The 72,089-nt window shown below is 39.3% G+C and overlaps 1 protein-coding gene across 1 annotated transcript; it reads right to left on the bottom strand.

Moving 5' to 3' along the window:
* On the bottom strand, positions 23,210-66,578 carry DNAJC12 (DnaJ heat shock protein family (Hsp40) member C12). The gene is made up of 6 exons (XM_005699094.3): positions 66,422-66,578; positions 57,881-57,985; positions 49,454-49,532; positions 40,272-40,411; positions 31,076-31,280; positions 23,210-23,756 (listed from the first exon to the last, which is right to left on the bottom strand). Exons 2-6 carry the CDS (start codon positions 57,956-57,958, stop codon positions 23,662-23,664), a joined length of 597 nt encoding a protein of 198 aa, XP_005699151.1. The 5' UTR covers positions 57,959-57,985; positions 66,422-66,578; the 3' UTR covers positions 23,210-23,661.

Raw genomic sequence — 72,089 nt, 5'->3', positions numbered from 1 at the left:
AATTTTTTACATATTTCACCTGACACCATATTTCATTCTAAGAGATAAGTATATACAGTGTCCATATAAAAGGTATTTATCTTCCAGATGTTAAGACACAGGCATCAGTGGAGAAAGACTGTTAATGTTCTGACATCATACATATTGGGACGTTGGAGCACAGAAATACCATACTTCCTTTTGGTACACATTTGTAGTACAGAGATCAGCAAAGTTTTACTGTAAAAGATCAGCTAGTAGATATTTTCAGCTTTACAGGTCATGCGGTTTCTGTTGCAACTACTCAGCTCTTTGTAACCTGTAAGAAGACATAAACAAATGAGTTCCAACAAAACTTTATTTACATGACCAGGCAGCAGTGAGAGGGTAACAGGTAGCAAGGCCAGAGGTCCCCAAGCAGCAAGAAGAAATAAACTGCAAGTGGCAGATGTTTTCCCTTCCCAACACAAAATTAAACAGTGCTCAACTCTTTGGGACCCCATGGACTGTAGCCCACCAGGCTCTTCTGTCCATGGGACTTTCCAGGCAAGGATACTGGAGTTGTTTGCCATTTCCTTCTCCAGGGGATCTTCCCAACCCAGGGATCAAACCTGGGTCTCTTGAATTGCAGGTAGATTCTTTACCAACTGAGCTACCAGGGAAGCCCTCATGGCTTTCTAACAGACATAAAACACCTTGCTAAAAACTGGCAAGGGGGCACTCTTTCTGTCCCCTTCTGATGTCTATGTCACAAGCTTTCCCTATCTTTATTATACTTCAATAAAACTTTGCTGCACAAAAAGTTCCAAGTAGTCAAGCCTCGTCTCTGACCCCGGATCGAAATCCTCTCCTCTGGAGGTCACCAATCCCGGCGTAACACATGGCTTGCAGCAGCAACCTTTCAGCAGGCTGGATTGGCCCACAGGCTGGAGTTCACAATCCCTGCTCTAGAGGACTCTCCCCGGTATAATTTTAAAAAAAGAAAAAGTCTTTCCAAGTCATAATTGTTAAAATACAATTAATTGGGACATTGTTAAGAGGCTGTTAACATTTCACTTATGGTTTCACATTTATATTAATACCTAGCTATGAAATCTTACAATTGCCATTAATATAAATATATCTGGCTCAGTGGTAAAGAATCCACCTGCCAGTGCAGGATTCCCAGGTTCGATCCCTGGGTTCAGAAGTTCCCCAGGGGAAGGAAATGGCAAACCACTCCAGTATTCTTGCCTGGGAAATCCCATGGACAGAGGAGCCTGGCAGGCTATAGTCCCTGGGGTCACAAGAGTCAGACATGACTTAGCGACTAAACAACAAGAAGAAAAGATATCAAGAAAAGACATCAGTAATACATACATGAAACAAAATTGGGAGTAAATGTTTTCTCAGATCATTCCATCTCAATACATCAATGTGAATACATCTCAGTACATTCGGAGTTCTTTCCTGTACATCATGCTTGTCAGCTCCACTCAGCAGACTGATGGGGTGCAGACCGCGGAAATACCTGCTTATTTTCTTCTCTTTCTGTATTTTGCCATGTAGGCCTCTGCTCTGAAATAAGAAGGTATTGGATCTGCTGTTGTAAACAAAGCCATTCAGCCTTTGAGCATCTTAAGGTGAGGTTTGAATTCATGTTTGCAAGTTTATTTGCAAAGTGCCCTGAGCAAGCAGGAAGAAGAGAGACTTTGAAGTCAGAGCAACCAGGCTTCAAATCCAGGCTCCTTTCCTTTCTTGCTGTGTAACTTTGGGCTTGTTAACTTAACCTTTCTCAGCCTTAGTTTCCTTATCTACTAAGAGGCAATAATTATTACTTCTACACTGTGGCATGATCAGAGCCATTTTCTGAACTGGAACCATAGGTCTGGCACTGTGATAAGTGCTTTATATACATTGTTTCATTTAACTCTGGAAATAGGTCACAGCTAGTTTACCAGTGAGGAACTGAGGGTGGGATCACATGCTGTTATGTCCTTCCGCTTTTCCCAGAGCTGGTCCCTCACAACAGTGTCTAGGACCAACTCGAAGGAGCCACTGGATAGGGATGAAAGAGGTCTTTCGATTTATGTTGCTGGGGTGCAGTTTTCTTTGTTCTGTTGTCTGTCTCAGCTGGATAAATTAGGGAACAAGTTCCCAGGGAGTTGATAGGTAAAGCTGCCCAGGCTCTGGTAAGGATGTGTTTGAGACTAGCTGAGGCCTTCTCTAACAAACTAGCAGCTCCTCTGAGATTCTCTTATGTGGGCTTTTTTCCCCTGATGCCTTTAACCGTTCATTATTGGTTTCAAAAATATAACTTCCCAGCCTGTGTTACATTCCTCCTTCCAACTCCAGTCCACTCCAGTTGTATTTTTGGTTTTTAACTTATTTGACTGCAGCGGGTCTTAGTTGCAGCGCGCAAACTCTTGGCTGCAGCATGTGAGATCTAGTTCCCTGGCTGGGGTTGAACCCAGGCCCCTTGCATTGGGAATGCAGAGTCTTAGCCACCAAACCACCAGAGAAGTCCCTGCCCCAGCTTTCTAAATGTATGTATCAACTGCATGATATGTGTCTTGACCCCGGATGTGAGATGACCTATCTCTGGGAAGGAAAAATCTGATTTGGAGGACCCTCTTTCCTGCATCTTCTGGACTTGCTAAGTCTGTCTGGCCACCATCATTGCCTCTTCTTAGACAATGATCTGAACCACCAATCTCCCCAATGGATCCCCTTGGCGGGCAGAATAAAGGCAAACTCCCTAGCTTAGGAGTCCTAGCAAAGGCCCCTCAAAATTTGGCCCTGACATCTTTATTACCTTCTTTCAAAGTACTCCCCAACATGATGCTGGAAGTGTTAATCTGACTTAACAACATCTCCCACAGAACAAACTTAGCAGTTTCTCAGACGCTGGCACTCTTGGCTCTCCTTAATGGCTGATTTGGAATATACACACCCAGCAACATGCACATACACATACATACACACACACTACCCCACACACACAGATTTGAGGATGAAGGAAAATTCAATTCATGTTCTTCCTTTTCTGTCCCATGTTCAAGAAATACTCCAGAAAAGCCAACAAGAATATCCAGTATTATATATCAGGGAAGCCAAGAATGGAAACACCAGGAATCCTATTATATAGCAAGACAAAGTGAAGATTTTGTTTTAGTTAAATTATGTTGACTTGCTTATCAAATAGGCAATATATTCTTATAGATCAAAATCATAGTGGTTCCTGCCCTTCCCTGGCATCCTGCCACCAACATCACCTTCCTGGACCACCAGCTATCAGTTTCTCATTTTTTCTTTTGGCACCTTCTTTATGCACACACAAGAATATACATATTTTTAAAACAATGTTAGCATCCTATACAAACTGTTCTGAACCTTCTTTTCCTATTGAAAAGAACATTGTGAACATCTTTCCATAAAAAGCTTTCTCATTAAAAATGGCCTCTGCTAACTCAAATACCATCTGCAGGTAGAGCTCAGTGCCTCAGAATGAATGGACCCAAATTTATTTAACCAAATCGTTGTTGACGATCATTCAAGTTTTCCAATCTTTTCAGTTTACCAAAAAAAAAAAAAAAGTGCTTAAAAGAAAATCTTGTGTGTGTGTATACAAATATATATGACATTTTCTAAAGCAAGAAGCTTAATCTCTGTTACCCATTTTCATGTACAATTGGGAGAAAGGGGTCAGCCCTTTGAGCACCTAACAAGAATTCGCTACAAGAAATCAAACAGTTCTAAAAGCATAGCCAAACCTCAATAAAGCTGAAAAATAAATAAAATAAAAAGGTATAGTCTACACAAATAACCTAGAAAGAAAAGGGAAGCCTCCACTCTGGTAATCTATTTCATTTCCAGGGGAAAGGGAGGATCAGAAGTAAAAGTACTCATTTACGTTTTGACATCTCAAGTGAGTTAATTTCCGTTTCCCTTCTCTTCTTCCTGTTTCCCCTCCCTGCTGCTTAGCTCCACATTCTACCCAGTAGCTACTGGGCTTCCTGGGATTTTTATTAACAATTGAAGATGCTCCAGGAATCATTTCTGTGACCTCAGCCAATGGCCTCTGGGCATAGTGCTCACTGCCTCTGGCTCATAAAAAAGACAGCAAAGGCTGATGTTACAAATAATGCAGGTCTGGAACTTTCCCTGAAGAATGACAATGATTATTCATAAGGCAAGGGAGTGATGGAAGGTCCACAAGACCCACTCTCAGTTCCTGCTTCTATTTTCAGGGGTGAGATGTACGACTTGATGAATTTTTTCAGTACCTATATTAATATCATGCCACAGTCCCAACTCCTTTGCAAGACTGACTTGAGGGTGCATCCATTGCAGAAACAAATTTATTTCTTTTTTTTAATATAAATTTATTTATTTTAATTGGAGGTTAATTACTTTACAAAAATTTATTTCTTAAATGCAGGCAAAGAGGCACAGAGACACTCTTATCTATTGCTTTTCCTGTTCCTGTTTTTGCCATGAAAATTAGCTAATATATGGTTCAAATCTACTTGTAACAATTTGATTTTGCCTTACATTCATCCAGGCTTGAAAAATGACCAGAGCTCAGGCAGATTGATGCTTCCTGGCCACTCGTTTCTAACATGTATTAATACACCAGCACCACCAGCACCAACTTTGACTAAATTGTTCTTTGTTTTTACCCCCAACGCTTTTTAAACTTCATTAAAACAGAAACCCCTAAACATTTTTCCTGCTTGTCTCTATGAAACACCAAGACTGCTGACAACTAGGCTGTATCTTCATATTTTCAATTTTTTAATTTTTTGGCCACACCACACATCACGTGGGATCCTAGTTCCCCAACCAGGGAGCCAACCTGTGCCCCCTTCTTTGGAAGCACAGGGTCTTAATCACTGGACCATCAGGGAAGTCCCCGTATTTCAATACCTTAGCTGCTCTTTTTTATTATCTATTACTATTACAACAGCATTCCCATTGAGGGGAATGTTGGGCTATTGAGGGAATAGGAGAGATTTTCATTGGTCAAAAACCAAAATTCAATTGAGTAAACTTGAAGATCTAATTGGCTTTCTTCAATAATTCTTGAATCAGGCAGCGACCCAATCAGTAAATAGAGAAGCTCTGAGGCAGAATGAGGGTGAGGCAAGAAAGTATTAGCAAAAGAAAGGATTCTTTTAGGCCAGGCTGACGTCTTTGGGCGAAAGGGAACGGTAGGGGTCTTTGTCACAAAGGATTCCTCAATAGGGCTGATGAGGAAATTTCAGATTGACTGTTTAAACGGTCACTTTTCTAGTAGGTGTTGAAACTGCAACTAAATCTTGCTATTTGGGGGGACAAATGATTTCATTTGGGGTCTCTTTTTTTAAACACATTTTTTTAAGGTAATAGTCTCTCTCCCTTTTTAAAAATATGAATTTGTTTATTTATTTGGTTTCACAAGGTTTTATTTGCAGCACATGGGTTCTTCGATCTTTGCAGCATGCAGGATCTTTAGTTGAGACACATGGAATCTACTTCCCTGAGGAGGGAGTGAACCTGGACCCCTAGCATTGGCGGGGCAGAGTCTCAGCCGCTGGGCCACCAGGGAAGTCCCTTGACACATCTTTCTGCTAAAGCCCACCACACAGCTACATCATTTCCAATTATGACTCTTCTGCAATGTCACAAGTTCTAGTGGGCATTATATTTGAAAAAAAAAAAAAAGTATCAAAATGTTTATATCTGTTCTAAAAAGTAGGTTTTATTATTCAGGTATGGTAAGGACAACAGAGATTATCATTGAAAAGATAATTTGTTATTGACAATATTGACTGAAAAAAAAAAATGCACTGGGTGAGAGTTGTGAGTTAAGTTTTTACTGGGGGCAATAGCCCAGCAGAGAGTTCTCAGGAATTGCTCCAAAGTGGTTGGGGGAAGGTCAGTACTTTATTTGATTTTAGTGAAGGGAGATAAGTACAGACAAACACACATATAAACAGAAGGTTGCTGCTAGTCATGAGGAGGGGATGTCTCTGTTAATTATTTTAGCGCTTTTCTAAATATGAGAAGATTCAAAAAATTGGACTCATAAAATCTCCTGAAAATATTTAACTATCCAAAACCTGTTCTGCCAGTTTATCCAGAGCACAGAGTGCCTCATGCCTGATCTCTACCCTGAACTTCTTTCAGGTCAGTGACTGAAATAGCCCAACCTAATCCTTATAGCGGCAGATGTTGTTGTTAAGTCACTAAGTCGTGTCCAACTCTTTGTGACTCCATGGATGGTAGCCCACCATGCTCCTCTGTCCATGGAATTCTCGAGGTAAGAATGCTGGAGTGGGTTGCCGTTTCCTTCACCAGGGGATTTTCCCAACCCAGGGATCAAACCCACATGTCCTGCGTTTCATACATTGGCAGGCGGCTTCTTTACCACTGAGCTACCAGGGAAGCCCACAGAGGCAGATGGCAAGTGACAATTTTTAGCTGGCAACAGTTACCAAAGGGAGGGGTCATGCCAAGCCATGGGTCTGTCCAGAAGTAGAGGAAGCAAAGGGGAAAGGTGGGCAAGAGGCTCCATTTTAGTTTCTGTGAGGAGCTGGGAAGACAGGGCAAATAGATTTAGGATTGGCTAGTTTGAATGATTTCAGCAGGCTGTTGGGTACTTAAGGTTTATTCCTAGTTGTCTGGTATCTGGCCCTGGAGTGATCAAGACAGAGTAATAGTGGCCCACAGGAGGTGGAGGTACGGACTCAGGATTGGTTCACTTGCATATAAAGGTATGCTTGCAGCTGAGATGTTCAGTGTCTCCAGGAACTGGTTGCCCTGGGAGGGACAGTCTCTCCAGGGTTAGCTAAGGCCCCAGATGTCAAAGCACCAAAAATGTAGAAAATGAAAGGGCATGATTAATAGAGTAGCAGCAAGTATCTCAGCAAGAAACTGAAAGTACACTCAACTTAGGGCAATCCTAAATGGGCTTAGTAAGAAAAGACTATTTTCGAAGGTTATGGAGAGAGTACAGAAAACTCACAAGGGACAGGAAAGTGGTGAAAACAAGGAATGTCCCTTGCCATCTAGTTCTGCAAGGATTACTGTCACTGACCAACAGTACACCCTAAAAGGAATTCAGGACTAAGAAAAAGTTGAGGCATTCTATGCTTCAGGGAAACAGGCCCTGAGATAGTAATATGAACCCAGATTCTTGCATCTTCCCACACTTAGAAAAGCACAAAAATAATTAACTGAGATACCTGCTCCCTGTGACCAGCAGCAAATGTCTACTGAGATGTGTGCTGGGCCGCACCTACTCCTTAGTCAATATCACATTATATACTCACCTCTCCCCTTACATCCTCAGAGCAGTTCCTCAGAGCTCTCTGAAAGGCTCTCTCCCAGATTGTAGTTCTTACTGAGTCCCCAGATAAAACTGAAACTTAAGTTTTCTCATTGTGCCTTTTATGAGGAGAGGGAGTGGATACCAGAACTCAGAAGGGAGTTCTGAGGAAAGGACTGTCCCTGAGGAGTCCACAGCAATCCTGAAGGCAGAGAGCTGAACCTGCTCACTCTTCTGCCTCCCTCCACACCCTGAGTGGGCCTCCCCATGGTCCAAATGCCTCTAGTCAGTCTCTGTAGCTAGAAACGGGGCAGAGAGTGAGTCCAAAGGGGCAAAAGGAGATAGCAGGACTCTGATTTACATAAAACTTGGAAAACAGAGAAAATAAAAATACTTATACCTAATCAAGCACCTGACACACCAACTTTATCACAATGGTCTATTTCCTTCCTGTTCTATTTGTATATAGTTTAGTATATAACTGTATTTAAAATTAAATCATTGCACTTCCCTAATGGTCCAGTGGCAAGAATCTACTTGCTAGTGCTGGAGGACACAGGTTCAATGTGCCACAACGACTAAAGCCTGAACACCCTAGAACCTGTGCTCCACAACATGAGAAGCCACCGCGATGAGAAGTCCGCACACTGCAGCCAGAGGGTAGCCTCTACTCTCGGCAACTAGCTCGTGTGCAGCAACAAAGACCCACATGATGTACTCTGCATATAACTTAAATAGGGTGACAATACACATCCTTGAGGTATTCCTTCCCCAATTTGGAACGAATCCATTGTTCCATGTCCGGTTCTAACTGTTGCTTCTTGACCTGCATACAGATTTCTCAGGAGGCAGGTCAGGAGGCAGGTCAGGTGGTCTTGTATTCGGGTCTCTCTTAAGAATTTTCCACAGCTCATAGTGATCTACACAGTTAAAGGCTTTGGCGTAGTCAGTAAAGCAGAAGTAGATGTTTTTCTGGAACTCTTTAGCTTTTTCAATGATCCAACGGATGCTGGCAATTTGATCTTTTGTTCCTCTGCCTTTTCAAAATCCAGCTTGAACATCTGGAAGTTCTTGGTTCACATACTGTTGAAGCCTGGCTTGAAGAATTTTGAGCATTACTTTGCTAGCATGTGAGATGAGTGCAATTGTGCAGTGATTTAAACATTCTTTGGTATTGCCTTTTTTTGGGATTGGAATGAAAACTGACCTTTTCCAGTCCTGTAGCCACTGCTGAGTTTCCCAAATTTGCTGACACTTGAATGGAGCACTTTCACAGTATCATCTTTTAGGATTTGAAGTAGCTTAACTTGGATTCCATCACCCCCACTAGCTTTGTAGAGATGCTTCCTAAGGCCCACTCAACTTTGCATTCTAGGATGTCTGGCTCTAGGTGAGTGATCACACCATCATGGTTTTCTGGGTCATGAAAATCTTTTTTGTATAGTTCATCTGTGTATTCTTGCCACCTCTTAATCTCTTCTGTTTCTGTTAGGTCTATACCGTTTCTGTCCTTTATTGTGCCCATCTTTGCATGAAGTGTTCCCTTGGTATCTCTAATTTTCTTGAAGAGATCTCTAGTCTTTCCCATTCCATTGTTTTCCTCTATTTATTTAAATTGATCACTTAGGAAGGCTTTCTTATCTTTCCTTGCTATTCTTGGAACTCTGCATTTGGATGCGTATAGCTTTCCTTTGCTCCTTTGGCTTTAGTTCCTCTTTTTTTCTCGACTATTTGTAAGATCTCCTCAGACAACCATTTTGCCTTTTTGCATTTCTTTTCTTGGGGATGGTCTTGATCCCTGCCTCCTGTACATGGTCACAAACCTCCCTCCATAGTTCTTCAGGCACTCTATCAGATCTAATCCTTTGAATCTATTTGTCACTTCCACTGTATAATTGTAAGGGATTTGATTTAGGTCATACCTGAATGGTCTAGTGGTTTTCCCTACTTTCTTCAATTTAAGTCTGAAGTTGGCAAAAAGGAGTTCATGATTTGAGCCACAATCAGCTCCCAGTCTTGTTTCTGCTGACTGTATAGAGCGTCTCCATCTTTGACAGCAAAGAATATACTCAGTCTGATTTCAGTATTGACCATATGGTGATGTCCACATGTAGAGTTGTCTTTTGTGTTGTTGGAAGACGGTGTTTGCTATGACCAGTGCGTTCTCTTGACAAAACTGTTAGCCTTTGCCCTCCTTCATTTTGTACTCCAAGGTCAAACTTGCCTGTTCCTCCAGGTATCTCTTGACTTCCTACTTTTGCATTCCAGTCCCCTATGATTAAAAGGACATCTTTTTTGGTTGTTAGTTCTAGAAGGTCTTGTAGGTCTTCATAGAACCATTCAACTTCAGCTTCTTTGGCATTAGTGGGTTGGGGCATAGACTTGGATTACTGTGATATTGAATGGTTTGCCTTGGAGACGAACAGAGATCATTCTATCGTTTTTGAGATTGCATCCAAGTACTGCAATTCAGACTCCTTTGTTGACTATGAGGGGCTACTCCATTTCTTCTAAGGGATTCTTGCCCACAGTAGTAGATATAAAAGTCATCTGAATTAAATTCACCCATTCCAGTCCATTTTAATTCACTGATTCCTAAAATGTCGATATTCACTCCTGCCGTCTCCTGTTTGACCACTCCTAATTTACCTTGATTCATGGATCTAACATTCCAAGTTCCTATGCAATATTGCTCTTTACAACAAAGGACTTTACTTCCATCACCAGTCACATCCACAACTGAGTGTTGTTTTCGCTTTGGCTCCATCTCTTCATTCTTTCTGGAGTTATTTCTCCGCTCTTCTCTAGTAACATATTGGGCACCTACCAACCTGGGGAGTTCATCTTCCAGTGTCATACCTTTTTGCCTTTTTATAGTGTTTATGGGATTCTCAAGGCAAGAATACTGAAGTGGTTTGCCATTCCCTTCTCCAGTGGACCAGGTTTCGTCAGATGGCCTCACTGGTGCTGACCAGAAAATTCCAAACTGAGCAGTTAAAACTACATTCCTGGAAGAGACTGAAACTGCAACTAGGGTAAGTTCTAAGTTTTAGTTCGGTGATGAGGGCTTAGCACTCAGGACTTCATTAGAGGCCTGTTGCTTCTTTTGTAACAATATATTTTATATTTTTCATTAAAATTATTTCATAAGGTTTTTGCTCTCCTTTGTCTTCATAATCATGATTTTTAATGCCTCTGTAATAAACTAAACAGTAGCTGCATCAAATTTAATGAAGCAATGATACACTGTGGCTGCTTCCTTTTTTAATTTTTGCTAAACAGCAATGTTAAATAATGTAATGTACATCCCTGAGATAGAAGTTTTTCCCATATTTTATTTTATTTCTTTAGGATCTACATCTCCAGGAATGAGAATATTGAAGCTAAGGATATGAACATTTTTGTGGCTCCAAATACATATTCCTAAATTACATTCCTAAAGAGGTGTACCAATGCCTAGTGCTACCAGTAATGCATAAGAAAGCTGTGATCATAAAATACTTATCTACATTGAATATTATCACTTGCAACTTTTTTTTTGCTAATTTAACAGGTGACATGCTCATTTTTATTAATTTGCTTTTCTTTGATTACTATTACTGTTTCTGTATTTTACTGTATCTTTGTTTACTAGTTGTACTTACTGCTTAGTTTTTGACTTTATACTGAATCAGCGACCAGTCCCTAAAACTGCTGCTGAAATTGACTCTTGGAGGAATCCTCACTGAAAACAATCGAGCATCATGGTGATAAGACAGTAATTTCAAAGGAAAGAGGCTAATGAATTTCAAGTTAAGGGTTTATGGTCTTAACATCTACTTTTCTGGGAAGTTTATTATTTAACTCTATTGGATTACAAGATATATCCACCTCTTCCCTAGTACCCTTCTTGCCCCTTGTTTCACCACTTAAAAGAACTTTTGCAAAACTAAATTCAGTCTGAATGACTGCAGTAGCGAATCATGTTACTTTCTGTTCTTTATTGGCAATATGATGACCCAGCATCCATCCCAGGAAATACTGGCCTTGACTGACTGATTCTGAGATATATATGGGTCTATTATGGCATAGACCATATTATTATCATCATCATCAATCATCCTCTTCTCTCTTTCATCATTTCACAGGTTATTTGAAGAAGTATCTTCCTTGACCCACCAGAATCCAGGGCAGTGCAGGGGTTCTTATTATATCAGAGATTCTCAAAAATTAGAAGAATCACCTATGACAGATTACTAAAATCACGACCCTTGCACCTCATTGTTGGAGATTCAGATTCAATAGATATGAGGTGACCCCAGGAATCTACACTTTTTTTAATGATTGAGAAGGAGAGGAGTCTAATGACCAAAAAAACACTGGTATAAATCCTTAAGATAGGAAGTAAATTTGTATTAAAAATATTCAACATAGAGGCAGAAAAGAGGCTAGCAGTGGGGAGATTGGGGAGTATAGTCCATTAAGAGCTCCCTCTGAGCCCATTCTCCAAAGTGTCAGTGTGGAGGAAACTACAAATAATGCCAGAATTGGGTGGAGAAGGTGGTCAAAGTACACCCAGAGCAACTTTCAAAATTGCAGGATTGTTTAAGATTTCTTCTAGATTATATTCATGAAATGTCAGTGGTGGACAAGGATACCAGCTAACCACACTGTAGAGGTGCAGAAGCAAAGAAACAACCAAATCTGGTGTCTTTTCCAACAGCACAGCAACTAGCAAATACATCTGGGGCGGGGGGCGCGGGGACCTGTCTCCTACTCCTGGCCCAAGGCTGCCATCTTGTGGCCATCTAAGGAATGGCGATGCACGCTTACAGATTTTAAGAACTTTTGTTTTAGGGGAGGATATGAATATATTGGTCCCCTGGAAGAAGTCTTTACATTTTCTTCTCACATCCTGTATAAAATTTTAGCTTGGATAAAACCTACTTTGGCTAATTCTGAAAGTAGAAAAAAATCTACTCAGATAAGCATAGAAATTTACAACAGAAAAGATTTTAGAAATCACCTTATGAAGAAATAGCCTTGCTTTTTGTAAAACTAGTTCACCAAAATGCCAACACCTTGATGTGTCTATCACTCTGCAAAAATCACTAAAGACCACATTATACATTTTTCACACAGTAACTGTGCATCGTGAAATTCCTCTTTATCCTGAAATGAAATCACTCCTAAGGAAAGACTTCATTTGATACTCATTGCAGAAACCAACCTCCTCTGTTTGAAGTGCTCTCCCTGGCTCGTTTTCCTTTAGGGCTTCAACTATACATGCATATCTACAGTTCTGATGTCTTCCCTTGAGCAAAGGAAAAATCCTTGTTTCCAAACCCTTGGTAAACACCTCCAGTACTGTGTCATTTTCTTGTTTCCTCTCTGAAACAACTTGTAAGGCTCTACTCTCATCATTGAAAAGCACAAAACATCAAGTACATGCACACATATATACAGAAATCTACCCTGGGCATGCACTTTAGTTGTCCTCAGCACAGCATTGGGCACTGTACCAAATGCACAAATAGTGTCAGAGCTCAGTGAGGTGGAAGCCACCGCGGGGAGGGGGACTCGCAGAGACTGATTGCCAAATAGAAAATAGAAGAGCAGTCCCTGGCAGCACTCACAGGAAAGAGTTAAACAGTTACATGCACACAGATTTTTTTTTCCTCTAGCTCTCTGAAAGAAAATTTTTTACCATAGATTTGTACAGGATTATCATAAATACAGTGTTATTGTAACAGACTACTTTTTGTTGATCTGTTGTGTGTGAGGTCAGGGGTTCAACAAGATCTGGTGGTGAACAATATAGTCCCTGCTTCAAGGAGCTCACAGTCTTGTGGCAGCGATAGGCAATAACCAAGAACAAGCAAGTGATATATGCTACAGCAGGTGCAGACTGGTTCAGATGCTGTTCAGTGCAGGGCAAGCAAGGGAGGCTTCCTGGTGTAACCCAGCTCCCTCACTTTACTGAGGAGAAAAATATTGCGTTGGCCAAAAAGTTCACTCAGATTTTTCCATAACATTTTATGAAAACCCAAGCAAATTCTTTGGCCAACTCACTAAATCATCTGTATATAATGGTTTGCCCAGTGTTTCTGAGTTAGTAAATAGCAGCTCCAAGACCAAAAGCCACGTCCGTGATTCCCAAGAAGGAACTAACGGCCCAGAGGAGCATGGCTTGTTCAGGAAATTCAACACTGTCTCATGGGGCTACGTTGATTGCTAAGGCAGTGTATGCATTTGTCTAGATTTCTACTCCCACCCTCCTTACCTCCACCTCAACCTCTCCCTCTTTTTAGATTTTCAGTTCTCTGTCATTCTCCTTATTCAAAGTAACAGAAGATCGTTCCCAAGATGAACATATACTGAAGATGTTTAGACTATGTTGTGGTAGAAAAAAGAAGCAAAGACAAAAGAGAAGAAGAGTTTAAGTTAAAGATTTACTCTTTTGACTTTTTAGTATGGAATGCATTCGCTTCCTAGAGATGCCAAAACAAAGAACCAGACAGTAGGTAACTTGAGCCAACAAAAACATGTATTGTCCCGTGGTCCCGGAGGCGAGAAATCAAGGTGTTATTAGGATCATGCTCCCTCTGATGAGTCATCAGATGAGACTCCTTCCTTGCCTCTGTCTAGTCTGGGGATAGCCATCAATGCTTGGTGTTTCTTGGTTTGCACCTGTACCACTCTAGTCTCTGCCTCTGCCAGTCACATGGCATTTCCCCTAAGTGTCTCCATCCAAATTCCCCTTTTCCTTTTCTTTCCCAGCTTTACTGAATATAACTGACGTATAACACTGTGAAAGTTTAAGGTGTACAAAGAGTTGACTGGATACATTTATACACTGCAAAATGATTACCATCACTTTGCATTAGCTTATACCTCCACCAGCTCACACAACTGCCAATTCTACTCTCCAATTCTACATTGGAGAGTAGATCCAATGTAAGATCTACTCTCATATACTTTCAAGTATATAATACAGTATTATTATAAACTATAATCACCATACTGTACTTGGATCCTCAGAATTGAATTCATTCATTTTTTTAATATTAATTTTTATTTATTTATTTGGCTGCACCAGGTCTTAGTCGAGGTACACGCAGGAACTTTGATCTTTGTTGTGGCATGTGGGACCTTTTAGCTGCAGCATATGGGATCTAGTTCTCTGACCAGGGATTGAACCCAGGCCCTCAGCATTGGCAGTGCAGAGTCTTAGCCACAGGACCACCACAGAAGCCACTAGACCACCAGGGAAGCACAACATTTTTTTAAATTTTGACTTAAAGTTAATTAAAATGAAATAATATTAGAAATGCAGTTCCTCAGTCACACTAGCTATATTTCAAGTGCATAAGAGCCCTGTGCGGCTAGTAATCAAAATTTATGAATCACATAAAATCCAGATGTCTAGCTTTTTAAACAAAAATGAAACAATTATCCTAGCCTAGGCTTAGCCTCCTCCATGGCAACATTGGCTGAATCTGAATATGCTTTTCTCAAGTTACCACAGTCGCCAGCACTCCCAACTGGAGTCCTGCCATGGGCCTGCAGTATCACTGGCCACTTACCGTTGCCCTTGTGCTCTTGATTCTCTTATAACTGGCCTGCTTCATTCATTTACAACACTTGCTTGACTTTTAGAGTCTGTCACCCTTGTCCCAGGTAATCTGCTTCACCTAGATGCTCTGTGGCTCCAAAAAATAATAATAATTACATAACAATAATTATTCTAGAGCATCACTGTCCAACAGAACATTCTGAGATGATGGAAATGTTCTATAATCTGCAGTGTCCAACACTGTAACCACTAGCCCCATGTGGCTCTTGTGCACTTGAAATATGGCTAGTGTGACTGAAGAATTGAATTTCTAATGTTATTTCATTTTAATTAATTTAATTTTAATGGCCAGTGACTACTGAATTAGAGATGCAGTTCTTAGGCAGAGCTTCTTGTGATTTAACTTGCATAGAAATACCCTGGGGAGGGAGGGGCATTGGGAGCAAGAAACCTCTGGTGGTCGCGTGGTTAGGACTCTGAGCTCCCACTGCTGAGGGCATGGGTTCAATTTCTGGTCAGGGAATGAAGATCCCACAAGTTATTTGGTGTGGCCAAAAAAAAAAAAAACCTGGTGATCTTGTTAAAACACAGATTATAATTTAGCAGCTCCAGAGTGAAGCCCAAGATTCTGACTGTCTATCTAATAAGTTCACAGATGACGCCAATGATTCTGGGGTTTGGTCCACACTTTGGGAAGGAAGATTTTAGAACGGTGCTCCTTCAACTTTAGCATGTACCTGGAGATTCCAGAAAAATTCCAAAACATATTCCTAGGCCCTGCCCCTCATAGTTTCTGACTGAGTAGATTTGGGGTGAGGTCCAATAGTTTGCATTTGTAACAAGCAACTGGATGATGCTGGACTACCAAAGGAATGGGATGGTGTTGGCAAAATATCTTTTTAGTCACTTTCTGATTTTCTTCCCAGTCATTACTATTAATAGTTAATATTTGTGTTTGATATTTATTATCCCATTTTACTGATGAGGAAACTGAGGCACAGGGAGGGTAATGAACTTACCTAAGCTTACCGTGAAGGTAACTGCTTTCTCTAGAGCAACCTTCTTAACCACACATTTCTCACCATGGATGATGTCACCGTGGATGTGGCCCAGTGTACTGTCCCTGCCTTGATGTAAAGACTTCATAATTCTTTGAATTTAAACTGGAAGATAAGAATCAAAAGCAGAACAGTCTACTTTGGATTCCCAATTTTCCTGCTTTCCTTTCACATCTCATTTTAAGTGAGGAAATGGGTTCAGAGAAGTAAAGGACTTGCCTGAGGCCACACAGCTAATCATTTCTCTTTAAGTATGATCTGGTAAATAACCTTCATGCAGGCTTTTTTTCTTTCCTTTCCTTCTGTTTTTTCTGCAAAAAGCTTTCCATATGGTCCAAGGCTTGGGAAAGAGCTCCAGAGTGCTTAAAAAGCTACTCAGTGGCTGCAGAGAGGGGCTTCAGGCAGAAGCGCTGTCACCAGAGGGGCTCTTCAAAGGCTGCTGGACTTCGGAGGCTACTAGTCATGCTGGAGGTGTGCCTTTGGAAGAGATACTCGCCCTGCCCCGCCTGGGAACCAGCCAGCCTGTGAAGGTTGGTCAGGTAGCTGCCCATTTTCTTGATGAGTTTCACCTTCTTGTCTAGGAAGCCAGTCGCCAAGGAGTCACAGAAGTGGGAGTCTGCGCGGACAGACCATCAAAATGGCGCCTTCCACAAAGTCCTGGGTTTTACCCCACTCCTGCAAATGGCTACTGCCGCTGGTTTTGCATTTTCAAGAGAGGCTCAACCTCATGCTTCTCCTCAGCCAATTTCAGGAAAGTAGTGTCCCAGGTTCTCCAGAGCCATATCCTTCGTGGTGGAAATACAAGCCCAGAGAGAGAGAAGTGTAGGAGGCCTACAGACCCCTGTTGACCAGGCGGCTGAAGACAACCTCCACCTCAGTGGGATAATTCTGAGGTATCTGGGAGCTCACGGTTGATTGGTAATAAGGAGTTAAGCTCAAAAAAATGGTGTTACCATGTCCTGGCAGCTGAGGATAGCCGAGTAACTGATTCCAAAGCTTGCGACTGGAAAATAGGTTGGAGGGGGTCGAGGCTTGAAGGGGTGTGCCTCGGTCTGTTCTGTCCAAACACTGTTGAAGCAAGAGCCGTAGACCTCTGAACCCGCGGCTCCCCGTGCCAGTCCCTCACCCACTCTTCACCAGCTGGCAGAGGAAAGGCACTGGGGGTGAGGCCAAGGTGAAAGGGGAGAAGGACGATCTGGGAGAGCCAGTTCTGTGCTCCCAGTCAGGCGAGGGCGACTCGCAGCCGCTGAGGAATTGTTTAAAACGAGCCTAGCGAGAACAAGCCTCCGGAACAGGCCCCCAGGCGGCCCTTCTTCCCGCCAGCAGTACTCAACGCGCGGCAGCGGCAGCAGGGGGCGCTCCAAGCGGCCTCCTCGGCTGGAGGTGAAAACCAGAGAGAACCGTGGCGAAGGCAACTGCCTCCAAGGTGACTGCCTCTCACAGACCTGTTGGGAGCCCAAATGAAGCGCTTCTGGGGCCAGGGGAACCCAAAAAAATTACCAGTGCCCCGGAAGGGAGAATTCTAATCTCCTGTATGCAGGTAGAGCCAACAAGATGTCAACCATTTCATCTGTAACCTATTTAAGCTACGTGGTCCTCAACACATGGCACTTTAGTATTACCTGGAGCTGTGAAAACCCAGCGCCCTTGGGATAGACATAGAGGCCAATTAAATCAGAACCTCTGGGTTTGAGACCCAGACATCGAGGGCACATTCCCAAGGCAGATTACAAGACTGAGAAAAATGATTTCACACACAAAAAAAAATTAATTAAATTTAAAAATCTGTTTTCCATTCTATTGTAGTTTTTAGGATATAAAAAAAGTTACAAATTCCTCCAGAAAATGGAGTTAGTTGTGAGATTTAAACACGATACATGAGAAAATGCCTTGGAAACTGGTAAAGATAAGAGTTATTATTGTTGTTGTTATTATTTTACCTGTTTTAGAACTTCCCCTGATAGTCTAGTGGGCTGGAAAGTATTTAAATACTTTAATATACTCTGAATACAAGTCACCATTGTCTTCAGAGATGGGATGCTATCAAGAATGGCACTGAACTCGAATGAATGTAAAAAAATAATTGAGGTGTTCAAGGCTGTGCCTATAGACAGATATATTAATACATATTTAATTGTAATCTCTCCTTTTCTATCTCTGCCCTACTTAAATGAATAGTAAGAAAGGAAGTGTTATTAGAAAAAATGAAGGAGACAGAAAATTCTTCCTCTGCCTTTCCTGTCCTCGCTAATCTTTGACTTCTTCTTCTGGACTACACACTCCATATGTTTCCACACTCTCCTGGCCCCCACCAGAGCCCTGAACAGGTCAGCTCTGAACCTGGTCCTGAGCCAAGAGTCTGTGTTCTATAAAGGGGAGATTCTTAATTCCAGCCTCAGGGAGAAAAAACTGGATCAGAGAATTCAAGTCATTTGCCCTAAATCTCACGATAGGTTAGAACCAAAGAAAGATCTAATTCTCCTTCAACCTAACCTAGATTCCACTGTGAAAACATTTACTCTTGCCTGCTAATTAATACAAAAGTCATCAAAGCAAAAACATTGGAAGATATGAGAGCCGAGGTGGGAGGAGAAATGGTGAGAATGACCTGCCTAATACAAAATGTTCTCCACCATGAGGGTAAGACGACACAGGGAGCTGAGAATAATACTAAACACACAGCCACGCTGATGCGTATCACAAAACCTGAAATTGAAGGGAATTGAAGCCTTTCTTGTGAGACATTTCATCATTTTCTCAGTAATTGCATCAGTTTTATAATTTCTTCCATCACTGAGTCCCCAGTAGCCCTGGCATCTCCTCGTCTGTGATATTGAGGTGGTAGGTAATGGTGTCGGCCTTCAGGAAATTAAAGACCCCTCTCAATAACTGCATTAGTCATCCACACTTGCTGCTATGATTGATCTTGTAACCACAATCAGATCTGGGCACGGAAAGGATATGAAAATTCATAAGCGGGAAAGCAACCTTATCTTCCCCTGATCCAGCTCTCTCTTTACGAGAAATATCTGCAAAGTTTTTTTTTCACGTTTCTAATTTGCTCATCAAAGGGCATGTTTTTGACAGGCTGGCATATGTCCATGGGCGACTAGGAACTATTGGGGATCATAGGAAATTGTGAATTCTGCCCAAGTTTTCGAGATTTGCTCTGTTGAGTTGCCCTTTACTTAAAAAAGCAAAAATGTTTTAGAACTGTATTTCAACATTTCGGGACACCCAGATGCCATAACACTGAAAAGAATATCCTGAGCTCATCCTGTCTCTGTGGAAGATACTAGAAGAAAAGTATACTCTGATTTTATTTTTGCTTTATATCTTGGGCAATCCCTGGTTCGACAGGGGGTCAGAGACAGCTGGTAAATTCTTCCATAAGCTTCAAACTGAGGTACTCAACAAAGTCTATCCTAGAGTGGAAAAGACTAAATACAAGAATCCCAATGAACATGAACTATTTTCTGGGTTTTATAATTCAGTGGCTCTAAGATCTGCAACTTCCCAAATTGCATCTGTTGTTTGCTGAACTATATGGTAATCTAATTATGTGTGTGTGAAAATCACTAAGTCATGTCTTTGCAACCCCATGGACTGTAGCCTACCAGGCTCCTCTGTCCATGGAATTCTCCAGGCCAGAATACTGGAGTGGGTAGCTGTTCCGTTCTCCAGGGGACCTTCCCAGCCCAGGGTTTCCCACATTGCAGGTGGATTCTTTACCATCTGAGCCACCAGGGAAACCCAATCTAATTCTACATATACATATACACGCTTTGATCCATTCCAATAAGAAGTATTTATCTTACAGTATATTTCACATACAAGAAACTGTATGTAAAGCTATTCACTACATTGCTCTTGGTGTTTCAGGGGAAAATTGAAATAACCTGGAAAGGCTCAAGTAGAGCATATTAAATAACTTATGGCTCACATAATGAAAACCATGTAGCAGATTAAGAAAAAAAAAGGGTAGAATTTACATACTAAACATGGAAAAATCTCCAAGACATAGAAACTGAATAAATGAAAGGTATGCCACAGGATGGAGAAGGCAATGGCAACCCACTCCAGTACTCTTGCCAGGCAAATCCCCAAAACAAAACCCATGAGGAGCCTGGTAGGCTGTAGTCCATGGGGTCACTAGGAGTCAGACACGACTGAGTGACTTCACTTTCATTTTTCACTTTCTTGCATTGGAGAAGGAAATGGCAACCCAGTCCAGTGTTCTTGCCTGCAGAATCCCAGGGTCGGGGAGCCTGGTGGGCTGCCGTCTATGGGGTCACACAGAGTCAGACACGACTGAAGCGACTTAGCAGCAGCAGCAGCAGCATGCCACAGGATAGTGTTCCCATTTGAGTAGAGAAAAGAACAGAAACACATGTATGTATGTAATGCACAGGATATCTGGAAGGATATACAAGAAACAGCGCTTCTGAGATGGAGAATTGGAGGAAAGGTAATAAGGAGGGAAAGAGGCCACAGTTCTGTTAACTGATTATCACAAGGTTTAATATGTAAGAATAGTAATAGTACACTAAGTGCTTACTATGTGCCAGGCATGTACTAATCACATGACATACCTAAACTAATACAGCATGCCCCTTTTAAACTACGAGATATTCTGATATCTGTCTTACTTCACTAAATTATCAACTGTGTTAAGTGTGCTAAGTAGTTTCAGTCAGGTCTGACTCTGCAAACTCATGGACGGTAGCCTTCCAGGTTCCTCTGTCCATGGGATTCTCTAGGCAAGAATACTGGAGTGGCTTGCCATTTCCTTTTCCAGGGAATTTTCCCGACCCAAGGATCAAACCCATGTCTCTTACATCTCCTGTTGGCAGGCGGGTTCTTTATCACTAGTAACCCTTAAGCATTTTTATATCCTACACAAAGTGAAAGTTGCTCAGTCGTATCTGACTCTTTGTGACTCCTTCCAGGCCAGAATACTGGAATGGGTAGCCTATCCCTTCTCCGGCAGATCTTCCCAACCCAGGAATCGAACCGAGGTCTCCTGCATTGCAGGTGGATTCTTTACCAACTGAGCTATCAGGGAAGCCCCAATTGCTAGTACATATCACATAATAATTTTCTCAAGAAATATGTGCCTCATTCATTCACTCATTCAATATCAAATATAAGAGAAACTAATTATCTTTTCCATTTAGAGATGACTTAAGAGCTTAATCATTTTCATGTAAAATTATCTTTTCATAATCATTTTGCTATGCCATGAATTCAAGCCATAATTCAGTAATAAGTGGCTTTGAAAATGTGCTGTTACACATACATACGATTGTGATTCTGCTGGACACACTGGGGAATTCAAACAAATTACTGAGGAAAGTTGTCCTGTTTTCTTCTTACTTTTTATTCAAAGAGAAACACTCTTTCTTTTGATTGTATTATCAAAGTATAGTCACCTCCCTTTTTAAGTCTTGAGTTCAGGAGAGTTCTTAACTGTTTTAATGTGAAAGATCTCCTACTAAGTTAGATGGAATCAAGTAAATAAAGTGCTTAGCACAAGGCTGACCTATCCGAAATCCCTATTCAAGTGGCGCTATTTCTTTAGAGGCTATTTCTTATTTAGAGGCTTCAAATGAGAGAGGAAAGTAAACAAGAGCTAATGCTCAGTCTTATCAACAGTTGGGAAATATGTCTGTGACAAAAGCAGAGCAGACTGGGGGAATGAGAATGTTTTTCCCCTCCAAAAGTCACTAAAAGTCACCAGTGCTGTAAGTCAGACAGTCTAAGGGAAAAAAGAGGAAAAAATTAAAACCCTGATTCTTTAGATTCAAAAATTCAGTTATTCAGTCTGGTATTTATTCGAGTGCCTACCTGGGCTAGGCAGGCATTATGACAGGGAACTATAGTCCAAAAACTCATTTTATTAATTTAACATGCAACCTCTTTTGAATTTACTTTCTGTTTTTGAAATAAACTTTGTAGACATGATAACAATGCCAAAATACATTTTACTAAAGTGGTAAAATGTTGATAGAAATAATTATTTAAATGGCTGGCCATGATTTTTGGATTTGGCAAAACAACAAAACTTCAAATAATATTAAGGGAACCAATACAGGGTTGTATTTGTTTTAAAAAAATTTTTTTCATCTATGTTAGGTACTAAATTATGTTCCCTTAAAATTCATTTATTGAAGTCCCTGCTCCCAGTAGCTCAGAATGTAACCTTATTTGGAGATGAGCTCTTTAAAGAGATGAAGTTAAAAGATGCTTTTAGGCATCCTTTCGAATATGGGGTCCTAATCGAATATGACTGATGCTCATAAGAAGAAAGGCCTTTGTGAGGATAAAGCAGCCATCTGCTAGGCAAGGAGAGAGGCCTCAAACGAAACCAAATATGCATACACCTTGACCTTGGATTTCTAACCTCCAGAACCCTGAGAATTATTGTTTAAGCCACCCAGTCTGTCGTATTTTGTTATGGCATCCCAACAAACCCATACAATCTACTATGACACTATTTCATAAAAGGAAAGCACATTTTAAATCACAAAGGTAGGAAGGACATAATTTCTGAATTATTTTACTTTTAAAAAAATCTTCCTATATTATTTTTTTTCACTTTGCTATAGAACAGTGAAAATTCTGTTTTGAACAAGGAACTCCTGCTCTAAAATCATTTTTATTCTTAATTTTTCATTCACTTCTTTCCACAATAAAAAGTAACCATCAACTACACTCATGAAAAACCTAGTAATTCCAACCTAAAAAGGACATATTACGTCATAGGTCCATTTTCATAGTTAGAATATAGTTTATAAATGTATCACCTGCTATATAATAAAAGAACTCTTGTGAAAACATTTTCTCAAATGAATGATGTTTTAAATTTATAATTATTAAAAGTAGAAATACTTATTCAAATTATTTTCAAAATACAACTGAACTATAAATTCATTATGGGGACTTGCCTGGTGGTTCAGTGATTAAGAATCAGCCTTACAATGCAGGGGAGGCAAGTTCGATTCCTGGTCAGGGAACTAAGATCCCACATGCCTCAGAGCAACTAAGCCCAAGCACCACAACTAGAGAGCCCGTCTGCCGCAACTAGAGTATCTGAGTGCTGCAACAAAAGATCTCTCATGATGCAACTAAGGCCCAATGTGTGTGCGTGATCAGTCACTTCAATCATGTCCAACTCTGCAACCCCATGGACTGTAGCCTGCCAGGTTCCTCTGCCCATGGAATTCTCCAGCCAAGAATACTGGAGTAAGTTGCCATTCCCTTCTTCAAGGGATAAGGTCTGATCCAGCCAAATAAATAAATTTTTTAAATAAAAAATTCATTATGAACTTTGGAAAGATTATTTATTTCATTCAATATACATAAGTAATTTCACATTTCATTCTAAGTTCAGAGTCACAAAACATTTCTTGTATATCCAGCACTAATAACGATCATGGAACATCAATGAAATATTTAACAACAGGGATTGATTTTTAATAGATATCTATAAATAACATTAACAGGAAAGTACACATAATACAATCTACTCTGGATCTAAGGGCCTTAATTTACTTCAATATTGAAAGAAATTAGTCTGAAAATTTTCTCATTTAAAAAACACATTGAGAGAATGGGTTCAAGGATGGAGGAATGATTTGGTACTCAGCAATTCACAAATATGACATTTTTAAGATCTGAAGAAAGACTGCAAGTTGGCAGCACAAGAAATGATCTCTCTTCTCTCTCTCTCTCTTTCTTTCTTTCTTTTTCTCTCTCCTCTATGGAACAGGGATATTTCATATTTCATAGTTTCTGAATTTCCTCAGGAGTTCTGAAGGAGCATCCCCAGACCAGCGGAAACGAAGGTGCCAACAGTTCACGTCTGCAAAACCTGTAGAAGAGAGAAGGGGATATTTTAAAATCAAAGGTGGGAAAAGTCAAGCTTATCATAGTAAAATAGCTTGTTAATAAGATTTCAAGCAATAAATGAAATGTAAGGGTAAGTCTTTGGTGTCAGTTTTTAGTATCTTACACAAATGGATAAACAGACTTTTGAATCTTTATGAACAGGAATTGGTTTATATGGATGAGAGGACTTCACATGTTTAAATGCTTAAAAATAAAAGGATATTTATAGATGCTTCCAGTGGTAGGAATTTTGACAATTCATCTGCAAAGAAATTGAAAACTACTTTCAAAGAGCTGTCAAAAGTAAAAGGTCAATGGAAAGAATTCCTGGAAATACAAATAATTTATTTAACAATAGTAAGACTGTTTTAGTCTAATAAACAACTTTGTTGAAAACTAGAAAAAAGTTCATGTTCATTCTCTACTAGAGGAAGGGTCAGTTCAGTTCAGTTCAGTCACTCAGTCGTGTCCGACTCTTTGCGACACCATGAATTGCAGTACACCAGGCCTCTCCGTCCATCACCAACTCCTGGACTTCACTCAAACTCATGTCCAGCAAGTCGGTGATGCCATCCAGCCATCTCATCCTCTGTCGTCCCCTTCTCCTCCTGCCCCCAATCCCTCCCAGCATCAGAGTCTTTTCCAATGAGTCAACTCTTCACATGAGGTGGCCAAAGTACAGGACTTTCAGCTTTAGCATCATTCCTTCCAAAGAACACCCAGGACTGATCTCCTTTAGAATGGACTGGTTGGATCTCCTTGCAGTCCAAGGGACTCTCAAGAGTCTTCTCCAACACCACAATTCAAAAGCATCAATTCTTCGGTGCTCAGCCTTCTTCACAGTCCAGCTCTCACATCCATACATGACTACTGGAAAAACCATAGCCTTGACTAGGTGGACCTTAGTCAGCAAAGTAATGTCTCTGCTTTTCAATATGCTATCTAGGTTGGTCATAACTTTTCTTCCAAGGAGTAAGCGTCTTTTAATTTCATGGCTGCAATCACCATCTGCAGTGATTTTGGAGCCCCCAAAAATAAAGTCTGACACTGTTTCCACTGTTTCCCCATCCATTTCCCATGAAGTGATGAGACCAGATGCCATGATCTTGGTTTTCTGAATGTTGAGCTTTACGCCAGCTTTTTCACTCTCTTTCACTTTCATCAAGAGGCTCTTTAGTTCCTCTTCACTTTCTGCCATAAGGGTGGTGTCATCTGCATATCCGAGGTTATTGATATTTCTCCTGGCAATCTTGATTCCAGCTTGTGCTTCTTCCAGCCCAGCGTTTCTCATGATGTATGTACTCTGCATAGAAGTTAAATAAGCAGGGTGACAATACACAGCCTTGACGTACTCCTTTTCTATTTGGAACCAGTTTGTTGTTCCATGTCCAGTTCTAACTGTTGCTTCCTGACCTGCATATAGGTTTCTCAAGAGGCAGGTCAGGTGGTCTGGTATTCCCATCTCTTTCAGGAAGGGTAAATTGGCAAATTTCTTCTAGCAAAATTCTTCTAGCAGGTAATTTGGCAGTATTTATCAAACTCATTAAAATGTATAAACCTTTAAACCAATAATTCTACTTCTAGAAATTTATCTTAATGAAATAATCATGATGTGCCCAAGGGTTTAACTATAAGGATGTTTATTGTGATACCATCTATAAATGTTTCAAAGAAACAATCTAAATCTTCAGTAACATAAAATTGGTTAAAAGGTTTTGATATAGTCATTAACAATTTTTTAATATTTATCATTATAGAAAAATGTTCATAATATATTGCTAAGTAACTAGTAGTTAGGAAATAATTTCGACAGCATGATCTCATTCATAAATTCATTATTTACATGGGTATTTATATAAAAGCTTTTTTAAGTCTACAAGGAATTACCCCTAAATGTTGATAGTAGCTATTCCTGAACAGTTGCAATACATATGATTTTCATTCTTTATACTCTTTTTCTGTTCATCTGTATTTTCTTACTTTTCTACAATGAACAAGTATGCTTTATATTATTTTTTATGTTTAAAATGCTACCAATAAAACACAGGTTACAGAATAATACATAAAATATAGAATAATAAATAATACATACTTCACTGATATTTAAAATATTATCTAAATATCTAGTAGGAAAAATATACACAGAATAGTTGACAGTGATTATCCCAGGAAAATAGGATCTGCGCTTTCTTTACAATTATCAGAGAAAAAAATCTGAAGAATTTCCATTTGGGGGAAAAGGCAAAAAGAAAATTGTTTCCAACAACCTGTAATTGAAACACACACACAAAATATGTACAGTGATATCCTTTTCATCTTAAGTATACTAACATATCTTAAAAATATACCAAAATAGCAATAATAAATATTTCCCTAAGTGGTAAGACTGCAAGTTATTGTATTTTGTTCCTTTTGCTTGACCGTATTTTCCTCACATTTCTACACTAAATATATGTTATTTTGGGAATTTAAAAAAAGATGTTTTCACATTTGGGTTACCCTAGAAATAGACCTCAGACAAGAATTTGAATGCAAGTGGCTAATCTGGGAGGTGATCCCAAGAGACCCTGATAGGGAAGTAGGGAAAGGAGACAAGTCTATAAAAGGTACATTTTCAGGAAGTTACTACTCTGGACAACTAGGATTTGATCCCCTGGGGAGCCCTGGGAGATAATACTAAAAAAAAAAAAATCAAGACTTGTTCCACTTGAGGGGTGAAGGTGTTGGAGAACTTATCCTCCCACTCACATTCATTATCTGACGGCTACATCCACAGGGTGTTTACTCCCTGGCACTTAACTGTCCGCTCACTTGCTGCCAAACCAGATTCACTGCCAGTGAAAGCCCTCTGGTGGGAGCCGTATGGTTGGCAATGCCTGGGAAGGCAGATGCCCAGAAGATATGTTGGCACATCAACAGCATCTGCTATGTTTGATTTTTTTTTTTTTTACTCCAGGATGTTATGCAATACTATTTGATTCTAGAACTGTATTTATCAGAAGGCACATTTATTGCATATTTAAATGAAAATAAAGTAAACATTAGATTGTCTCTTATGTGGATTTTCAGATGCTGCGCTCCTTTTTTTCCTGGCTGCAATGAAGAGCTGGAAATGATGGGGGCTGTTTGATGGATGTTTATGACAGAAGAGGCATCAAAAGGCAAACTTCAAAGTAAATACCAAGCACTGCTTGAGGAAATCAACAAAAATGCTGAAAAGTTATGTGGGAAGCCACTTGGGGCTTGGTAAAGCTGACATGAATAATATTTCTTAAATGCTGACATTATAAAAATTTTCATTGCAGTCAAATGAAATTATAAATAAGCACGTAACTGTACTTTGGCATATGAAAACCCAACTTTAAGGCACTACTCAGAACAGCCAATAATATCTTAAATAACGTTAAGAAAATACTGGTATATGCAGCCTTCAGCAAAATTTCCTAATTCTTATTCTTCAGTAGTAGCTTTCAGAACAGTGATCCTCTCCCCCTCTCACCCCCTTCACTTCCTTCCTTAACCATAGTATAATATACTTCATGATGTGAGGGTATCACAACTGGCATCACAACTTGTTCAGAGTCAATTACAATATATCTACACTATGAAATATTTATCAGTTGTTAAAACCAATGAGTTCATTCTAAATATAAGGGTCTAAGGAGAAACCCCATAGTAATAAAAGCTAACACTAAAAAAGCACTGGCCATGTACCAGGTCTAAATAGTTTACATATGTTATTTACTTCTCAAAAAGACCTTATAAGGTAGACACTAATATTTTAACCATTATAGAGAGATAAGAAGATATAAATACAGAGAGGTTAATTTGCTTGCCCAAGGTCACATAACTCAGCAGTGGAAAAAGCCAGGCTCTGGTTACAGAGTCTGTACTCTTAGTTACTGTGTAACAGAGAGAAATGTGCACAGTATAACCCTCACGAACAAACATATGCTTATGCATGCCTTTGTTAACATAGAGAACCAGTGTAGAAGGAGACACACCGGGCATTTGCACTATTTACTTCAGGAAGTAGAAGCAGAGAAGGATGAGACACTAGGGTAGACACTAAGTTATTGTCTATGTATGCTTCTTTGAATTTTTAATTTTTTTTTTTTTTATTTTTTGGCTGCACTGCTTGAGATGTGGGACCTTAATTCCCAGACCAGGGATCAGACCTAAGCTCCCTGCCCCCTGGAAGTGGGGAGTCTTAACCACTGGACCACCAGGGATGTCCTGATTCTTTGAATTTTCAATGATAAGCTCATATTACTTTGAGGCTTTTAAATATCTAAATAACTTTTTTTTAAAGAAAGAGAAAATTTTATAGAATCTTATGAAAGGGATTTGAGTGTGGCCTTAGTGTGAGGCTTTGACATGATCAACCCCCTCAATTCTAGTGAACTAGAATAGGCCTGAATCTGAAATAAAAAGTCACAAGGAGGGCCTAGAGAGGTTCAGGAAGCACAGATCTGAACATTCCAAGGATAAATGGGAAGCAGTCACGTGTTTACCTGTATATGCAAACTGTGGTGGATCGGTGGGTGTTTATATGTGTATGTTTCCCTGAAACACTTCTTGGGACATCTGGCCTTCTGCTTTGATCTGTTTGTTATATTATCACCGTTGCCAGTTATGAGGCTGATGCAATCAACTGCAGGCTCTACGAAAGGATCTCTTGGAAAACCAGCAGAGGCACCTGAATGAAGCACTAAGAATCTTTATTCCCACCAAGAAATTAGCATGTAAAAATTCTCACCAAAGAGAGTTTAGAAGAGACTATTTCTAGAAAGACTATAGTTCACCGTAACCTATCTAATTACCTTCTTTTTTATAAGATGATTTTGAGGAAATTCAGGAAACTTCTACTGAAAGACTAGGGACTTCCCTGGCAGTCCAGTGACTAAGACTTTGCCTTCTGATGCAGGGGGTGTGGGTTCGATCCTTGGTGGGGAAGCTAAGATCCCATATGGCCAAAAATCCACAGCATAAAACAGAAGCAATATTGTACTTAAAGGCTAAATTCTACTGGGGTGTTGAGGGTAGTTAGAGTGTGGATACATAACACACCTATACAAGATAAACAGATGGGCAGATAGACAAAGAAATCATAACCATAGCTAACAATTGCCCAGGGCCTGCTATAGGCAAATCACTGTCCTAAGCATTTTGCATGGATCACCTCATTTAATCCTCTTGGTAACTCTATAAGAAGGTACCACTTAGATCTCTGTTTTGTAGATGAGGAAACTAAAGTGTAAAGGAGTTCAATAACTTTCACTTCATTTCACTTCAGTCACTCAGTCACGTCTGACTCTTTGCGACCCCATGAACCGCAGCATGCCAGGCCTCCCTGTCCATCACCAACTCCCGGAGTTTACCCAAACCCATATCCATTGAGTTGGTGATGCCATCTAACCATCTCATCCTCTGTCCTGCCCTCTCTCCTCCTGCCCTCAATCTTTCCCAGCATCAGGGTCTTTTCAAATGAGTCAGTTCTTCACATCAGGTGGCCAAAGATTGGAGTTTCAGCTTCAACATCAGTCCTTCCAATGAACACCCAGGACTGATCTCCTTTAGGATGGACTGGATGGATCTCCTTGCAGTCCAAGGGACTCTCAAGAGTCTTCTCCAACACCACAGTTCAAAAGCATCAATTCTTCGGTGCTCAGCTTTTTTTGTAGTCCTACTCTCACATCCGTACATGACTACTGGAGAAACCACAGCCTTGACTAGACGGGCCTTTGTTGACAAAGTGGTGTCTACTTTTTAATATGCTATCTAGGTTGGTCATAATTTTCCTTCCAAGCAGTAGGCATCTTTTAATTTCATGGCTGCAATCACCATCTGCAGTGATTTTGGAGCCCAGAAAAATAAAGTCTGACACTGTTTCCACTGTTTCCCCATCTATTTGCCATGAAGTGATGGGACCAGATGCCATGATCTTGGTTTTCTGAATGTTGAGCTTTAAACCAACTTTTTCACTCTCCTCTTTCACTTTCATCAAGAGGCTCTTTAGTTCTTCTTCACTTTCTGCCATAAGGGTGGTGTTATCTGCATATCTGAGGTTATTGACATTTCTCCCGGCAATCTTGATTCCAAGCTGACATGGTCTCCTTCGGTGTCTATTGCCAAGGACGTTGGGCCTCTGGATGCATGCATGGCTCTGGGCCTTTGGACCAACACCTGGCACCCAACTTGGCCCTTGCTGCTTGAGCTCTTTCATGTGCGTCTGGATTTTTAGGGGCTTCCCTCATGGCTCAGGCAGTAAAGAATCTGCCTGCAATGCAGGAGACCTGGGTTCAACCCCTGGGTTGGGAAGATCCCCTGGAGAAGGGCATGGCAACCCACTCCAGTATTCTTACCTGCAGAATCCCTGGACAGAGGAGCCTACAGGGCTACAGTCCGTAGGGTCACAAAACGTTGGACAACAACTGAAACAACTTAGCACGGAATATGAACCCAGGTGGGTTAGCTTAGGAGCCAAGAGTTTAACCTTTGTAATACCCTGCTTCAGTGAACCTATACGTGGGTCAAATGTCTACAGAGCTACCTACAGATAATGTATCTTCTGAGGATAGTGCAGTGCCTTAGAATGCAGACTCTGCAGTCAAACTGTCTCATCTCAGACCCCTTCCCTGCCACATACAAGCTGGATAACCTTGAGAAAATTATTCAGCCTCCTGAGGCTTCAGTTTTCTCATCTGTAAAATGAGAATAATACTTGTAATGAGAATTAAATACATTAACTCATGTAAAATTAATATTAAATAATAGGTTTTAAGTAATATATGCAAAGAACTGCACACAGTAAATACCCAACACAGGGATTTCACTGGTGGTCCAGTGGTTAAGACTTTGCCTTCCGATGCATGGGGTGTGGGTTCAGTCCCTGGTTGGGGAGCTAAGATCCCACATGCCTCAAGGCCACAAAATCAAAACATAAAACAGAAATAATATTGTAACAAATTCAATAAAGACTTTAAAAATGGTCCCACATCAAGAAATCAAAAAAAAAGTTTAAAAATAAATAAATATATACATATATACCCAACACAACCTAGCTAGTGTTTTTTCAGTAAAGCAGAAGATGATCCCAGAAATGTCTCAAGTTTTCGCTTGCAAGGGATGTGTTAAGGAATATATCTAGTTTCTGTGTCGATGCTAAGCATCTTGCAAGGTGCCAAAACAACATTTATAGTTGGTATTACTATGTAACTGGAAAGGTTGAGAATACATATGATATAAAACGGGTCTTTTAATTTCAGACCTCTGTTCTACAAAATACATGACATGACTTACCTGGAGAATCTGGATTTTGTGGGGAGAATGACTTCTCCACAGATTTGGATTCTTTCTGCTCCATTTTCTCTGTGGTTGAACCAAACTCCTCTTTCTTTATCTGTTTTTGCTCGTCCTGTTCCTCATTTTCAATTTTGTCAGTATGAGTCTGGTCAGATTCTTCCAACATCAGATCCTTTTTTCCTCTGACAGCCCAGTGCATTGACTACATTAATTGAAAGCAGATGTATAATATAAAAACCATATTATATAGTTGCTATATTTAAAGTTCAATACGTAGTAACATTAACCTACTATTATAATGCTGATTAACAAAATGTTGGACTTGACTATTAGCCAGATATTAATCAACAAATTCAGATATTAATTGATTAATCCTCACTGATTTGGAAAACAAAGAATATGAGGAGAAATTTGTATCCTAGTATAAAGGAAAGGGACCAGCATCAGAGAAATTAAAAGAATGATGTTTTTCCAGAAAATTAGCCATAAAATTAGCATATGTCCAAGCAATTCAGTTCCTAGATACAAAGAATTGAAAACAGGTGTTCAAAGAAAAACTTACACACAAATATTCATAGCAGTCATGGAAATAATCCAAATGTCCATCAATTCATTGGATAAACAAAAATGTGGCACATCCATGCAATGAAATACTATATTACCATAAGAAAGGAAGAAAGTACTACAATGTGGATAAACCTTATAAATATTATGCTTAGGAAAAGAAGTTAAACATAAAATGCCACATTTTGTATAATTCCAGAATAGACACATTCATACAGATAGAAAGCAGATTAGTGGTTACCAGAGGCTGGGTGAGAAGGGAATAGGAAATGATTGCTAACAGGACAGGGGTTTCCTTTAGGGGTGATGAAAAGATCTCAAACTAGACAGTGATGATGGGTGAACAACTTTGGGAATGTACTTAGTGCCACTGAAACGTACACTTTAAAATGGTTAAATGGTAGGTTTTATGTGTATTTTACTATCAAAAAAACAAACAACTGGACTGTGTACCTTGAGCCATGCCAGAGATTAAACCTACTACTGTTGTGACCTTCCTTCCAGCCATGATCAATGCAGAGCTGGCAAATATTAGAATTCTGGATTATACATCTTCTCTTTAAGAAAACTCATGGCACAAGCAGTTGTTGCTCAGTCACTCAGTCGTGTCCAACTTTTTGCGACCCCGTGGACTGCAGCACGCCAGGTTTCTCTGTCCTTCTCCATCTCCTGGAGCTTGCTCAAACTCATGTCCATTGAGTCGGTGATGCCATCCAACCACCTCATCCTCTGTTGTCCCCTCCTCCTCCTGCCCTCAGTCTTTCCCAGCATCAAGGTCTTTTCTAATGAGTCAGGTCTTTGCATCAGTGACCAAAGTATTAGATCTTCAGTATCAGTCCTTTCAGTGAATATTCAGGGTTGATTTCCTTTAGGATTGACTGGTTTGACGTCCTTGCAGTCCAAGGGGCTCTCAAGAGTCTTCTCCAACACCACAGTTCAAAAGCATCAATTCTTAACTCTCACACCCATACATGACTACTGGAAAAAAACATTGGTTTGACCCTATGGACCTTTGTTGGCAAAGTAATGTCTCTGCTTTTTAATAAGCTGTCTAGGTTTATCATAGCTTTTCTTCCAAGAAGCAAGCATCTTTTAATTTCATGGCTACAGTTACCATCTACAGTGATTTTGGAGCCCAAGAAAATTAAGTCTGTCACTGTTTCCATTGTTTCACCATCTATTTGCCATAAGGTGATGGGACTGGATGCCATGATCTTAGTTTTCTGAATGTTGAGTTTTAAGTTAGCTTTTTGACTCTCCTCTTTCACCTTCATCAAGAGGCTCTTGAGTCCCTCTTCGCTTTCTGCCATAAGGATGGTATCATCTGCATATCTGAGGTTATTGATATTTCTCCCTGCAATCTTGATTCCAGTTTGTGCTTTATCCAGCCAAGCATTTCACAATATGTACTCTGCATATAAGTTAAATAAGCTGGGTGACAAATACAGATTTGACGTACTCCTTTCCCAATTTTGAACCATTCTGTTGTTCCAGGTCTGGTTCTAACTGTTGCTTCTTGACCTGCATACATGTTTTGTTGGAGTTTTCTTTAAGGAAACTTATGGCACAAAGCAGGAAGTCAGTCAATATTTAATGTGAAATATCTGTCCTAATTTTAAGTTAATTCACTTCAAGTCCAGTTACCATCAAATAACAAGAACTTTTAAAATATCTCTCCATTTGGTTTTTTTTTAATGATATTATGGATTTCCCTCAGAGAAGGCAATGGCACCCCACTCCAGTATTCTTGCCTGGAAAATTTCATGGACGGAGGAGCCTGGTAGGCTGCAGTCCATGGGGTTGCGAAGAGTAGGACACGACTGAGCGACTTCACTTTCACTTTTCACTTTTCTGCATTGGAGAAGGAAATGGCAACCCACTCTAGTGTTCTTGCCTGCAGAATCCCAGGGACAGGGGAACCTGGTGGGCTGCTGTCTCTGGGGTCGCACAGAGTCGGACACGACTGAAGTGACTTAGCAGCAGCAGCAGCAGCAGCAGCATGGACTTCCCTGGTGGCTCAGACGGTAAAGTATCTGCCCACAATGCAGGAGACCCAGGTTCAATCCCTGGGTCGAGATCTCCTGGAGAAGGAAATGGCAGCCCACTCCAGTATTCTTGCCTGGAAAATCCCATGGACGGAGGAGCCTGGTAGGGCTACAGTCCACGGGGTCACAAAGAATCAGACATGACTGAGTGACTTCACTTTCCTCTCATTCAATGATAGAATTATTCTGGAGACTTTTTATGAATGTGCCTATATACATTATGGAAGTTTTCTGAAAGAAAACACAAGAAACTACAATGGTAGCTTTCTGGGAGAGGGAAGTAGAACTGAGGTATGAAATAAAGGTGGACTCACTTTTTATTACATATCTTATTGTACTAGTGGTTTTTTTTAGAAAGTGTTTTATTATTTTTTAAGTTACAGTTTTAAAAAATCAGGGACCATAAATCAAGTGTTGGGCATTCCCCCACTGACTTCTGGCTAAACTTTTATATTTTTAGACAAACACAAGATTCAAAACACTTGAAAACTCTCCCCAGAAACTCGATATCCTAGAATGGTGTCCGATATACTTGGTAGTGGTCCTTTGCCAAATAATTTAACTGTGTAATTTTTCCAGCCTAGCTCTGGCTACTGATGGTGATGTCAGGAGTGAGGAAAAAATGAAAAATGGATCTTCAAAATGGAGCAAAGGTAAGAGACAGTTACTTTTACCCATGCATGCTTTTGGACCCTTTTCACATATGTCTTATATATGTATTTCCTTCTCTCTTTTTTTGGCTGAGCTGCATGGCTTTCAAGACCTTTTTACCTTGGCCAGGGATTGAACCTAGACCATGGCAGTGAAAGTGCCCAGTCCTAACCTTGGGACTTCCAGGGAACTCTCTGTATTTCCTATTAAGATGTTTAAAACTGGATGGATGAGTAGATAAATTAAAGGGAGAATAGATGAATACAGAGTAAGAAATAGAGTTTGCTGTATCAAGAATATTCAAGTAGAATAATTAGCTGTGGCATAAGCCAAAATAATAAACATAACTGTTTCTTGAAATCTCATCTGATACTGTGGGATGCTGTTCCTAAAGCACTACTGAACAGTAACCTCTGTTACTCAGAAACCCAAGAAAAACCCATAAGCCATGTATTGGGGCAAATTAAAACCATAGAGTAAGTTATTTTCCTAATAATGAGGATATTGTTTTCCTGTACTAAAAAAAAAAAAAAAAAAAAAAGAATAAAAGCAAAGCAAGAGCACAAAGCAAAAACAAAAACATTGATTTTCTGAAGTCCAAGGCTTAGTGAATAAACTCAGAAGTTGTGACATTTAAAAATTGTGCCAAAAGTCACAAAAGGGGCCACTGCCTCTGCTACACATCCATCCCATGATGCAAGGGACATCAGGCTTTTCATCTGCAGTGCACTGAAGTCTGAACTCTCTCAAAATACTGCAGCTGCCAACTCCTTCCCAGAGCACCACTTTATTTGCCAGTTTGAACAAAGCAACATAGGGAGGCAGTGGCCCATTGCATGTGGGCTTGGCCATGTTTGCTCACCCAAGCAACGTGAAGGGGATGGGGCGGGGAAGGAGCAGGGATCATCAGCATCTTACAGAGCTTAGAGTGATACCATAATTTCTTACCACTTCTCTCAGGAGCACTAACACTGACCACATAGACAGGAACCAGGAGAAGCACCTCATCAGAAAAAAGGGAAAGTACAACCTGGTAAAATGCTTCCTTGGAATCTTAAATAAATCTGTTCATCATCATTTTTTAAGAGAATTTAGAAATGTTAATAATATGGTATTTATGAATAGCAGCCAACATGATCACAAATGGGCTTCCCAGGTGACACTAGTGGTAAAGAACCTGCCTGCCAATGCAGGAGACTCAGGAGGCGCAGGTTCAGTCCTTGGGTCAGGAAGATCCTAGGAGGAGGGCATGACAACACACTCCAGTATTCTTGCTGGGGAATCTCATGGACAGGGGAGCCTGGCGGGCTACAATCCATGAGGCCACAAAGAGTCAGACATGACTGAAGTGACTGAGCACACACATGATAACAAATAGATGATCTCAACTAAATTAAAAGGTACAAAGATACATTCAAATACAGATAAATAAATATATATGTAGCTACACATACATAAAATATACATACTAAAGGGCAATATAGCCTTGTGCACACCCTAAAACCATAAGGATATTCAAGCCTTCTGCTTTGATCCAACCAGAGAACTCACTTCTTCCCACATGCAACCTGTCTCTCCTCAACTGCAAAGGAGCATCATCCTAATTCATCTTCCCCAAAGAAAGACCCCGTAAAGCAATGTCATCATTCAATGTAACCAGCTCTCACACTAACAAATGATGGGCAGAAAACACTGGAAGGAAATGCATCAAATTCTAATGGGGTTATCTTGGCATGGCAGCATTATAAAGTCTTTTTTTCTTCTTTTTATATTTTGGTGTCTTCTAAATTTTCTCTGACAATTCTATATATATGTACAACTAGGTTTTAAATTTTTAATGAAGGACTTCCCCAGTGGTGCAGTGATTAAGACTTCTCACTTCCATTGCAGGAGACACAAATTTGATCCCAGGTAGGGGAATTAAGATATGGCATGCCAAAGGGTGTGGCCAAAAATTAAAAATTAACAAAATAAAAATTAGATGGAGTTATGATTGCCAAAATATATTGAGGGGGGAGCTTCTGGGCACCAGTAATATGTGTGTTGGGGAGAGGAATGGTTACCAGTATACACTTCACAACTGTTTACTAAATTATAAACGCAGGTGTTGAGCATTTTTCTGTAGGTTTTATTTCAAAAGTGTTAATCTTAAAAAGAGGCAATGGCTTCAGCTGGTGTAAAATATAAGCTAGTTTTAGTTTGGTTGGTTTGGGTCTGTTGTTATTGTTTTGTTTGCTTCGTTTCTTGGGTTTTTTGCATGTGCAAGGAATAGAGGAGGCTGGCCAGCGGCTTTGTCTGTGGAGGGCAAAGGATATTAAGAAACTTAGTGAAAAACTGAGAGTAAGAATTGCAAGCTTTCAGGGCCGAGAGAACTGAAAACGTGAGCTATATGTGTCACAGGTCAGCTAGGTGGCCTGAATACAATATCTTGACTCTGTCTCAGTACTTCTCTCTCAGAATAAAAGCGCCTACAGTCTGCCTTAGATGACGGGGTGAGGATTAATGACTGACCTATAGTAAATACTCTGAAAGCATTTGTAGCAACTGATACAGCATGGGACACTTTTAACAGCTTATGAGAATGTTTTTCTCAGAATTTTATTGTGACTGTGGCTTTGCTGTAACCCTTTCCCCAGAAGCATCCTCAAGCTATTTTGGAGGAAGAACCATTCACACCATGGATCCCTTGGGGTAAAACCATATAATAAGACAGTAATGATTTCCCTAAGATTCTTTAAGCTGGAAAGGTATCTGTTTTCAAGTTATTCCAAGATCTGAAGGCCACCGTTACTGAAGTCCCCACTTCATAGTCCCTTTTTTAAAACCAACATTACAAATCTAGATTTAAATTTCCCTCTTTTAAACCAATATTACATATCTAGACTTAAATTTCCAACATATTCATTGACCTGATCGAATTCTTTTTTAGTTGTATAGCTGCCTTACAATGTTGTGTTAGTTTCTACTGTACAGAAAAATGGAAGAGCCATTCATACATATATATCCTCTCCCTTTTGGAGATTGATTTATCAAAAGTTTTACAAGTTAAACTATCAGGAGGAACTTCTAAAAAGGAAAAAGTAAAATCAATAGCTGGTTAAGTGACAAGGACTTGCTGTGGGGAAAAAAATACAAATTAGAGTTTCATCACCATTGAATGATAGAAATGTATCATCCCTGAAGCTGTGTGAGGAATTCCCTCTAGGAGATTCTCATGATAGGAACCTGTGTGATGCTGCAAAAGTGCACTGTGATTTGTCCTTAGGGCAAGCAAACATGCAGATGTGTTTTAGATAAATGTCACCTAAAATTTCAAGTCCTGAATTATAACCATTTTATCGTCAGAATGGCGTATGTAGTATATCTAGTCCAAATACCCTAATGATGATATTTATCTACACAATGGTAATGATCTAATAGGTGCTGAACAACACTGGGTATGACAATTGTTATTAATTTCTCTAGAGTAGTGAGTGTGAAAGGATGGACAAAAAATGCACACACACAAAAAAAACGACAACTAAAATGTTATAGAGAACCTTACTTCTGCATGTCACATGCAGAAGTCACTATGAGAATTAGAACAGAAGGGAATGAAAGGAAGTTACAGAAAGTCTATCTGGGACTTCCCTAGTGGTGCAGTGGTCAAGAATCCGCCTGCCAAAGCAGAGGACATGAGTTCAATGTCCGGTCCAGAAAGATCCCAGGTGCTACATGGCAACTAAACCTGTGTGCCGCAGTTACTGAGCCCATGTGCCTCAACTACTGAAGCCCGTGTGCCCCGAAGCCCATGCTCCACAGCTAGAGCAAGCCCAACACAGCAACAAAGACCCAGTGCAGCCAAAAATAAATAAATAAATAAATAAATAATTTTTTTTAAAAAAGAAAGTATATGCAGTGAGGTACAAAACACATGAAACTTGGTATAGGAGTTTCAAAGTTCACTGAGGAAGAAATACAGAAACAGCATGGTTGAGCCCAAACAAAGACTGTGCAAGGAAAAATGTCACTGCTGATTTAAAGTGGAAAGATATGCATTTCATCATTTTTGTACCACTAATAAAAATAAATCCCGAACCAAACGCTAGCCCAGCATAGTAGTTCAACATTGCTGACAAGACCAATAACGCAGCCAGTAAGATCTGAAATGTAATTATTGTAAGCCCTCAAACACTTCATAATTAAACTAAATTCTAAGCAGAAATGATGTGTTTGGAGATAGGCCATTAATATTTAATGGAAAGACATCTGCAATATAAATTAGAACAGGGACTTGGAGAAAAGTTTTTGAAAAATCCACAGCTAACTTGATATTAGCAGTTAAAATTAAGTAATACAGTTCAGTGGATCATCAAGAAAAATGAACTATAAATCAAAAGGCATTAAAATAGCAAGGGTCACTAATTCACTAGCAGTTACAGTGTATAATACTCAAGAGAATAGAAATATGGTTATATAGAGGTGGCAGAACAATGTTTAGTCAGAGTTAACAAGGAATTTTGGATATACAAAATGTAGAAGAAAAATCCTATTTTTGAGTATGTGAAGCTAAGTCACTATTTTTTTAAAGATTTTCTAGATATTTTGTTTGTATATTCAACAGTCTTATCGTTAGTCCTTCATAAATAATTAACCAACCGTAAACAAATCATATGAATATACACTGCATTCTAAAATGAAATGAAGAAAACCATTTACATGTTATATAGAGTGGCTTTCACTATATACTTTGAGAGTTTTGCATTGTTCTTCCCCATTACTTCAAAGACGCTCCCTCACTGGTACAGGTCATTTATCAGTGAAAAATCAATTTGATCAAGTCCTGTTTAAATGAAAACTATTAAGAAGGAATCTGAACATAACCCTGAAGAACTGGAATTTAAGAGATGTGAATCACTTTATACATTTATTCTAACATGTCCCTGAACACTTCCTTATAAGGTAACTTCTCCATTTTTAAGTCTCATGTTATAGAAAAGTATCCCTGTAGGGAAAAAAAAAAAAAAAGGCAGATTAAAAAAATCATGTAAATCATGACTAAGAATGTAGAAACCTTTAAAATTACATTCTCTCTGCAATCTACAATGGTCCATGGAAGGACAAAATAAATATATAACATAAAAGTTATAGAGATTATTTTATATTTGGTTTTTTAAATGGCGTGGAAGAAAATAACAGAATGGTTTTAAAAGTCTCTCTGCATCTATCCAATAATTCTTTTACCAAAATAATAACAGGAATAGTTTATAAATTTCTTTGATTAATCAGGTCCTGTTTTTATTGACTTTATTAAGTTTTGAAAAGAGAACAAGCTCATATGAACTAAAAAGATGGAGCATATGAATTTGCATTGGTTCAAACTTCAGCAGTGTTATATGAGCAACTTGAGAAGCACAGTTATCAGAATGTATCAAACAATAGATGATAACAGGAAGCATATGTATATACATATTCATGTATACAAATCTACATATACATATACAAACAGCCAAAGAGACTGAAAAGCATAGTCGGAGATTCTTCTGACCCTGATGTATTGCATTTCCTTTCACAAGATTTTGTAGACACTGCATTGTATCCAGATTCTACCAGCTTCTTGGTCTTTTCTCTCCTCTTGTCCACTGACACTTTAAGCTACTGGGCTGTGTGCTGTGCTTAGTTGCTCAGCCATGTCCAGCTCTTTGCAACCCATGGACTGTAGCCTGCCAAGCTCCTCTGTCTATGGGAAGTCTCTAGGCAAGAATATTGGAGTGGGTTGCCATGCCCTCCTCCAGGGGATCTTCCCAACCCAGGGATCGAAACCAGGTGTCCCACATTGCAGGCGGATTCTTTACCATCTGAGCCACCAGGGAAGCCCCTTTAAGCTACTATGTGAGTCTAATCCAGGGCAGCCTGAGCTTCAAAAATTCCCTTCATCCCAGAGAGAAACCTACCATTTTCACCGAGTCACTCAAAGCTTCCCACTGCTGGAATGACATTGACATCTGGCTCCTTCGCCACTGGTCATAGCGGGCTCGACTTGCTTCATTAGTCAAAATGTCCTTTGCCTTCTGCAGTTTCTGAAAAGTCTCCACTGGAAAACAAATCAGAAAATGAGCATGCCCCGGAGGAGTTATTTTAAATGCGCAGTCAAACTGATCTCACTGAAATATGTCTGTTATTTACCAGCTATGTAACCTTGGGCCAATTCACTTCATCAAGCTTTCTTTTCCTCGTTTATAAAGTGTACCATAAGGACAAGTGAGATAATGTATGCAAAGTACCTGGCTCACAGTTTATCCACTCCCTTTACTGAGCTCCAGTGATGTGACAGGTGCTATCCCAGGTGCTGATGATGCAGATATGAGCAACAGACATAATTTATCTCATGGGATAGACATTTACAAACATTGGATAAGTTACAATCTTTTCTGTGTGTGTGTGTGTGTGTGTGTGTGTGTGTGTGTGTTCAGTCACTCAGTCGTCTCTGACTCTTTGCAACCCCCTAGACTGTAGCCCGCCAGGCTCCTCTGTCCATGGAATTTTCCAAGCAAGAATACTGGAAAGCGGTAAAGAATCTCCCTGCAATGCAGGAGACCCAGGTTCAATCCCTAGGTCTGGAACAATTCCCTAGAGGAGGGCATGGCAACCCACTCCAGTACTCTTGCCTAGAGAATCCCATGGACAGAGGAACCTGGCAGGCTGCAGTCCATAGGGTCACACAGAGTCGGACACGACCAAGCAGCAGCAGCATGGAATCTAGAAAGATGATACTGATGAACCTATTTGCAGAGCAGCAATGGAGATGCAAACATATAGAACAGACTTATGGACACTGTCAGGGGTTGGAGAAGGAGAGGGTGGGACGAATGGAGTGAGTAGCGTGGAAACATGCACACTACCATATGGAAAATAGTTGGCCAGTGTGAATTTGCTGTGTGACTTGGAACTTAAACCAGGACTCTGGTGACTATTCTGTGACTAGGGGGTGGGATGAGTATAGTTTCTTGTTCACAACAACCTTATCAAGTGCATGTTATTAATATTAGTATTATTCACATTTTACATGATCTAAAGCTAAATGAGGTTAATGTAACTTGTCCTAAGCTACAAGTGATGGAGCCACAATTCAAATCCAAGCCTGCCAGGCTCTCCAGCTGGTGCTCACCAGGCTACACTTGACTGCCTCCTGCCCCTTCCATTTTCCTGCAGTACATGTTACCCTCTAATCCCCACTTTCTCCTTCATCTCTGAGGATAATGAAAATGTCATCATTCATCACTAAGATCCAGGTTGTGCCCTTGAGAAACTTAGAGTCTAGTAAGGAAGCAGACATATAAATAAATCATTTCAGTACAGTGTGCGAAAGAGAAATACAGAAGTAAGATTAATTGTGCTTGAGGGGTCAGGAAATGCTTCACTAGTTTCCTCTACACTTGGGGTCATCCTTGACTCTTCTCTTTCTTTCACATCTCATTTCTAATTCATCAACAAGCCCTGTTGACTCTATCTGTGGAGTCAGTATACCTTTAAACCATACCCAAGCTTTGACCTCTTGCCCCTGCCTCCACTGCCGTCACTCTAGTCCAAGCCACCATCCTCTCTTGGCTGGATGATTATATTAGCTGCTCAACTCATCTCCTTGCCTTTGCCTTGCTTTATCTTCTACACAGCAGTCAGAGTGGTCTTTTCAAAAATAAGTTATATAGGGGATACCCTGGTAGTCTGGAGACTGGGACTCCACGCTTTCATAGCTGAGGGCCTGGGTTCAACTAAGACTCTGCCAAGCCACATAGCATGGCCAAAAAAGGGAGAAAAAAAAAGGAAGAGGGACTTCACTGGTGGTCTGTGGCTAAGACTCCACATTCTCAATAGAGGAGGCTGGGATCATTCCCTGACCAGAGAACTAGATCCCATATGCCAGAACTAAGAGTTCACATGCTGCAACTAAAGATCCTGTGTGCCACATCTAAGAACCAGCACAGCCAAATAAATAAATAAAATTTTAAAAAATTTTAAATGATCTTAAAGAAAATAGAAAGTAAAAGAAATCACATAATATCACTCCTCTGCTCAAAATCACTTCCACTTTTACTTTTCATTTTTGTTGGAATTAAACTGAAAATTCTCACCATGGCTATTAGGTCTGACATGCTCTGCCTGCTCTCTACCCTTCTCTTCCTTCTCCAACTTCATTTCCTCCTACTTTGCCCATCTCCTTCACTACAGCCATAGTAGCTGCCCTGATGTTCCTTGAGTACACCAAGCACACTGCAGCCCCAGGACTTGGAACTTGCTGTCCTTTCTGCCAAGAACACTTTACCCTAAGCACTCACACAGCTTACTTCTTCCAGATGTCAGCTTGGGTATTGTCTTGTTGATGGAGTTTTCTCCAACCTTCTACATAAAATAGCTGCCCACCCCATCAGCCCCATTCCTTTATCACCCTTACTCTGCTTTACTTTTCTTCATGGTACCTGAGTGTGTACTAAGTCACTTCACTCATGTCTGACTTTGTGCGACGTTATAGACTGTAGCCTGCCAGGCTCCTTTGTCCATGGGATTCTCCAGGCAGGAATACTGGAGTGGGTTGCCATTTCCTCCTCCAAGGGATCTTCCCAATCCAGGGATTGAACCAGCATCTTTTATGTCTAACCTGCAATGGCAGGAGGGTCCTTTACCTCTAGTGCCACCTGGAAAGCCCCCATGGTACCTACCCCCTGACATTAGGTACAGTTATTTGTTTATAATCCTCCATGAGAATGCAAACTCCATGAGGGCAGAGACTTTGTTTTGTTATCTGCTGCCTCCCTTGTACTAAAGAGGTGTAGCAGGTGCTCAAAAAGTATTTGTTCAATGAATGAATGAGCAGATGCTTCCAATCTGAATGTGAATATAAAGATGTTCATAGAATGCTATTACCTAAGCTCCAAGCACCAAAAGAGTGACATACCCTTAAAACATTTTGTGAATTAGGCACCTTTTAATAGTGTTAGTGGGAAAAATAATTAAAATTATCCTGACAGTGCTTAAAAATACCTCATGGGAAGTAGTCAATATCCTCTGAAACAAAAGATGTTAGGACAATGTACAGTCAGTACTGATGGTACCACCATACCAATTGTGAAACTACTGAAATACTTCTGTACCCCAGTTGGTAAAGGGCTACTGTTCCTGAGCTCTCATCCCCCAAAACCACTACTTCAACTATTCCTTCAGCAACCAGAGATACTGCCCAACATGGCAGGGTTCCTCCTGGACCCTGTCCAAAGCTGAGCAGCACAGGTGCTTAATATATCATTAAATATTTAATATCACTGCTGGAGGTAGTAGCAATTGATGGATTAAAAGGAAAATCCTAAAGGTGGGGCTATTGAAAGAGAAGGAAAACAAATACATAAAAAACATCTTGCAATAGCTGCCAGCTCGAGTGAGTAATCCTTCCTGTTGCTGACGACAATGTAAATGTACCAAGATATAAACGGGATGTCACTTTTTCCAACAGAAATAAAAAGCTCATTAAATTATTACCATGGATGCACACACCAGTGACTACTAGAGCAGAGGTTGTAAAAATTTACATTTTTATCTATGATTCACCTTCTCTTTGCACATTATTGTTGGCCTCATTTTTCAGAGTTTCCGGAATGAAAGAAATTATTCTTATGTCAATCCCTCAACAGCAGATGATAAGCAGAAAGCAAAAGAGACCTTACCTTTCCTGTTAGGTGGCCTTTTCTTTGTTCCACACCTTCACCACATTTAATAAAAATGAGCTTGGATTTATATTTGTCCTTTAATATACCATCTAATCAAATGAATCATACAAGATAAACATGTACCAGTTCTGGGAAGAGAGATTTCATTTTATAAGCTTATATGAGCAAATGATGATGGAATACTTAAGAAACATTTCAACTTAACGCCCAATCTGCTTTGAAAATACAGCGGTCCTCTTAATTCATATTTCACAATAAAAATTATATTATTATAATAGCCACATTTTAACTGTAGGCCACTTAAAATTACTTGAGAAATAATAATGAGAAGAAGTCAGGATATGCTTTGAAAACAATCTGGAGGAAAATATATCCACTGTTAACAGTGGTTCTCTGGCAAAGAGAGATAAGAGCAGACTTTCACTTTCAACATTATTTAATACCGTATGTTCTTTTTATTCTAAGAGAAAAAAAGCAATAAAGAGTTTTCAAAGTAAGAAAACATTGAGAGATTGAAAGATTTCAGTTAGTAAAAGACAAAGAGTTCCCCTTCTTCAAAGATTCAGGTGTCTCTGAAGCCTGTAAATCAATAACAAAAATACCATTTCACAGGTCCTTAAGTTAGTCTGAAATCTCTTCAGGGTCAAAGGGAAGTTAATAAAGGGTTGACTTGAAACCATTAGTGTCACACACACACACACACACACACACATATACACACAGGACTGGCATGAGCACCAACCAGCGGCTTTTGATCTCAGTGACTCAATTTCTATAGCATGACCAGTCCTGCCTGCATCACCCACTGCAAAACGAGGATCTCAAAAAGCCTTAGATTTAGAGTTATTTTATGAGAGAAATGGCTAATATTTACTTACAAAAAAACTGCCCCATTTTGTTAGATTTTTATCTTGCAGTACTTCATAGAGCAAGAAAAGTACACTGAATCATAATTGCCGACATCCATTGAGTTCTTCCCACATGCAAAATACCTCATTTAATCCTCACAGCAGATACATGAGATTCCCAGGTGGTGCAATGGTAAAGAATCTGCCTGTCAAGGCAGGAGATGCAGGAGACTCAGGTTTGATCCCTGGGTCAGGAAGATCCCCTGGAGGAGGGCATAACAACCCACTCCAGTATTCTTGCCTGAAGAATCCCACGGACAGAGGAGCCTGGCGGGCTACAGGCAATGGGGTCACGAAGAGTCGGACATGACTGATCAATTGAGCACACACAGACACAGAAGAGGTGATGATATGCTATTAGTCTTCCATTCTGCCTAGGAGAACGCTGAGGCTCAAAGAGGTTGCCCAAAATCAACTAGTTCATAAGTAGGAGCTAGGAGCAATGCAGACAGACAGACCTGTGTTCTTGTCTACTCCTCCATCATACTACCAAACCAGTCATTTCAACAGCAATGGTTGAGACTACATTTAGCAAGCCAAAAAGGCATATTACACAAGTTTAATTTCTTCTACCCGCATTTGCTCTACAGGCTTAGCTTTTTACCTTAATGAAATGTGTTTCCAAAATCTGTCCAATATATTCTGGATTTCAGTCAAGCTAAAACCAGCATCAGGGTGAATTTTTGTTTCACATTTTAAAGTATTTTTATCAGTAACCTTAACCCTTCTGCAAGTATGTGAAGAACGACTTAAATTTTCAGGAAGTCATGTTCATCCAAATTAAGTAAATAGACGCTTGAACATGTTTGAAAACAATTTCTATCCAAAGGTTGAATCATCTATCTATTGCAAGCCTGAACAAAGGAAGATATTAGTGTCTGTGTATCTTTTCATTTTAAACAATATTTACACAGTCCAGTGTTTCTCTGAACAGGAAACCTTCAGGTCCCCGTACATGGAACTCCCATCACCATGGCAACTAGAATGGCAATGACTGCACAATGATTCATCATGTATCCTTAATGGAAATCATTTGCCGGGACAGAAAAACAACTCAACGCCATGCTTCACTGGAAGAGAACCCAGCTAAAGAATAATCTGTGGTGGTGGTTTTTTTAAGTGTTTATCAAATTTTTACAGTTTTATTCTAAGATACTATCTTAATATAAATTCTAGAAGGGTAACTAATATATGTCTCCTACAGAAATGTTCATGAATTCATTCTTTCACTCATTCAAGAAAGTTTGTGCACAAAGTAGCTGTCCTCCATGGCAGGTGCTGTGCATGCTATTTTGGGTGCAAGGCATACCATTTTGAATTAGATAAACAAGACCAGCTTCACACAGCCTCCAGTATAATTAATAAGCAAACAGTTAACAAGCTAACAATATAATATACAGTTGGCCACCTGACATATGTACAGGGGGCTCTGGGTAGCTGGGGCACACATGAATCCCAGAGGAAGTGATGGCCAAGCTGAGACCTGACTTGGGAGCATGACCCAGCCAATCAAAAGCAGGGCAGGGAGGTAAGCAGGCCTCAGGAATGTTCCTGGCAGAAAAAGCAATAAGTATAAAGGTCTAGAGAGTAGACATCAGGACACATTAAAGACCAAGGTAGTTGTTTTCTTCTTCTTCTTTTAAATAATTCCTTAAATGCTGGGACTTTTTAAAGATTCATTTTTGGCTGAGTCGAGTCTTAGCTACAGCACCCAGGCTCTCCACTGTGACCCACGGACTTCCTTCTAGTTGCGGTACGCAGGCTCCAGAGCACGTGGGCTCTTCAGTTTGCAGCACACAGACTCTCTAGCTGAGGCCCTCGGGCTTAGTCATTCTGTGGTATGTGGGATCTTCGTTCCCCAACCAGGGATTGAGCCCATGCCCTCTGCACTAGGAGTCAGATTCTTAACCACTGGACCACCAGGGATGTCCCTAGGAGCCAAAGTAGTGCTGAGTGGCTGAAACATAGGGCTGTAAGCGTGGTGGTGAAGAGAAAATGAGACTGGAGATGTGGGGAGGGGCACAACATGAAGGGGCTTATGCCTCAAGGCCCAGCAATGACAGAGAATGAACCACTGTTACATGCACAATCAAGGTGTAAAGATTACAGGTAAAGCAAAAGAAGCTTCACAAAAGAGTACATACCATATGATTCCAGGTATATAAAACTTAAAACTAGGCAAAACTAATCAATGATGATAAAGATCCAACAATGGGAAAGGGTGCTGGCACTGAATGGGACATGAAAAGGGACTTTTCCTGGAGTGGCAGAAATGTTCTACATCTTCATCTGGGCAGTGGTTAAAGGGGTTATATGTAGACAAAAATCTATCAAGTTTATACTTACGATTTTTTCACATTTGCTTTAAGTTATGTCTTCATAAAAAGGGAAAAAATCAAATGTGCAATGGTAATAGTTAAGTATCTAACAAAAGTTGACTCTATACATTGGAAAATAACCCATTTAATACAACCAAAGGGATCAGTGATTTTTAGAGAAAATTAAGAGCTTTAAGATAAGGGAAATTTTTTTTAATAAAAAGGAGTTGAGTTTTACCATTTGTGAAATGTGGAGTTAAAGACAAGTCTTAATGGGCTTTCCTGATGGCTCCAGGGGTAAAGAATCCACCTGCTAATGCGGAAGATGCAGGTTCAATCCCTGGGTCAGGAAGATCCCCTGGAGAAGGGAATGGCAATCTACTCCAGTATTCTTGCCTGGGACATCCCATGGGCAGAGGAGCCTGGCGGGCTACACTCCATGGGGTTGCAAAGAGTTGGACACAACTTAGTGACAAAACAGCAGCAGCAGCTGACAGGTCTTAATCATACTTTCCTTATAGAGAAATCACATATAGTACTTCCCTGATGGTCCAGTGGTTAAGACTCCACCCTTCCACTACAGGGGGTGAGGGTTCAATTCCTGCCCAGGGAAGATTCCATATGTTCCAAGACATGGCAAAAAAAAAAAAAAATCATAGGTATACACATACTAGACATATACCAATAGTAGGGTGGTACATACATGGACACGACTGAGAGACTGAGCATGCACATAAAAGGTGAGAGAAGGATGAATAATGAGGCCAGTTTTTGACAGAGAGATATTGAAATGTCCTCAAAAGGATATTTTCAAAAAGCAGTCAAAGCCACAGTTTGAAACTGAGGAATGAGAACTGAGTTAAGGATAAAATGGGAAGCCATCAACAAATAACTGAGGATTGAAAACCGCAGACTTCAACAAAATTATAGAGAAAAAGCGGGGAGTAAGCCCAGAAGAGAGTTTTAAACTTTTTTAAAGATTTTTTTATGTGTTCCATTTTTAAAGTCTGTATTAAATTTGTTACAATATTGTTTCTGTTTTATTTTTTGCTTTTTTTGGCTGCAAGGGATATGGGATCTTAGTTCCCCAGTCAGGCCTCAAACCTATACCCCAAGCATTGGAAAGCCCAGTCTTAACCACAGGACCACCAGGGAAGTCCTCAGAAGAGATTTTAGAAGGGAATCTCAGGACAGAAGGGAAGAAGTCACAACGGAGACAGAAAGGGGAGCCCAAGAAGTAGGAGGAAAAGCATAAGGGCATATCCTGGTAGCTAAGAAAAAGGAGTTTCAAGAAGATGAGCATGATCAACAGTTCCAAATTCTGATACTCAGGGAAGATAAGGACTAAAAGGAGTTGGCAGCCAAGAAGTTCTTAGTGACTATTACAAGCGCCATTTCCTAGAAAGCTGAGGAGGAAGTCAAACTTGGATAAATTGAAAACTGGCTGAAAGGGAAGTACCGATATCAACTGTGAACTTCTTTTTCAGGAAAATTGGCTCTAAAGGGAAGTACAGAGATAGAGAAGCAGCAGGAGGGAGAGAGGTTAAGAAAGGATTATTGTTTTGTCTGTATTTTTTCAAGCTGAGATACACAAAAGCATTTATATATAAATTCATGATCATGAAATTTAAAATATGATAAAGAAAAAGCAAATGTATGAATATATTATTATACAATATATACAGACCTATTCAGAAGAAGACACAGCAAGGTTCTCATTAAGATAACCACCTAGTTACAAATGGAAGTCACTGTTAACATTCAAAAATTGGTGAAAGGAAGCATAAAACTGGACGCATTTTTTTATTCTTATTGTTATTTTATTTATTTATTTAGGCATGTAGGATCTTAGTTCCCCAACCAGGGATCAAACCCACACCCTCTGCATTGGAATCACCGAGTCTTAACCACTGGACCACTAGGGAAGTCCCAATTGGACAAACTGTAAACCATGAAGCAGCACATTATAGCAGAAAGATAAATGAATATTAAGTGACTGCTATGAGAAAAAAGACCCTACCCGGTTTCCTCTTCAGCCTCCATCCAATAGTGCGAAAAATACTCTTTGGCATTAAATGAAAGAATAATTTTGAGCATAAATCGATACAAGAAAATGAAGCTACTATTCACTGGCTTTTTAGGTCTATATGCTATACATTTTCATGAAAAGCAACCATTATTAAATACTTACCAGCTTTGGAATTTTCAGGATGCTTGTCAGGGTGACATTCCAGGGCCCTGACCTTAAATTCTGCAAGGATTTGTTCAACCTAAAACAGAAATTAATGAATGAGGAATCCAACTTGAATGGCATAAAGGGAAAAGTAGGGTGTCAGTCCTTCCCAAAAAAGCCACCATGAACACCTACCTTTTTATTTTGATTCCTATCTGTATTTTGACTTTTTAGTCTAAGAAATTATTTTCTCAATCACAAAATTCAGGAAGTATCCAATAAACATTCTTATTCAAATAGTAGTATGCAATGACAATTGAACTTGCTACTGTATTTAGATGATGGTCCAAGACACCTATGAGTTCAGTAAATTTAAACATTAAAATTGGTCATATAGGTTCATCCTGCTGCTGCTGCTGCTAAGTCGCTTCAGTCATGTCCGACTCTGTGTGACCCCATAGACGGCAGCCCACCAGGCTCCCCCGTCCCTGGGATTCTCCAGGCAAGAACACTGGAGTGGGTTGCCATTTCCTTCTCCAATGATTGAAAGTGAAAAGTGAAAGTGAAGTCGCTCAGTCATGTCTGACTCTTAGCGACCCCATGGACTGCAGCCCACCAGGCACCTCCGTCCATGGGATTCTCCAGGCAAAAGTACTGCAGTGGGGTACCATCCTAACAATATATAAAAGGTGTGTTTACACACCTGAGTTCTTCAAAGGATGTTTAGCCACCTCTGTTATTCAAGATGATTGTCCAGTTTATAAATTACCCACTATAAAGTTCTTTCTTCTTTTTTTGTCCTTTTCTTTTCTATTAAGAATTTCACACATACACACAAAAAGAATTTCACAATTGGGGATGGAGGGGTTAAATAAAGGTAGTCAAAAGATACAAATTTCCAGTTAAATAAGTATTAGTGATGTAATGTAAAAATTGATACGTATAATTAACACTACTATACGTAGTATAGGAAGGGTGTTAAAAGAGTAAATCCTGAGTTCTCATCACAAGGAAAAAATTTCTATTTCTTAATTTGGTATTTATATAGATGATGGATATTCAGTAAACTTGTGGTAATCTGCACTTCAGACTTACAGTACTGTATGTCAATTATATCCCCATAAAGTTGGAAAGAAAAAAATGTTTCACAACTTAGGGGGAAAAAAAAAGGATAAACTTAATCATTTTGTTACCAGTAAACAGTTTGGTTAGAGATATTGACTGAAAAAACAGAGATTTCCGCCCAAACTAAAATGAGGTTTGAGGGCCATCTATGATTTTTGTTGGGTTTCACTCACCCATCTAATCCTTATTATCATGAATTATCAAGACTTGGCTTTATCAGTTATAATTGTAATGTCAACATCAGAATGCAAAAGTGGTTATGTGGCTCTTAGTATCTGACTTTTTGTTGTTGTTTAGTCGCTAAGTCATGTCCAACTATCTAATTGCTTTGTTTTAAATCCCAGTTCTGCTCTGTTGGTGCAGGCAAGTTATATAATTTCCATGTGCCTAGATTTCCTCATCTTTACAGTTCATGCATAATGTAACTCCAGCACTTAACACAAAGCCTGATCACAGTAAGAACTTAATAGCTATTAATTAAACCTCAGTGGTTAAGTTCCTTGAACTCATTTAACTTGATACTGGGGAAAAAAAGCTGAGTTTTCTGTTAACTAAGCAGTTGGAATTCAAATCCAATAATTCTTTTTGTTTCTTGGCTGGCTGCACAGCTTGTGGGATCTTAGTTCCTCAACCAAGGATCAAACCACAGCCCTCAGAAATGAAAGTGAATTGCCAGGGAAATCCCCAAATCCCATCAACTTAACCACTGTTTTACATGGGCCAGTTCTTCAGGCGTAGGACCTATTAGCAAGTTCCACATTTACTATGCACGAATCCATGAAAGCAAATTACCTCATTTGAGAATTAAATTCTCAAGCAGTTCAGTTCAATATTGTCATAAGAATCATGGGAGAAATATTTTTATCAGCTCCATGTCATCCTTAATCAACTCTCATAAAAAAAAATCTTCGCTTTTACAATCAAAGACAGTGTTAGATATGAGTAGGTTTAAAGCCCAGATTGATATCTCTGTTCTCTTCCTTTAAGTATGTCATGGGAGACCCTTGGAATAACAGGAAGAGATAGATTTCCTAGTATGAACTATAGTTATGTTTCCTCTTCCTGGGTGCTCCCTTTACCTGTCACCATAACCTGCTAATAGAACAAAGAAAATTGAGATTGGGACTTGTTTTAAAATTTTTTAATATTAAATATTTTAAAGACTCTAATAGCATTTTTTAATTAACAAGTAATTTATAAGTACTCACAAACTCTCTTTGAAAAGATTTCCATTGATACAGAATATTTTTTTAAAAAAAACCTTTATTCCTGGACTTTCCTGGTGGTGCAATGGATAAGAATCTGCCTGCCAATTTGATATCTGATCAGAGAAGATTCCACATGCCTCAGACCAACTAAGCCGGTGTACCACAGCTACTGAGCCCATGCCGTAGGGCCTCTGAACCACAACTACTGAGCCTGTGTGCCACAAATTCGGAAGCCCACATGCCTAGAGCCTGCACTTCTCAACAAGAGCAGCCACAGTAATGAGAAGTCCTTGAACCACAACAAAGAGTAGACCCCACTCACCGCAACTGGAAAAAGACCCCAAAAAGCAACGAAGATCCAGTGCAGCCAAACATAACACAATAAAATTTTTAAAACACTTCTACTTCCCTTCTCCTAAGATGACAGAATCCTTCAAGACACATTTTTACACACATTACATATTTATGTATATATCTTGGGGAAATTAATAGCACAAATGGATAGAAACTATACCTATATATCAAAAGTAGAGAGTTTGGGGGGTTTGTTGTTGTTTATTTCATTCCTATCCAATTTTTAAAAGTTAAGAATAGTGCATATCAGTCTATCATTACTTTTCATATTTTACTACCACAAAATTTATCACAGATCTCCTGTGTAGGGCTGGTTCTGGGAAAACTAACCAATAAAGTGGCTTAGTTTGTCTTGGGCACATTCAATTTATCTCCTGGCATAGCCACCCCATGTTCCTGGTGCCAACAGCAGCTCATGGACAACTGAGGCCCTTCATGTCAAAGTCTACTGAATTTTGCGTTTCTGACACAATGTCCAATGATCTGGAAAGCTGTCTGTTCTACTGGCCAATAAATATACCTTAAAAATCAACATTACTCATAATCAAAAAGTCAAAACATCCATGGATTATTATTACCAGTGTCACTGAGTATACAAGGAAATGAACTCACCTGTGCTTTCCTGGTAAGAATTTAAATGTTCTTTTAACATTTTTAGCAAATTTTAGCAAGTTTTCTATAAATCAATTGAGATATACATATATAAAGCTACGATAAACATAGATAGGATATTAAAAAGCAGAGACATCACTTTGCTGACAAAGGTCCATATACTCAAAGCTATGATTTTTCCAGTAGTCATGTACAGATGTGACAGTTGGACCATAAAGAAAGCTGAGCAACAAAGAATGGATGCTTTCAAATCGTGGTGCGAGAGAAGATTCTTGAAAGTCCCTTGGACAGCAAGGAGATCAAACCAGTCAATCCTAAAGGAAATATACCCTAAATATTCATTGGAAGACTGATGCTAAAGCTCCAATACTTTGGTCTCATGATACAAAGAGCCAACTCATTGGAAAAGACCCTGATGCTGGGAAAGATTGAAGGCAAAAGGAGAAGGAGGTAGCAAAGGATGAGATGGTTAGTTAGTGTCATTTACTCAATAGACATGAGTTTGAGCAAACTCCAGGAGATAGTAAAGGGCAGAGGATCTTGGTGTGCTATACCCCACGGGGTCACAGAGAGTCAGACATGACTTAGCAACTGAACAACAACAACAAAATATATAAATCCTTTAATTTTTTTTCATACTTTTCAATCCAACCATTTCAATTATAGGAATTTGGCTAAGAGGACAATTGAAGGTAGGGAATGGATTTAGTTATAAGAAGGTTCAATGAATAAAAAGTTATACATTTTAAACAAAAACCTGTGTGCCTAGTAATAGGATACTGTTAAAGTTAATTGTAATAGGACTATAGGATGGCATATTTTGCAGTCTATGCCAAAGCCTTTGACTGTGTGGATCACAATAAGCTGTGGAAAATTCTGAAAGAGATGGGAATACCAGACCACCTAACCTGCCTCTTGAGAAATCTGTATTGCAGGTCAGGAAGCAACAGTTAGAACTGGACATGGAACAACACACTGATTCCAAATAGGAAAAGGAGTACGTCAAGGCAGTATATTGTCACCCTGCTTATTTAACTTATATGCAGAGTACATCATGAGAAACGCTGGACTGGAAGAAACACAAGCTGGAATCAAGATTGCCGGGAGAAATATCAATAACCTCAGATATGCAGATGACACCACCCTTATGGCAGAAAGTGAAGAGGAACTAAAAAGCCTCTTGAGGAAAGTAAAAGAGGAGAGTGAAAAAGTTGGCGTAAAGCTCAACATTCAGAAAACCAAGATCATGGCATCCGGTCCCATCACTCCATGGGAAATAGATGGAGAAACAGTGGAAGCAGTGTCAGACTTTATTTTTGGGGGCTCCAAAATCACTGCAGATGGTGACTGCAGCCATGAAATTAAAAGACGCTTACTCCTTGGAAGAAAAGTTATGAGCAACCTAGGTAGCATATTCAAAAGCAGAGATATTACTTTGCCGACTAAGGTGCGTCTAGTCAAGGCTATGGTTTTTCCAGTAGTCATGTATGGATGTGAGAGTTAGTCTGTGAAGAAGGCTGAGCGCTGAAAAATTGATGCTTTTGAACTGTGGTGTTGGAGAAGACTCTTGAGAGTCCCTTGGACTGCAAGGAGATCCAACCAGTCCATTCTGAAGGAGATCAGCCCTGGGATTTCTTTGGAAGGAATGATGCTAAAGCTGAAACTCCAGTACTTTGGCCACCTCATGCGAAGAGTTGACTCACTGGAGAAGCCTCTGATGCTGGGAGGGATTGGGGGCAGGAGGAGAAGGGGACGACAGAGGATGAGATGGCTGGATGGCATCACTGACTCGATGGACGCGACTCTGAGTGAACTCCAGGAGTTGGTGATGGACAGGGAGGCCTGGCGTGCTGCGATTCATGGGGTTGCAAAGAGTCGGACACAACTGAGCGACTGAACTGAACTGAAAAAAATCTTGTAGTAGAAGATTTTTAATAATCTGAGAAATTTTATATAAAACATTCTATGAGAAAAAGGTAAGCTATAAAGCATTGTGTGAGGTATAAAATCTTAATGTTTTACTCAAAAGGAATCATGTAACATATATGTATATATGTGTATATGTAAAATAATGAGGAAATTATCTGGCAGTCCAGTGATTAGGACTCCATGCTTTCACTGCCATGGGCCTGGGTTCAGTCGCTGGTTGGGGAACTAGGATTCTGTAAGCTACACCAAATAAATAAAATAAAATAATTATAAATAATGGCTAAGATTTACTGAGACCTAGTGTGTGCCAGGTACTGTTCTAAGTACTTTAAATATAGCATGTCTTTCAATTCCCACAGCAACTCTGTGAGGTGGGTACTATTATTATTCTCATTTTGCAGATTAGGGAAACGAAATATAGGAAAGTAATTTTCCCAATCACAGAGTTAATAAGTTGCAGAGCCAGGATTTCAACTCAGGCAGTCTGACTCCAGACACAAGACCCCATGGACTATACTAGAGTCCATAGAGTTCTCCAGGCCAGAATACTGGAGTGGGTAGCCTTTCTCTTCTCCAGGGGATCTTCCCGACCCAGGGATCAAACCTAGGTCTCCCGCATTGCAGGTGAATTCTTACCAGCTAAGCCATGGGGAAGCCCATATATAAAGATAAACATATAAATATGTATACATATGTACATGTACTTACTTATATAAAATTATATATATATATGCATGCATAAAATGGCATGCATATATCATAGTTCCAAACATTAAGCGTTTGGATTGGCATTTTTCCTTGTGCTCTCTTTATACTCCTCATTTCCTTATTGAAGATACATAATTTTAGAAATTAAATTTTAAAACTTAAAAGCTTATCTTTTGCATATCCTAACAGCACAGTATTTTGCTCTGTGTCAGGAAATACTCATGTGCAATAGGGACTAATTTGATTCCCACTTGAAGGGATCTTCTCCAGCTTTCCCCTGGTCACTCAAATGCCCTCTATGTCTCCCTCCATGCATCTAAATTTTAATGCAGGATCGTTTCACACCCCATCTCTTCTCCGAAGTCTTTTCAGACATTCTTTCCTTAAACTTTGGTAAATGTTTCTGAACAGGGAGTATTTGTTTTCTACTCAACAGCATGGAAATTCTTCCATGGCCTTACATGTGTCATTTATTAATTTCCAACACAAGCTTTAAAGTGTAAGAACTGTATACTAAGCAAAAGAATTATGTGTGTGTCTCAGTTGTTTTAAGTAGTATCAAAATATCAAGTTGCTAAATTGCTTTTGGATAGAAACAGTTCTAGCTAATTTTTTAGAATATCACACCTAGGAATATTTGAAGTAAAGAAAATCCAGACAACACAAATCAAGTAAAGGAAATGTCACAATAATAGTTTTAAAAAGCATTAAGATGTTTGTAAATGAGAAGGATACATATAAAAAGAGGAGAAAGATAATGTATAAAAGGAATTGATAAAATTGTGATGGGTCATTTCATTTTAGATAAGTGACTGTTATCTATACATGCTATGCAATGACAGAATTAGTAAAATATATCCAGAAGAAGGAATGTCAAGACCATGCCCTTATTCGCCTTTTTTTTGACATATTCTCCTTTTAATATATGTCACAGTATACACAGAGAAGTATGATTATAACTGGTCACGACAAAATGAAACTGTTATAAACATTATAAATAAACAATGGGATCATTTTTTTAGTCTATTCAAAACTAATCTTTCTTTGTAAACTGAAAAGACAATAACATAACTACAAAAGCCTGAACAAAGAGATTTATTTACAGGATATTACAACCTTTACTTTATAACCTAGCATAACAATATTTTTTAAAAATCCAAATTGTGAAAATTTTCAAATTAAATTATGTTCCTTTGATTTAAATAGTTCCTTCAAAAATTATTTGGCAAGAGTATAATTCAAAGTATGAATAACACATGATAAGCTTTCTCAATTAATATAAGTAAACCACCCCTAAAGAAAACAAAAGTAACATATTACCCTAAAGAAGAAATATGCAATTAAAAGAATACTATAACCTCTTTTGTGTGTGGGTGTTTAACTATAAGGTACCTAAGCTAACTTCCTCAGGGTGATGAAGATAAAGACTTCAATCTTTGCGTCCAATACTGCATTTGATTTGCCAAACAAAACTAAGTATATTTTATTACTTAACTCCAGCCTTATAAAACAAAGATAAATAGAAAACTAATTTGCTTTAAAGCATTTAATATTAATAGTTATATTTTAGAATGTGAATATATTTAATAATGTAATAAAATATATTTCATACTCATCTAAACAATATTCTAAATACTAAAAAAACTGTAAATGAAATGTTTAACAACAAGAGAATAATCAGTTTTGGTACAATAGTAAAATAAAATATTGTGCAATCATTAACCCATGTATGAAGAACCTTTAGTAGCATGGAGAAATCCTTATTATAATATTAATGGGTAAAAAGTAAACATGTTCTTCAAAAATAATACATAGGAAAGAGTCTGGAGACTAATTTACCAAACATTATGAATGTTACCTTTGGGAGATAAAATTATAAATGAACTTTCCATAATGTGAAAAACTTTTATGACCTTATAATTATCCATAGGGACTTTTAAAACATTGTTCTATTATAGATCAAATGAACAATTACAGAGTTGTCACATACTTTGTTTCAGAAGCCACAGTTTAAAGAAGTAATTCCTTTTACACAATTTGAATTATTAACCCAAAAGGATGTTTCTTGGTTTAAATAATTTACGTGCTCATGTAAGACTACATAATTTAATGAAACATTTAAAAATTACTAGAAAATTAAATTTCATCTCAATTACAGTATACATTACCATAATAAAGATATAGCTTATATATACACTATGAAACACTGCCAATAGCAATTACAATAAAATTTCAAAAATATATTTTTAGTATATTTGGAAAACAGTCTATGACCATGTGTAAGAATACACATATTCAATCAGAAGTGTCCAGAAAATTGAAAGAGGACACTATTCAAGTAAAGACCCAATACTCTATTTTAAGTCCTTAACTTTCTCTGAGCCAAAAGAGCTTTAAAATAATACATGATTAGGTTTTTAGGCAATGTGACTTAAAGTTCAAAATGTTAAAACCTTAAATAAAACTTGAAATACTGTTGTGAAAAATAACAGCATTATTCATTGCTTACCGAAGACAGTTCATCACATCCCAGTAATGTGTAGTAATCTTCAGTATCTTCCGACTTGTAATTCAGTATCGCATCCATTGAGATGACTAAACCAGTTTTTCTTCCCTTTGAAACAAGAGGCACAATGAACTGAGAATTAACAGGAAACGCCTGTTGAGATCTGGTTTACAGCAGTGTGTTCCAAACGGCAGTTAACTAGATTTAAGGCTGGCCACAGTCAACACGCCAGCTGTCATCCTAGACCTTTGTAAACTCTAGTTTTCATTGGCTGTTTATACAAGAGAAAAGAATAGCCCACGTGTGGAACTGTTGCAGTGCTGGCTGGGATCTGTAGTTTGAGTTTATGTAAGTGATGCAAATGAACCATTCCTTTTAGAAGTTGATAAACACTATCCATTTTTACATATTCCTCAAATTGGCCATTTTTTCACCTCTGATATATTTTCACCTCTTTTTTTACTAAGGAATAGAAAAAAATTTGAAGCATTATGGTAAAATCTTAGTGTTTGTTAAATATGAGTAGTGAGCACTTTTCTGAGTGTTAAGAATATTTCATAATTTTTTAAACAGCTTAAGAGTAGACAGGCTTCCATGGTGGCTCAGACAGTAAAGAATCTGCCTGCAATGCAGGAGACGGGGTTCAATCCTTGGGTCGGGAAGATCCCCTGGAGAAGGAAATGGCAATCCGTTCCAGTATTCTTGCCTAGAAAATCCCATGGACAGGCTCCCAGAGGAGCCTGGAGGGCTACAGTCCATGGGGTCACAAAGAATCAGACACGGCTAAGCTGGCACCCCACTCCAGTACTCTTGCCTGGAAAATCCCATGGACGAAGGAGCCTGGTAGGCTGCAGTCCACGGGGTCGCAAAGAGTCGGACACGACTGAGCGACTTCACTTTCACTTTTCACTTTCATGCATTGGAGAAGGAAATGGCAACCCACTCCAGTGTTCTTGCCTGGAGAATCCCAGGGACGGGGGAGCCTGGTGGGCTGCCATCTACAGGGTCACACAAAGTCGGACACAACTGAAGCAACTTAGCAGCAGCAGCAACAGCAAGCAACTAACACACACAAGAGTAGAAAGAAATAGACTAAGATCATTTGATAATTCATTTGATAATCTATTCATTCAACAAATGTTTACTGAGGACCTATTTTCTGCTCAGCATGATTGTAGAAAAAGATGTGGTAAACAGTTCTTAGGGAGCTGACAGTGCAACGGAGGGAGGGAGACAAGACACATACAAACAAACAGGATTATTTAAAACAATGACTTGTGGGACTCCCCTGGTAGTCCAGTGGTTAAGACTGCACTTCCAATCCAGGGGAAGAGAGTTTGATCCCTGCTTCAGAAACTAAGAAACTAAGATTCCACATACTGCATGGTGAAGCCAAAAAAAAAAAAAAAAATGTGTACAAAGATACGGCAATAAAGATAGTTATCATTACCAATTAACAATAATGAAGGTTTTGTAGAAAAATTAATTGTCCAACAATCATTTAAATAATGATCCACATACAGTAGTATATCATGTAGTCATTTTAATGTCAGTTCAATTGAGTTCAGTCGCTCAGTCGTGTCCGACTCTTTGCAACCCCATCAACCGCAGCACACCAGGCTTCCCTGTCCATCACCAACTCTCAGAGTCCACCCAAACCCATGTCCATTGAGTTGATGATGCCATCCAAACATCTTGTCGTCCCCTTCTCCTCCTGCCTTCAATCTTTCCCAGCATCAGGATCTTTTCAAATGTAGAAACATATTTAATACCTGGGAAATGTTCACACATTGTTAGGTGAAAAAAAGGTAACAAGCAATTATGTAAACAATCACTGACCATTGAGACTTTGCACATTACTGGGCATAAGTTATATCTCAATTTAAAAAGGAAAAAATACAAATTTTAAGTTTTAGAATTATGGTATGATTCCTATTCTATAAATATACAGCTCTTCCTCAATTTAGCATGGGGTTTTGACACCATAAACTCATCCTAAATCAAAAATGCATTTAACCCAACTATTGAGAGTCCCTTGGACTGCAAGGAGATCCAACCAGTCCATTCTGAAGATCAGCCCTGGGATTTCTTTGGAAGGAATGATGCTAAAGCTGAAACTCCAGTACTTTGGCCACCTCATGTGAAGAGTTGACTCACTGGAAAAGACTCTGATGCTGGGAGAGATTGGGGGCAGGAGGAGAAGGGGACGACAGAGGATGAGATGGCTGGATGGCATCACTGACACGTTGGACATGAGTCTGAATGAACTCCGGGAGTTGGTGATGGACAGGGAGGCCTGGCATGCTGCGATTCATGGGGTCGCAAAGAGTTGGACATGACTGAGCGACTGAACTGAACTGATCCTACTGAATATCATAACTTAGCCTAGCCTACCTTAAATGTGCTCAAAACACTTACATTAGCCTACAAGTGGGAAACAGCATCTAACACAAGCCTACTTAATAATGAAGTGTTGAATATTTCATATAACTTATTAAATACCTGAGTATCATACCACATGTCCCTGGCCCAGGAAAAGATCCAAACTGAGAATTCAGAGTACCATTTTTGCTGTACTATATTTCTTTTGCACTATCATATTCCAGACCAGAATACTGGAATGGGTAGCCTTTCCCTTCTCCAGGGGATCTTCCCAACCCAGGGATCGAACTCAGGTCTCCCACATTGCAGGTGGATTCTTTACCAGTGGAGCCACAAGGGAAGCCCAGCATATTACCTCATCAAATGTTAAACTGTACAGTTTAGAGGGAAAATTTTAAAGAAATCCATAGAAGCATTTACAGAATAAATGGAGAGAAGGAGGAAGGAACAAAATGCATACGCTGTTGTAGGAAAAATATTCAGGGAAAAGTGAAGAAAACAACTTTACAGCAGAGTGTGCTGAAGAGAATAACATTTGAGACCAATACTGAAGATGAGGGCCAGAACATGGAGAGTCTTGAGGATCAGGCAGAGGACACTGAACAAGCGTGGAGGCAACAGGGAACTGCTGTAGCTTCTTAAGCATGTGACATGTTAAAAGTGAAGGTTTAAGATTAATCTGGTGGCTGTGTGCATTTGGAAGAAGGAGAACTGGAAAACATTGACAAATATGACTTAACCATCACTTTGAATTTAAATTTAATTTTATATTTTTAATGGGCACTGCTGTTTGATGTTTAGTCTCTAAACTGTGTCCAGCTCTTTTGAGACCCTATGGACTGCAGCCCACCAGGCTCCTCTGTCCATAGGACCTCCCAGGCAAGAATACTGGAGCGGGTTGCCATTTCCTTTCTCCAGGGGATCTTTTCGACCCAGGGACTGAACCCACATCTTCTGCTTGGCAGGCAGATTCTTTACCACTGAACTACTTGGGAAGCCCTTAATGGGCACTATATGCACATACAACAAAATTTTAAAGCTATAAAAGGGATGAAAGGTAAGGGTCCCTCCCTCCTTGGGTCTTCCAGCCATTAGTTTTATTCCCTGGAGGTAACCAAGATAACCACTGCCAACAACGTCTCGTTTTTGCATTCATTATATGCATTTACACACATGTATATATATATATGTGTGTGTATGTGTGTATTTATTTTTTTAATCTCAGTTCCTTAGTGTCAGACACTTCAAATCTTCAGCTCTAATAAGAAATACTACACTGAATACTCTCATTCTTAGATTCTTTCACTTATGTTGGCACATCTTTTAGAAAAGAAAGCTAACATATATGTAAGTCAGTAGGGATTTACTGAGAGCCTATTGGCTATACACTTACACAGTTCCTATAGTTTTGCGCTTTTTTTTTTAAGAACTCTGATGATTTCTTTTATTCTCCCTACATCCTATAACTGAGTTTTACCAAAATTTTTATTTCATGTAAGCATAAGGTTTTCATTACTTTCTTTAATCACCTAAAATTAAGCAGTTCTACAAATAGAATACACCTGCATCATATTGTGTTATTTATCATATTATTTACTAAACTGTGGCCTACATGTTTGACACCTTGGCTCTGAATGGTTCCCTCTTTAGTGCCCTCAACTCACAGCACCTCTTAGGATAAAGGTAAGGATTAAAAAGAAAGAGCTCATAATTCAATAAGTACCCAGCTGAAGGTATTCTTTATGTTGTGAGGTTACAGTTTTATGTGGCATTACTGGTTATTTTCCTCATTTTGATATTTCCACATTTATTTTCACTGTCAGAATTCAGTAAAAAGCTCCTTCCCATCTTGTTTTAAGCCTCTGAGGTTTTGTTATTTTTATTAATAATAGTACTGAATGACTTGGTTACAAGATCATGTCCCCAAAATAAAAACATTGATTGTAACAACTTTGCATGGCAATAGATGGTAACTAGACTTACTGTGGTGATTATATAAAAATATTAAATCATGGGAGTTCCCTGGTGGTTTAGCGGTTAGAATTTGGTGCTTTCACTGCCTTGGCCCAGGTTCAGTCCTGATTGGGGAACTAAGATGCCACAAACCACACAGTACAGCAAAAAAAAAAAAAAGTCAAATCACTATGTTGTACACTTGAAACTAATATATTACTGCATGTCACAAAAAATTTAGCTGTATATATTTAAATATATATTAGTAAAATAATTTAGTTGTATATATTTAAATATATATTAGTATATTTATATGTGTTCTTAGTTGCTTCAGTTGTGTCCAACTCTCGGCGACCTCGTGGACTGTAGCCCACCAGGCTCCTTTGTCCATGGGATTCCCCAGGCAAGAATACTGGAGTGGGTTGCCATTCTCTCCTCCAGGGAATCTTCCTGACAAAGGGATCAAACCCTTGTCTCTTCTGTCTCCTGCATTGGCAGACAGATTCTTTACCACTAGCGCCACCTATGTATTTTTACATAAAATGTTGAGTTTGATAAGTCTTGATGAAAATGAATACAATGTGATTTTATAATCAGAGGAAAAGAAAATCTTAAAAGGAAGTGTCCAACCATACATCCTCATGTTTTTCTTGTTATAAAAACGGGCTTCCCTGGTGGTTCAGGGGAAGCTACCTGCCTGCCAGTGCGGGAGACTCGGGTTTGACCTGTGGTCTGGGAAGTTCCCACGTGCGCGGAGCACTAAGCCCACGCACCACCACAACTGAGCCTGTGCTCTAGAGCCCGAGAATCCCAGCTCTTGCGCTCACACGCTTCAGGACATCGTATTCTAAGATTTTAACAGAAAAGTAGAAGACTTGCCTCCTATCTCCCTCTGCCTAGAGGCAAATATGGTAAAACACTTAGCTATTTCTTCTTGTATTTTTCGCCATGTTTTTAAATGATGTTTATACTTCAGAATTTAAGTTCAACATATTGCACCACTGTATACACACTAAAGTCTTGATCAAACAATAGCAAAATGACAAGAATACACTATCCAGTCCTGAATAAAAGCCTAAGTTTCACCAGTGAGACAATCTGCCCACCGCAAAGGATGACTTTGGGGTCATATTTGTATGTATTACATGTGAATGTAATATACATGGTAGTGGTGGTGGCTTAGTCGCTCAGTTTTGCCCGACTCTTTAGACCCCATAAACTGTAGCCCCCCTGGCTCCTCCATCCATGGAATTTCCCAGGCAAGAGTACTATAGTGAGTTGCCATTTCCTTTTCCAATATAGTGTATACATTATATATAAAATAGTCAAATGCTTACATGTAATACTTAACTTTCATTATTTAGCTATATATAAAATGATCCAATGACCTATAATATTCAGCTTTTTAAATTTACTTAAACCTATATATTTAAAATACTATATTATGAAAAACTGTATTAATTTAAGAATAGTGCTGTTCTTCCACTGTATGAGAAACTCTGTAAGGTTACAAGTATAAGGTATCTACATTTTCTTCTAAAGGATGATTTGGGCGAAAAGTTTCCTTTATATTTGAATATACATAACCTTCTGTCAATTTGGGAATTCTGCTTCAATCATTCATAATTTCTAAAATCATTTTCATATTTTTTATTTTTCAAGTTGTATAATGATTAGAAATCTTCATTACCTTAATAAATATTAAATAAATAATACTTTATATAAATATAGTATAAACACATAAATAATAGGAACCTTTTGGGGGTATTGTTTGAAAAAGCAATAATATAAGGTTAGTATGTGTTTGGAGAAAAGTAGAGTACCACTTATTTATTTCTACTCTTTTCCCCAAAACTAACTTCTAAACTTGCTGCAGCATCTTATGGTAGGGTATATCTTTAATGTTCACTGGGTTTTTCTCTCTAATGATAAAGGTAATAAAAATCATGTTGGGGCCATTGGCTAGTATTTTGAAAAAATGATGATGCTAGAGCCATTCCTCCTTATAGCAAAGTAAGTTACAGATAACCAAATAACCCAGAAGCCATAGGATAAAATTAATAAACATGACTGTACAAAATTTATGCAGATGTGTAGTGGCAAAAAAAAAATACAAATGTGAAATCAGAAGGTAGGTAAATAATGTACAAGGAAAAAAATTTCACAATTCCCATAACAGACAAAAGTTGAGTTCCCCAGTTTACAAAAGTACCAAAAAATCAGTAAGAGAAAGACTAACAGCCCAGTAGAAAACTGGATTAAGGATATGATTTCTTTCAGAAATATAAATAGCCATTAAATGTATCAAGAAAAGTGCAGCCTCATTCATAATTATGAAACTGCTAATCGCTCAAAGGAGATACATTGTTTACTTCTCAGAGAGGCAAAATTTCTAAAGTTGATAATACCCAATGCTAGAATAGAAGGGAGGAAGCAAACACCTTCATACATTGCTGGATACTACTATAAATCAGTGCGTGTGTGCGTGCTCAGTTGTGTCTGACTTTGCAACCCTATGGACTGTAGCCCACCAGGCATCTCTGTCCCTGGGATTTTCCAGGCAAGAATAAGGTAGTGGCTTACCATGCCCTCCTCCAGGGAATCTTCCCTACCCAGAGACTGAACTTGTGTCTACTGCATTGGCAGGTGAATTCTTTACCACTGAGCCACCTGAGAATTCCAGTGTAAACTGGTACAGTTTAGCAATTTGGTGATATTTGTAAACTTTTATAAAGCATATATCTCCTTGGCTCGATAATTTTTCTCTACAAATTTATCCTGTGGATTTACACCAAAATATGTTCCAGGCAGTCACTGCAAAATTGTTTGCAACAGAAAAAAGTTGGAAATAATCAAAATGTCCCTCAATGGGATGGTGAAGAAGAGATCAATGGATGAACAAATTATGGTATTTTTGTTATGAAATACCATACAATCATTAAAAAAAAGAGTAAGATAGCTCTTTTTGTGCAGTATGGAAAAATCTCTAAGATGAATTACAAATGAAAAAGAAAGTCTAAAAAGAGTATGATGTCATTACCTCTTTTGCATACTTTTTCATAATTCATATATTTATTGACCAAAAAAGAAATTTCCCTGTGTAAGTGGACCCCTGCATTTCAAAGCCCGTTTTGTTCAAGGGTCAACTATATGTACATTTGCACCTGATTTTTTTCTTTAAAAATCAAATATACGGATTCCTTTTAAGGAAGGGAGCTGAGCAGGTACAGAAAGCCTTTAATTTCGGTTTACATCTCTCTGAACTGTTAGTGTGAAGTCAATATAGTCATCCTACCACTTTTGTTTTCTGTATGCTTTTTATTCTATTTAATAACTTGTATCTATCTCCTTACTGGCCGGGTTTTGAGATCTTAGTTCCCCCACCAGGAATGGAACCCAGGCCGCCTACAGCGGAAGCAGGGAGCCCCACCCACTGCACCCGCAGGGAATTCCCTTGGGATGCTTTTTAAAAGAACAAATATAATTTAATTTACACAAGCTGGTTAAAAAGAAAAAATTTTTTAACTTAAAAAAAAAATACATATACCAAATACAGAAATCACAGAGAGCTTTTTAACTTAGCGAAAGCTCTTCGCATGTGGCCCGTCAGAGGCCCAGCCCCAGAACCAGAAAAACCGCCCAGTCTCCTACAACCCAGGCGGCAATCGCCGTCCCAGGACTACAGCTCCCACAAGACATCGCGGAAATTGGCGTGTAAAAGGAGAGACAAAGGAAAGCCGTTACTTCCGGCCTCCGGGAAATGTCCCTCCGGAAATGCCTTTAAAAAAAATGCACATAGATTTCAGAGCCTTTTAAGGGAGGCGGGGAGAAGCCAAAAGAGCTCAAACGGAAAGTCTAGAAAAGTTTCCAAGCCCCAGGAGCTCCGAGCGAGAACAGAAATTAGGCAGCCCATAGCAATTAGGTGGGCTCCACGCGGACAACTCAGAGTCGTTCTGACTAGCAGCTACTCCGTTTTCCTTCCAGTCTAGCGCCAAGTTCTGCTATGCGGAACGAAATCGGCACCTTCCTCTTGCGGTCCTTCGGAACCCTAACTTCCAAGATGCCAAAGCCCAAGTTCCAGAAAGACCCTGCAATCGTTCGTTCTGATTTCCCACAACACAGGCCCCTGCTCCCTTCTCAAGCTGGGGTTTGGACATCAGCTGAGCGCTCTGATTAAAAACGGAATCTCATTTCTGATTTAGCTCCTACCTCTCAATGTCTTGTCCTCAGAATCTGCTGCTCCGTTCCAGCGTAATATTCAGTGGAAAGAAAACGGAACCTGCCAAGACCTTAACCTCACTCTTTCAGACCTGGTTGCCAGAGCAAAAGAACATTCTGAGACAGGAACAGGATATGTTTAAAAAAAAAAAAAGGAAAAGGTCTTTCTGTTAAATCAGACATAAAATAGAATCTGTAAATGATTCGTTAAAGGCTGTTGAAACATTGCTTTGAAGCTTCAGTCAAGTGCAAAGTGCAGTGACAAATGCTAGTAATCCTCTTGTTAATGTTAGTGAGGGACAGAGGATAAAAGGGAACTCTGCTTAATTTGGCTGTGAACCTAAAACTGCTCTTCAAAGTTACTTATTAATTTTAAAAATAAAATAACAGTAACAGGAAGAATAATCACCATTATTGAGCTCCTACTGTATGCCATGAATAAAGCTAGCATTTGAACTGTGCTGTGTCTGACTCCAAAGCTCTTAGTGAACATAATGCATAAAAGCACTGCATCAGATTATTTGGCCAGAATTTCGGCATTTCAGAAAATGCACTTGACAAGGCTGTTAGGAAACCTGATTTCTAGTATCAGCTCTCCACTGGCTCCTTGTTGAGCCGCACCACCTCGATTTGTGAAGGAGAATTCAAGACCAGAGCAATGATTCTCAAACTTAAAAGTGCACATGAATCACGTGGATTTGGTGAAGATGCAACTTCTGCTTCAGGATGTCTGGGAGAGGTCTGAGATTCTGCATTTCTGACACGCTCCCAAGCTGAAGTCCCTGTTAATCCAGGAATAGCAAAGGACGGGATGACCTCTGAGATCCTTTTAAGTTCTAACCCTCAGCATGGATCATTCTTTCCCACTCTAATCTTAGCACCTTTGCTCTTAAGGAAATATGGAAGGATATGTCAAAAAGGAGAATGACTGAAGTACAGATTCCTACTGAAGCCAAAATATGAAAATTAAAAATAACTGTAGACTATAGTGTCTCTGGAAAGATACACAGGAAACCCATAAGAGTACTTATCTTCAGGGAAGTAGACTTGATGATCCAAATACAGGAATGGAAGGTAAACATTATACTTCTATAACTTTCGTAATTTCAGTGTGTGTGTGCTTTCTCTTTTTAAAAAATAGTTCATTTTTAATTATCAAATGGTTTAATATGTCACTTGTTAGTGAGGCAGAAATCACCAGGTTTTTAGTTTAGGCCTCCTGTTATTATCACAGATTTCTTTTAAACAGAAAGAAATTCCATGAACAGTCACTCAATTATGTTTGGGAAACAAGCACTTAAATATCTCCCTGAGGTTTCAGCTTTTTCCCCCTCTTCTCAAATAGAACTACAGACAAGTATATTGGTAATGTGAAAGTGTTAGTCTCTCAGTTGTGTCCAACTCTGCGACCCCATGGACTTATAGCCTGCCAGTCTCTATGTACATGGAATTCTCCAGGCAAAAATACTGGAGTGGGTAACCATTCCCTTCTCCAGGGGATCTTCCTGACCCAGGGATGGAACCCAGGTCTCCTGCATTGCAGGCAGATTCTTTACCGTCTGAGCCACAAGGGAAGCCATATTAGCAGTATAGTAGTCAAATAAGATATAACAGCAATTTTAGGAAACTAGTGACTTAAGGGCATGAAACTGGGCCAAATAACTCATGAGGTAACTTCTGGCAGTAAGATCAAGATTATCTGGTCTTATGAGTTCTGATTACCAGATACCAGACCAGTGACCCTCTCTAGTCTGGCTGCACATTAAAATCACTTGGTGGGGAAGTTCCTGGTGGTCCAGTGGTTAGGAGTCTGGGCTTCCACTGCAGGCGGCCCGGGTTCAATCCCATAAGCCATGTGACCTGGCCAAAAATAATCACTTGGTGAAAAAATATATATATATATACACACACATATTTATACACATATGTGTATATACATTTACATACACAACAGTGCCAAGACCCTCCTTTAGAGCAATTAAAATGGACTTCCTGGGGTTGAGGCATGGGTATTTTTTTTAAGGCTATCACCAGAGATTAAAATGTGCATCAAGGTATGACCTAGACCAAAGATATCAATCTGATACCAGGATTATTCCAAGTACAAATGCAATAAAAACAAGAAACTTCTAATGAATACTTTCTGTCCTAGGCCCCATCATCCTCTTTAATAAATTCAAAGAATCCATTGGCTCTGATAAATTCACAGTACAGTGTATGTTTGCCAAAAGGAACTGAAATCTAAATATAGAATAATACTCATGAACAGTTTCAAAGCTCAGCAAAAATCTTTTGAGTACTTGGCTGGTACCTACCACTGTGAGAGATAGAAAAGAAATCTGCTTTTGCAGTTTCTCACAGGGAAAACTTGCATTGCAATTAAAGAGACAAGAATGAACTTATGACCCACTGATCAAATCAGTCCTGCCAAACCATGTTCTTAAAATGTGATTTCATTGCCAATGTATTAAATTTGGGAGATTTTGCATAAAACTCCAGAGTCCTATCTTCTCTTAAAAAGATCTGATGATTTGGGATTCCCTTGCTTCCCTGGTAGCTCAATTAGTAAAGAATCCACCTGCAATGCAATTGCCCAGTTCCTGGATCAGAAGATCTGCTGGAGAAGGGATAGGCTACCCACTCCAGTATTCTTGGGCTTCCCTCATGGCTCAGATGGTAAAGAATCTGCCTGCAGTGCGGGAGTCCTGGGTTTGATCTCTGAATTGGGAAGATCCCCTGGAGAAGGGAAAGGCTACCCACTCCAGTATTATGGCCTGGAGAATTCCATGGACTCTATAGTCCATGGTGTCACAAAGAGTCAGACACAACTGAGCGACTTTCACTTCACTTACCATTCCTAATGGCAGCATTTTTCTGAAGCTGAGCTGGGGATAAATACCTCCTTTATGTGAGACCCATGCTGCTGAGTCTATCACAGTCTCCAAACTCTCTGTTGCTTTCTGATACTGGAGTTAATAATCAGTTGCCAGGCGTTATCACATATTTTTATGATAAAGTTAAGAGGAAAGTGAAATATTTTTGATCCCCCTTTTTCAAATGTAGAGCAACAAAAACTAGAGCAAGAAGGCCCCATATTTCACATCCTGGTCCCTATACACATCTGAGTTTATGCCCCATGATCTACACTGATTATATGTTCAGTATCCAAATAAAAAACTATATTCAGGTAATTCAAGTACTGGCTAAATGCTTGTGGTCTTGAGTCAGACAGGGATTCAGTTCCAAGCTACCACTTATCAGCCATACGTAGGCGTATGGCCCAATGCCTCAGGTCTACCTTCTCCATCTGTACAAGGGAAGCGATCAGAGCACCACCTCCCAGGGTTGATTTGAGGGTTGAACAGGGTAACATTAATTAACATGGTATCTGGTACCCAGTGACAACTCCCTAAACATCAGTTATTTTTATCCTGGTTAGGAAATGCCAAGGTATGAGTTAAGGATGGGGCACAGAAGGAAATGGCAACCCACTCTAGTACTCTTGCCTGGAAAACCCACAGACAGACAAGCTTGGCAGGCTATAGTCCATGGGGTCACAAAGGCAGACACAACTAAGCAACTAACACACACACAAAGTGAGTTGTTGGGGAACCTTTGTAGAAGGATGAGCTGACCAAGATGCGTGGAAAATATAGATTGTTCACGTGGAGAAAAGACAAAGCAAGATAGGCCTGAGCAGAGGCTCAGAAGAGATGGTGATCAGGGCCTGAATATTTAAGCCACACCATTGTAAGACTGCTGCACTGGAGCGTTTTCCTCATGGTTTACTTTTGAACTCTAAAGACTACTTTTCGATTGCTTTATGATCTACAGTAGATGACTGTAACAATCACTGTAGAGCTTTTGGGCTCTTTCCCACTCACGCTTTGGCAAGGATTTCAAGAATTCAAACATCTGAATGTTTCAGAGTTCTGTTAAAGATACATTAGCTGGGAATGGAATGTTTGTGCTTGTACTCAGTCACCAGGACTGCCCCATGCTTGCCACTAGAGGGACTAGAACCAAAGGAATCATCAAGCTTCTGGGTACAATTTTCACCTTCCTAGATTCTTACTCAATACTCTAGTACATGTTTTTCCCTTGAAACTTATTTTTTTTTTGCACTTTAAAATACTTTAAAAAATCCAAATTCTCCTGTATTATTTCTTCTACTTTGTTCTGTGTAAAAGGGGGAAAATTAAAAAGCTAGAATACCACCTCCCCCTAAAAAACATCCAGATCCTGCTGTGGTATAGAAAATTAGAGTCCTACTAACCATCATCCCCACAAAATAGCCACTTAATAATGGTAATAAGATTTTGTTTCTCCTTCCAGATGTTTTCAATTTTTATACAAACATACGTATTATTCTTTTATTTAAACCCATGATTTGTCCCCTGACTAGCACTTTGATTTCACCCCCTACCAGGCTCTGCCTGCTGTACAGACAATATCCTAGATCTTCAAACTTGCCACCCTGTTCCAGGACTTTTGCACTCAGGACCTTTGCACTCACTACATTATCTTCTTGAACCACTTACTTCTCCCAGGTTATCCTCACTCAGAGCTCAGTTCATATGTCATTTCCTCAGAGAGGTCTTTGTGATACCCATCAGGTAACTATTCCCCAGCCCATGTCACTCTCCGTCACCATTACTTTTACTTTCTGCTTCTATCACTGTTTGAAATTAACCTTGTTTATTTAAATGTTTGCCTACTGTATTATTGTTTAGTTACTCAGTCATGTCTGACTCTTTGTGACCCCATGGACTGTAGCCCACCAGGCTTCTCAGTCCATAGGATTACCCAGGTAAGAATACTGGAGTGGATTGCCATTTCCTTCTCCAGGGGATCTTCCCAACCCAGGGATCAAACCCATCTCCTGCATTGGCAGGTGGATTCTTCAGAACTGAGCCATCTGTGAGGCCCTATGCACTACTAAAATGTAACCTCCATGATAATAGGAACTTTGGCTGCCTGATGTACTTCCATATCACTAGTATCTCAAACATAAATTAGGGACCTAAAAGTATTTGTTAATTAAATAAATAAATGAAAAGAGTGTTGTACATATTATTCTGTGACTTTTTTCTCACTTAACATATCTTGTTCAAATTGTAATTTACTTATTGTAGATAAGCCTTATTCTTTTATTTCAGTCATAGTCTTAATTTTTAATTCAATTTCTTTTAAGTTAGATATTCAAAAACCTCAAAAGTAGAAATGTAGAAAGGTAGTCAGTGAAAAGTCTCACATCCACTTCTATCTACCATATACTTAGTCCCCAGTCAACCAGGTAAACATTTATGTTAGGTTATTGTATAGCCTTCCTTATGTCAAGCACACATGTGTATTTTTTTATTCTTATTTCTTCCCTTTTTTGCATAAAACAGAAGCATAATATATATGTATAAGGTTCTACACCTTTATTCTTCTAATGCTTCATGGTATTCATAATTTATATGGACCTATAATTTATTTTGCTCAGTTCTCTATTAATTGACTTTTGGTTGTTTCTGAATTTTATTATTGTAATTGATGTTTCAGTAATCATTTTTATTCTTATTTTTTAACATAAATTTATTTATTTTAATTGGAGGTTAATTACTTTACAATATTGTATTGGTTTTGCCATACATCAACATGAATCTGCCACAGG

The sequence above is a fragment of the Capra hircus genome, chromosome 28, assembly GCF_001704415.2.
Source record: "Capra hircus breed San Clemente chromosome 28, ASM170441v1, whole genome shotgun sequence".
Taxonomy (NCBI): Eukaryota; Metazoa; Chordata; class Mammalia; order Artiodactyla; family Bovidae; genus Capra; species Capra hircus.
Note: the sequence above shows the minus strand (reverse complement) of the source record. Positions and strands in the feature narration are given on the sequence as shown.

Bases quoted from the DNA above. Each gene is read 5' to 3' on its own strand.
- DNAJC12 (XM_005699094.3), bottom strand. From the start codon at position 57,958: ATGGATGCGATACTGAATTACAAGTCGGAAGATACTGAAGATTACTAC. The intron at 49,533-57,880 runs GTAAGCAATGAA...TTTCTGTTTTAG, and splicing joins GATGTGATGAACTGTCTTCG to GTTGAACAAATCCTTGCAGA. The intron at 40,412-49,453 runs GTAAGTATTTAA...TTTGTTTTCCAG, and splicing joins TCCTGAAAATTCCAAAGCTG to TGGAGACTTTTCAGAAACTG.